The sequence below is a fragment of the Rousettus aegyptiacus genome, unplaced genomic scaffold, assembly GCF_014176215.1.
Source record: "Rousettus aegyptiacus isolate mRouAeg1 unplaced genomic scaffold, mRouAeg1.p scaffold_m13_p_3, whole genome shotgun sequence".
Lineage (NCBI taxonomy): Eukaryota > Metazoa > Chordata > Mammalia > Chiroptera > Pteropodidae > Rousettus > Rousettus aegyptiacus.
The window spans coordinates 112,693,920-112,766,008 of NW_023416306.1; the positions used below are offsets into that span (position 1 = coordinate 112,693,920).

A 72,089-nucleotide genomic window follows, 5' to 3' on the forward strand; every position below is an offset into this window, starting at 1 on the left:
AATTTGCCAATTTCTAAGGAAATATAAAACAAACCAAATAAATACACTTAACACCAAGACTATGTTGAATACAATTCAATTTTGTAAAGATTCATATAGCACTATTGTCTTGCAATGCCTTATGATCATCACTTATTATGACCCTACTAACAATGGAAATATGTGGAAATTATATCCTTTGAGAGTACAGTATACTAAGCATAATCAGAAGACCCAGATACAAATCCTCACTTTGTCTTTTATTAATAGGGGGGCCATATGCTCTACTTCCCCAAAACAGTCCCAGTTTGTGCTACTGAACTGACGTACTTATTAATGCTATTCTCTTTCAATTTCAAAACTATTCCCATTGAACAATAAACAATATGGTCACCCTACTTATGCCTGACCTTGAAGATTCATTTAAGAATTCAAAATCCTGGTTTCCTCAATTACAGAACTGAGGATCAAATTGAGATAATACATACAACAGAGATTTACAAGCTCTTGGGCACTACATACATATAAGGTAGTATCACCATTATTGGAAAAGTATTGTCAATAGAGTATCAAATAATAAAGTATGCTGACTTAAGAAAACATTTTGTCCTTTTTATTTCCTTCCTTCACTTATTCAGCAAATACTCATTGGGTTACTTAGTATAAGCCAGGGACTGTGTCATTGGGGATAGAGATGGAAAAAAACAAAAACAAAGAAAGAAATTTGTCCTTATTCATCCACAGATTTTATACTAGTGTCTCCGTGAAAATTAATCCTGTTGGAAAAGTCCAAATGAATGAGGGCAAACCTATTTTTTTCCATTTAATTGAGGAGGCGATTATAGTACAGAGCAGTGAGGTTCTCAGATCACTCTGTAACTCAATCCATTTTAGACAGAAGCTAAAACCCAAAAATCCTCATTCACATCCATGCTCTGGCCAGTTCATTATTTTGTTTTTAAAGGATTAATGGAAATTCTTATAGTGTCCTTGATCTTACCCAAGAGATCTAGTTCATCCTGGCCTGTAGGCAGAATTGCCCTAGGCAAAAGGCAAAACAAAAATAAGGCTAATCCTAGCAATTGTGAACGAAATTGGTCAGTCATGTTTATACTGACTCCACAAACCAATCTTCAGGATGCTATTTTCAAGCTTAATGGCCTCATCTTCAGAACTTTATGAGCTGCCATATCCCTATAGACCTCCGAAGAGTCCAACATTGTCCATAGAGAAATGGGGGATGTTAAAGGAAATAAAAGGAAGGAGAGAAGCCTTCCATAATCAAAGATTCAAATTAATCATAACCAAGCAGAGTTTGGGCAATGGGTCTACAAATATAAGTTTTTTGGTGTGGAGATAAATACTAGTCTTTTTCTGCCATATTCTGTGGCTATCAAGACAACAGCTCCTTTTGACACTAATACTACACTATAAGTACCAGGGGAATAAAATTATGAATCAGTAATATAGATACACCTAAATAAATATGCGTCTTCGGTTTCAAAAGACCAAAGTCAGAGCTTAACTAATTACGTCTTCCACGTGCCATCCAGGTTTCAAAAGATATTTTAATCAGATCTGTTCTGTGGGAGTCAGAAAACATCCTGACAAATCTGAGCCCAATGCCTGCTCTGATACAGCTCCAACAGCCATTCAGAGAGCTCCAAGTGCCCTCTTTTGGCCTACAGAGAGAATTGCAACCCCCTTCTGTCATCAAAAGAGCCCTTTCGAGAAAAGAATGTGTTTACAACAAAGCCCTTTACTTATGAGAAAACCACATTGACGACTAGACAAGTGGAAGTTGCCCCTAGTCAAAGCACTTCTGCTTTCAGAAAGCCTCATTAGATGGATTTCAATATGTCTCCCTCTCAACCCTGATAGGCATACACAGCTCACTCTTAACCTTCTCAGTCAAACACTGGATTTTAATAGTGATTCATGAAGGTACACATGGCTCTCTCTTAGAAGCTTCCTCTGAGTACAGGTTGTAGCCAACAGTATTTGTCCTCTTCTCTCTTCATTTAGAATTTATATCATTCTGTCCTATATTATAGCTAGCTATCGACAAAAAAGCTTGTCAATTCCATGAGGGCATGGACTGTATTCTTTATCTCTACCCCTAGAACCCATCACAGTTCCTGGCATGTAGTTGGGTCTCTGTAAAAATTGAAAGGATCGTGGGATGTGAAAGAACTCATTTGGAGAAAATCTTCAATAGTATCGTTGGAATAGATTTTCTCCCTTTAATATATTTTGATCTAATTCCCCGGTAAACTTTTCAGTAGCGTTCCTTTCAGAACTTCCAGAACTTGAGCACAGCAATAAGAATCCAATGGTACCAAGTAACGTAAGTTTTTCAAAGGCAAGAGGAGGAACTCAAACTTTTATGATCCCTTTATAGGGTCTTTGCCTTTTTAAAAAATCTACAGAAAATGTAGTGTAATGTTATTTGTAACTCTTAGCCTTCCACCTCGACAAAAGGTTATCCAGTTGGTTATACTCAGGTAAAAATTTCAAAACCTACTAGGTCAACATCAAATCTTATAATCTATTCTCATAGGAAATATCATCTTTTTTGAAAGATAGATATCCTTGAGCAATCTTAAGGTATCTTGAACAATATCCTAAACTAAATTTTTTCTCAGGAGATCTGCACATCAACTTCACCATTCTGATTAGTGCTCCTGCTGAGTATGGTAGATGGCTGTTGGAGAGGCTTGCTTGATAATTATATATTTTTAATGTAACATATACCTAAGATATTACTAAGTGTTACTTTCTGGAATTCTAAAAGACAAAGTTAGCTGTACATTCCATCTACAGCCATCACACTGCACAATACAAGTCCATAATGCCTGCGTCTATGACCAAATTAAGTTTTATCAGCACTATCTCAAAAGAGATCTGAAGATGTACTGGGCGCACTTTGATCAGATAGGGTCATTCTTTGTCATGAATTAGTATTTACTGAGCACATGTCAGACCCAGGGCACCTTGGCAATTACTTGACTGGAAAGGTAATAGATGGTGCCAAGGACCATGGTCCCTGACCAGAGGCATTCAGTCCACTTAACTGACTACTTGAATGGCCAGCATTTATAGAAACTAATTGAAACACAAGCCTGAGTAGAAATACTCCAATATAAATTAACAGAATAAAATCTATTATAGTAAGATAGTAATAAATGGCACACTAAAATCTACTTGATATCTGTATAGAAAAAAATATTTAAAAATAATGACTCTTTTGAATGATATTTGTTGGAAGGGGGTAAGTAGAAGATAAAATCACCTCTCCCTCCCTCTAGCCCAAGAAGGCTTTATAAAGTAACTAAAACAAGAATATTGCTTTTGATTAAAAGCTGTTGCCAAGGATCAAAAGTAGAGTCAGTGGATAAAAAGTAGATAGGGTAACATATAAGTAGGACAAATATCTTTGTCAGAAATAAAGTTTGTTTGAAAAATAAATTTTAAAATCCAAAATGTTATTTTTTATACTAATATTTGAAGAACTGATGACTATATTGCAATGCGACATAGTAATATAATCTAATGGAACAGAGCTAATTAATTAGTGGAAATTTTATAAATTTTATAAATTCATTTTTAAAAACCTCAATAGAGAAGCAGCGGAGATTTATAAATGGGGACTACTAGTCTTTAAAACAATGGAAGACTTCCATTTTAAGTCCTAGCTCTAAAGTACATCATTAATAAAAATGAATTTTCACTGTACAATAGATAAAACTTTGATATCTATGTGTGTCTACATATGTGTATATAAATATAAACCTGTATATGTAAACGTATTTGAATCTATATATACATACCATACATAATCACAAAACAAAACATACTTGCTTGAGGAAATATTTAAACTAGGAAACAAACTGATAAATCTCTTTTGCAGAAACTATTTGTTACCATTTGCCCCAAACACATACTCAATGACAATAACAACAAAAAAATGATATTAAATGCAATGTATTTATTAACATTTTTCTCTCTTGGCCGAAACATTCTGTATTTGATCATCATGAATAACCACTTAGTTTAGTTGAGCAGAAAAGGAGGTTTTGTGAAAAATGTGCCCAGTCCTTTGCTCTGGCTGTATTGTCAACAAGTTAAAAATACATACTGTGGCTGGATCATTCACTGCCTCATGAAAATAGGAGATACAAAGGAGAAAGTTTGACCTTATGGTGATCGTATGTATGTAGCTATCTAATTATCTATCATTATTTTCAATCGAATTCAAAACATTAACTAGTTCAAGGTCCATAACTTTTTTTGTGCCATGAAATGTTTTGACAGTCTGGTGAGATCTGTGGATCCTTTCTGAAAATAATATTTTTAAATGTATATGATAAAATATAGGAAATAACAAAGAAAATGACTGAATGTATGTACATTAAAATATTTTAAAATTGAAAATCATGATAAAATGCTATATGTGCTTCTTTAACTTACTAAATATCAATATCTAGTGATAGATAATAACCACCATAATTTTAAAGTGGTGATGAGCATAAAAGACATTTTGAGAGAGCTGCAACAACTATAATATGCTTTAAAAGTATCTATGATATCTACTGGTGGCAATTTCACATTAGTAATCAAATGAAATGTTCATTTTCAATGAGAAATTGGTGAAAAGAAAAATGTAATTTTTCCTCATCCATGATCATGGGCTTTCATATCTTAAAAAATAGCAATGAAGGTGTACAATACATACACATAGGTCTTTAACTGCCTGATTTGGGTAAAGCAATACGAATGTGTATTACTTGTTTAGAAATAAAATGTGTGTCCATATTCCCTCCTGTGTTATTGATACAACTTATAAAAATCTTTACAATGCTAAACTTATATAGGAAAGTACAATGCTTACAGTTACACATTTTAAGATCATTCATAAAATTGTCAAGGCCAATTACTAAAGCATTAGATTGTTTCTAGATATCATAAATACCGGAGGAGAATATCAAAGAATTAAGTGACAAAAAGGTAAAATAAAAGGGGATCTGGAACATATCTGGATATTTTAACAGAATAGTGAAAGCTTTAATTCAGTAGTGATTAAGAAGTGGTCTAGAGATTTTACATACAAAAATGTTCACTAAACATCACTTACAAATGTTGTCCTATTTGCTACAAATCTGGGATTGAAAAGCATGCACTACAGAGCTAGATAAAGAGCTTGAAAAAGCTGAGTTAAATAAATAGCAGACCGAATAGAGGGAAAGCGCCGTTCAAGGAGCTTGGCTTGAGAAGAGAACCGAAGGAATGAACAAGGGTCAGGATGGTGAGAAGTGGCTTAAGGGTGAGAAGAAATAAGGTTTGAAAGTCTGAAACAATATTGAGGGTTCCATTTCCTGGACATCAAAGTCTACTCTCTTCTGGGTGGCATTCGAGACAATAATATCCCTTGACCTCCAAGCCAAACTAGTCACTATTTTCTAAACTTGTTAGTGTACCTTTTCATCAGCATACCATATAGCACTTTTTTAATGCTCTTCTCTTCATCTCTACTTATAAAAATTTCACTCATTCTTCAAGATAAAGTTCAAATGGAAATTCTTTGAAGTCTTTTCTAATAAATGCCCTCTAGTTAGAATTAATCTCTACTCCACTTTGGCCTTTCATCACACCTCCGTACCACACCACGCCCTTCACTGGGTTGTCTCTGTAAATGACTGATGAAAATGACTAGATTTTTATGGCATAGACTGTAAGTTCCTCATGTTTGATATTCTCTGTAGCAATAAATATCATGCTTAGAATATAATAGGCACTTAATAAATGTTTACATATTATCAATGACATCTCATCCATATGAACCAAATCCTATGATTCTTTACCATTTGTGGAGCCATGTTGCTCCTGACCAGTAGAAATGTCCAGGATGAAGACATAATTGTCTACTCATTAGATGTTAGCTCCAAGAATGACCACATCAGCTATGTTTCTCCTTCTCTGGGTTTCAATGATGACAAAATTAAAGTCTAGAAAAATTTTTATATTACCCAAGATTACAGAATCTAAAAAATATGTGGATTTTCTAATACATAGTCCACAGATCTTTTGGCTTCACTGTAAAATAAGAAGAGACGACAAGAGCTTTGGGTTGAAAGGCCATAGTCTTTACCATATTACATTTAGTTCTTGGGGAGTTTGAATTGCTTCTCTTTTTTTCAGTAAGTACAAATTAAAAAGAAATGGAAAAGTTAACAAGATGGCAAATCCTATGCCACAGAAATAACCGGGACAGTCCTAAACTTGAAGACAAAAGATATCAGTGAATAAGTCATGAGGAGTTGAGAAAGATAGAAGCAGCAATATAAGGGTAGGAGTGGAAAGAGATGTGGAGAGAGGGTAGGAAAGGCTGACACATGTCTCTCTGCTGTCTCCCATGATCACTTAAATTCTGCTGGCTCCTCAGACCAAAAGCCTTAGTCTAATCTCTAACTCCCCTTTCTCACCTCCTCATATAATAGTCCATTAGCAAATCCTGTTGGCTCTATCTTCAACATACATTCAGAATTTGACCATTTCTCACCATTTCCACCATCATCTCTTGCCATTGAGAAATCCACCTAAGTGGTCTCCGCTTCTGCCTTTGCGGTATATTCTCAGCAGAGCGATCAGGGTAAGTCAGCTAAATGCTTGTGAGATTGCATCACTTCTCTGCTTAAAAGCTCTCTAATGGCTCCCCACCTACCTTAAGATAAGAGCTGGTGTCCTTACTGTGGCCTACGAGCCCTCCATGATGGCCCCTCATTCCCCATTAACTGTGGCTCCATCTCCCACTATTGCAATTCACTCACTCAATATCAGCCACACCGGCCTCCTCTCTAGCCTCTCTAATCCAGGCCCACTGCTGCCTCCAGATCTTTGAACTTGCTCTTTCAGGACAAGACAGAGCCTGGCTAGTTCCACAGGCTAGTTCAAAAGTCAAGTTCTTAGTGAGACCTTCCCTGGACACGTATGTCAACTGAACTCCTTTCTCCCTGTGATTCATTTGCCCAGCTTGTGTTTTCAGTATTTCCCTTAGGCCTTAGCATTGAATATTTTACTTATTTACCTTGTTTATATTCTGAAGTCCAAATAAAACATTAACTCAATAAGGGATTTTTGCCTTTTTCACTTTTTTTTTTTTATCCCTAGTGCCTGGAATGCTAATATCTAGTAGGTGGTGAATAAGTATTTGTTGAATAAACTAATGAATAAATGCACAAATTACACACTGTTCTTAATAGGCTCTTAACTTATTAAACTTTGCACCTACCTAAAGGAAAACTTTACCCACATTCTAAAATCATTTAAAACTAAACAAATTCTTCAAGAGGCAATTAAGATATTTTCTTCCAGAGGCAAATTAGATCATTTCTTACTGGCTAAAAAATTCCCTTCTTGATCACTGGAATTTATTAAGCATACCAAATTCTCAGATTTCATATGAAAGGAGGGGTGTGTGTGTGTGGGTGGGAGAGAGAGAGAGAGAGAAGGGGACAAAAGCCATGTGTTTTAGAGAGAGACTAATGTCCTTCAGACCTAAAGATTGGTAAAGACTTGATTAGCAGGCTTCAAATTATCTGGTAACTAAGAAACCAGAAAGAAGAGTTTTGACAAAACTAGAATATAAACTAATGAAATCTCCAGAAAGGACAGAAGCTACTCTCTGAAACTCAGAAGCTGTCTTTCTGGGCTTTTGGAACTCTGGGTATGATTCTTATTCTAAAAGTCAGCTCCACGATGTTTCATAATATTCATTTCAGAAATTCTCCACAAATTTCAGGCATCTTTAAGATTCAAACTTTAGTGGAAATGTTTTAATCATAGATGATACCTAGAATCTAGAAAATAATATATTTTATAAATATTATTATTAACTAATATTGAACAGAACTTTACAGCTTACAGGGCATTTTACTATGCATTGCCTTTTAGGTATATGAGATATATTTTTATATTTTGTCTTCTCTCCCAATCTTTACTACCTACTTTATCTGTATTTTCCCTGATCATGAATTTGATCTATTTTATCTATTTTTTATTTAAATCATATATGGAATAAGGTAAAAAGAATTAGCTAGCTAAATACAGTGAGTAGTTTTATAAAGTTTCATTATCCATATTTTGTGGGTAAAGAAACTGAAACCCAGAGAGTTTAAATGAATATGTCCAAGGCTACACACCTCACTAAATTATGAGATGATCTGACCCATGCTCCATCTACCAAACCACACTTCTTTTCTGTGATACGCCATCCAACCTAGTGTAATACTTTGCCCAAAATTTTAATATAGTATAAAATATCACTTGGTGTTGTGCTTATTGTACAAAGCTGCAGTATAAACTCTTCAAGTTTTCATATGTAAATCTGAGATGACCTGTCAGATTGGCCTCTCTGTACTTAGTTCTGTGCGAGCCCAATGGCTGGCATAATTGTATTCATCTTGGCTGACAGCAAGGCTATGCGAGTGCATGCACCCTCACAGGATGCCTCAATCTCTCTACCTAGTGCTTTTCCCAAGGTCCATTAGCATGCACACAAGGCTATTCTCCAAAGGGATTTCTTAGACATAAATTTAGGAATTGGAGCTATCTATGTTATCCTAGTGCGGTGCCTGGTGTACATACACTGGATGTTCAATAAGAGTAGCTGAATTGCTTTAAATGATTGAAATATTTAACATAAGGGATCCATTGATTGGTATGCTGGTCATAATAACACTCCTAGCAAGATTTGATCTATAATGATCTCATAAAACTCACATTAAAATCCAGATGGGTCAGGATGTTTCCCAGCACAACCATTCAGGCCAAGTGAGGGAATCTACAGGAAAATCTCTCAGAGGGTTTGACATGCAACCCCTGAAGTTTGGAGGATACACAGAGCCTGGAAGCTGACCTTAGTCTGGAAAGAGTGCAAATGTGTGAGGCTTGCAGGAACTGCTGCCTTTTATGGCCAAGGAGAAGAGAAGGCTTTGGCTGGAGCAGCCTGCACTTCCACAGTTTATAATGCAAAAGAGTCAGATGTTTCCTTTGAGCCAAAATAGATGCCAGGAAAAGTTGCAGGACTCCAGTTGCTATCAAAAGGCCATGCTCAAGTGGTCACCTTCCAGGATTGGGTGACTCCGACAAAAAGAACCAGGACCAGGGTCAGCCAAAGGGTACAACTCCTCTGCCAGGGAACAGTGCTATAACAGAGGTCTCTAGGAACCAAAAAAAATCTCCCATCTGCCACTCAGAGGGCTACAAAGTCATATGACCACTGCGATAATTAAGAAAGACTTTTACTTTTCATTCCTCTTCTCTTCTTCAGCTCACCCTGAACTTGAAAATTGAGTAGGACAAAGTGGAATACAGAAGGTATGCAAAAATTTATTTGTCAAAGCAAATTAACTCATCAGATTATGTACATTTAAAATAGTAGTTAACTTTCAACAAATTTGGAAATACTTTCAGCAATACTATGTATTTAGTTATTTAATGTACCTAATTTTAATAGTATTATATTTCCTTATATTATTATAGACAAATTTTGAATTAAATATCTGATTCCTCCTCATAATAAAAGTAAAAATAAAGTGAAATAAATAAAAATAAATTAAAATAAGGCGAAAATAGGCTACACATCCTCCTTCCCCACTAAAGTTTCTAAGCCTGAGTCAGGCTGGGTGTTAAGGGGTGTGAAGGTGGGGAGAGGGTCTTTAAATTGATTAGGACAGGTTGAATATACAACATTCCAGATGTTGGGGTTCCAAGTTGAGAATTCTTTCTGCTCATCGTGCTGCTTACTCACAGCAATTTTCTGTTTTCATATGCTTATCATATAGCTTATATGTCAGACCATGCAGTGCAGAGCTTAGGAGCTCTGGCTAAGGAGGCAGACAGACGTGACCTTGGGTAAGTTACTTAACTTCTATAAGCTTCAGCTTCCTCACTTGCAAAAAGAGAATGACAATAGTACTGCTTGATCAGGTTGTGGTGAAAATGTGATATGATATGTGAAGCGGTAGAAGATTTAACCAAAGATTTAACCAAAATTTATTGACTGTCTACTGTATTAGTTTCAGAGGACTGCAGGAACAAAGTACCACAAACTAGGTACCTTAGAACAACAAAAAGTTATTTTTTCAAATTTCTGGAGTTCAGAAGTCTAAAATCAAGGGGTCGTCTGAACCCTGCTCCCTCTATAGTATCTAGGGAAGATTTTGTTCCAGGCATCTCTCTTAGCCTCTCTTAGTACCTTGGCTTGGGGCAGCATAACTCTAATCCTCACAAGGCATTCTCTGCGTGTGAGTGTCTGTGCCCAAATTTTCTTTTCTAAGGGCACCAGTCATTTTGGATTAGGGACCCACCCTTCTCCAGTGTGACCTTATCACAATTGATAACATCTGCCAACAACCCTATATTCAAATGAGATCATATTCTGAGGTCCTGGGGATTAAGACTTAAACATATGAATTTTTAAGAAACATAATTGAACTCCTAATATCTATTATGTGCCAGAAACTTCTCAGTACTGGCAATCCAGAAGTGAATAAACTGTCCTTAGAGTATCTGTGTTCTAGTTGAGAAAGTCACACAATAATTTGCAAACAAATAAATAAAATAATTTCAGATAGACATAAGAGCTGTGAAGAAATTAAAATAATGAATTAGAGCAGTGGGCCTCAAATATTTTGGTCTCAGGATCCCCTTTTCCTCTTGAACCCCAAAACCTTTTGTATATGTGGGTTATATATCTGTCAGTATTTACCATTTTAGAAATTATTCTAAATATTTTATTCTATTTTATCTATTGTTCCAAGTCTAAAAATTGGTGGCATGGGTTTAATGCTTCATGTGGAAACACCAAGTTATACTAGATAAATAAATGCTTAGAGAAATGTCAAATTTTAGTGTCAACATTTGTAACTCAAAAAACATGATTTTTATACCATTGTGAAATATTGGTTCAAGTAATATCTCAAAAGTCACACCAAGCCAAACAACATCTAGCCAAATTCCTAAGCAGTATGTATCTATTGGTAGATAAATTATTGCCACTTACCTCTAAATCTGTAGCTCTCAGCCTAGCTGTACTTTATAATCACCTAGGGAGCTTTAAAATTTTGGATGACTAAACACTCCCAAACCATTTAATTCAGAATGTTTGGACATGGGTTCTGCTGAGTATTGGGGCTAATTTTCTTATTTCATCATAAATAATTAATTAAGCTACGGTAGCTATGAAGACTAAAAACCAAACATATAAGACGCTGTACAGGTGATTTTAAGCCAGGATTGAGAACCACTACTCTAGTCTAAATGAATATATACTCCAACAAGCACAGATTAATAAAACCAACCTCTCTATCAATATTCTCAGAGTCTTCAACCTGACCTCACTCTGCTCCATAGAATTATTTTGATCCAACATGAATATGAACTAGAATATGTACATTATATTAATTCCACCTGTATATAGACAGTCAAGTGATTTCAATGCTGGAAGGAAAAGTTCAGCTCTTGCTGCTTTGGAAAATGCCCAACAATCTGTCCTGCATAAAGGTTGAAATGTCAAATAATGTTACTTCCTACAAAACTGAATTAGAGAAAGACCTCAAATGTTAATATATTCAGATTTTTCCTCTGCCCTTAGAAGGTCAAATATTCACAACAGTCATAAAACCTACACTGCCCTATCCTCCCAGGATTTCTGAGGCTGCAGTAACAAATTAAAGGAAAAAATTCCATATTAAAGGAAAGTTACAGTCTAAGAAAAAGGAAGACTTCATGAAGATGCAGCTAAAGAGAAAAACGTGTCATCAATACCACATTAATAACTAATAGTTGTGCTGTGCTTTACAATTTACAAAACTCTTTTGTATCTGTCAGTTGATCTTCATAACAGTTGTATGTAGTTACTATTACTCATATTTCCATTTCCTATATAAGGAAGCAGAGATTACAAGATTACAAATGGCACAGATAAGACTTGAACTCAGGTCTTAGACAGAAAATCTTGAGCCCTTTCAACTGCCTTTCCTTGTACGAGAGAATGTAACGATGTTTCTTGAACAGGTTTTCCTGCTAGATACTACCTACAATAAAAACTTCCTTCTCAGACTACATAAATGCAAAATCTCTTTTTAAATTTTATCAATTATGATATCACTTGTAAGTCAGAAAAGATGAATTCATTCACTAAAATAATATTTTTCACCAAAGATTACTGGGCATTTTCTATTCTTTACTTTCATTAATGACGGTTTAAAACCAATAATTGTGCAGTAAAACCAGTTTGGGGCAGACTCTTCAAATGCTAGACAGAATTTTTTAAAGACTATTTTTCTCAGTATTGTCTCTAAAGTAAGTAAAATAAACTGTAATAACTAAAAAATCTCACCAAACAGACATGAATGCAATCGCCCCTAGGCAATGATTCTGCATCAAATAAATAGGTACACAACTAAATGAAAGAAAAAAGCTCTAGCATTTCATCTAAAAATTCAATCTGACAAAGAATAATGGTAACCCACATGAGAGGTAGTTCTTTGAGTAATAGCGATGAATATGAAATGCCCAATTTTAAATAACATTCTTGGCTCTTTGTAATAATAATAAAATGATTCTCTTTAGTTTGTGTTCTCATGTAGAGGCTAAGGGAGAAATAGCCCTCAGAGAAACAAGATGGCAGGGACACTCTCTCTTTTCATATTAATCCCCAAAACAGCAGTCAATTTTTACAGAATCAAACAGCCAAGTGAAGACTGGACAAAATAAGAGACCAAGAGCAAAAGAAAAGCAGATGCTTTGGCTAGAACGCAGGCTATAAATGTTGGTTTCCCAGGATTTCGATAGCAGGAGTGTTTATCTTATTGAAAGCAGAGTCTAATTGAATAAAAGAGTTTTTAAAATAGTGGGCCATTAATTAGGCGGCATGGGGTAAAGGAGGGATGCAGTAATGTAGGAGGCTTCTGGGAGCCACAGGCTGCACTCATCGATTTTGTCAGGATGCCAGGGGAATGAGAGAGCTGAATGCTTTGCCTCTTCTGGAAACCTACCTGATACATTTGGAAGTGGCTTCCCCGTGCGCTGCCTCTGTTCAAATCATCCCATAATTACTCTGGCACAGTAAGCTGCGAACTTGGCGGGCTCTGAGAGATATCAGATGTTTTTCTCATGTTTGCTGAACCTCTCTTAGACAAATTTTGCATTGTTTTTTGTGTCAGTTTTATCGTGGAACATCGTGTTGCCATCTGGGAAGAAAAACAACATGGTAGAGGAGCAGCTGGTGAATGGTGATGGCCAAATAAACATTGGCAGGCACCCGCCATTAGGTGAGATAAGAGGTATGGGCAGCTGCCAACACAGACAATCCCTCACCACTGGAACATCTTTCACTGTCCTCTTCTCTCTTATCTTCATTCAAATTCATGGCAATTTTTCATTCAGAGGCTCAAGCTCTCCAAGTTTCAGGTATTGGGCTTTCCCTTCTTTGTCCTAAAGAAACAAGAAAGACCTACAAAGTGCCCTACCAATCGAATTTCTTTCCCTGGGTAGGACAATGGGCTTCTTGAAACAAGGGTAAAGCTTCTGATACCTTAACAGAAAGGTACCAAAAGCCTTGCCAAACTTCTCATCAGTATTTGCTGCTTTCAAACCCTTAAATCTTTTAAGGACCGTAAGTATTGGTAAATCAATGTACATAATAATAATATGTCTTTGGAGGCAGGGCAGCAAGGGGAAGTAGGTCACACTTGATTAACAAAGTTATCACTCATACTTACTTGTTTCCAAAATATAATTTTTCCATTGTAACATTTCTAGAATTACACTTCTGCACACTTCAAATAGATGTCTAAAAAAAATCTAACAACCTCCAGGCAGCAGAAAAAGTTATGCTATGCCAATCATCATCAGTGTCTGCACATGTGCAAATTGGTGAACATTCAAAGGTGAAAATTCATCCCACCACCTCAGTCATGTTACATCTATTGTTGAAACTGACATGGTTGAATTTTTAATTTAAATTAGGATTCCAAGTTTTGGCTTCAAATATCTTCAAAAGATTACACTGACTACAACATTCATTTTTTAAAGCTGTTCGATTGACAGGAATTTGTTTTATATAGGCAATATGATCAGAGGCAATGAAAATTACTAAATCACTCAAAATAACTCAACACTTTTTATTAGTAGAGGTTGGAATGTTGAGAGACTGACCTTCAAGCTAGAGCATCTACCTGAGAAAAACCTGACTGACTTTCAATACATAATTTAATTAAGGTAAGAATTAAATATATAAAATGAATAATAGAAATGTGAATAAATAATGTAGTGATATATAATATACAAAATATAATTAATAAATATAATAATATATAATGTAATTAATATTATATATCATTTCCCCTTAATTGAATTATATATTGAATATATATTCAATAATATATAACATTGAATATATATTATATATCATTTTTCATGTGTATGAATTTAATAAGAAAGGAAATGGTAATGCTAACAAAACCCTAGAACTCTCAATAAGATTATATTCTAAGTCTAAAAAATGATGAGGTTGCAAGCAAGAAAAACAGTGTACCACCATGACATTTATGAAGGCCAGTGACTGAAAAACCTTGAATACTGAAGTGAAAAAAGCTTGAACACAAATTTTGATTGTGATAATAATGAAAATGGCATAAAATTTTATACATCATTGATTATTTTAGAAAGTATACATAAAACCTATGTTACTTCCACCACCACCAAAAAAAAAAGTCTGATGATACCAGAGGAAATAGGCTAACTTTCAGAATTGTTGGAAACCATCTAATTCATTTCTTTGTTTTAAAAAGTAAGGTCCTAATATTCCCCAGATCACCTGTGATATAATTCAAACTAGAAATTATGAGCAAAGCAAGGGGACTTCATATAAAAGAGAATGAGAGAATGTGAAATGAAATGTTTTGACCTGAGGGATAGGTCAAATTATGACCAATCCTCAGAACAAGTTTTCTGGAAAAATCCCCTCTACTATATCAACCTTCATTTAAATGTCTATGATTAAACATGATCAAGAAGAGTTCTAGGAAAATCCGAAAGACAAAAACATAGAGAAAACTTCCTAAAAGTCTGTTTAGATTCATTTCGATATTATTCATAAGAAAAGTCAGTCATTCTGAATGTTTCAATAAATAATATAATTTACGTGTAGCTACACTCTTTTGTGAATGTACTATTCATTCTTTTGACATCTGTCTGGTAAGTATATGACAATTGTTATTACCCTGATTTGGGCTCCAATGAAATTAATTGAGTTAGTGTCTCCTTATATTTTTAACTTAGAAATTTTGAGATTGTAATCCATTAGTCAATAATCCTTAATCTATGAACGCCATAAAATTTTTGCCTACAGACCACTCTTAACATTTACAAGAATATTGTCCTAGAGCAGCAGGGAAATATTTCCTAAAGTGAAACTAAAATTGTCCAAAAAAAAAAGCACTTCCTCTTCCCTTCTTGAGCATGTATCTACTATGTATATAACACTGGATAGACTCTGCAATAATGACAAGCTATTCCTAGCTTCATTTTGCTGATGGAGAAATTGAATCCTAAAAGATGATAAATAACATGCCCCAAGTTCAAGAAGCTCAAAAACTCAGAAAACCTATCTCTAAGGCCTATAACCTTAACTGCTATGTTGTGGTGCAAGGTGTTTAATAATTAAGTACCAAATTAGTGGCATATTGATGATGTTATGACTTTTAAGTCAGTTGATATAATTCAGGTAGGCTTCCTGGAAGAGCTGGAAAATGAACAGGGCCTTGATGCATCAGTAGGCTCGGTAAAGGTAGATTCAGTCAAAGAGTCAACAAATAAAACAAAACTGAAAAGCAACTACTGGACAACAAGGAAGGGTGACACACGAGGAAATAAGTAGAATTTTGTAGAAGGCCTGCAAGAGAAGAAATTGAAATTGGAATTACAGGCTGGCCAAGGCAGTGCAAATCAATTTGTAAACGATGGATGTCCCCGTTGGAAAGCTTCCAGGGACACACAGCAATATGAACAGGAAGTAGTTCCCCCTTGAGTAAGTCAGTGCCTTCCTGAGAAGGGTAATAATAGCCTCACTGCTCAGTGGGGCCCAGATGACAAAATGCAAGAAGGCGACAGAGCTAATATGATCGTTGCATGATAAATTAGAGAATATAATCACATGGAAATGTTTTACCCCAAAAGACAGGATCTTGTCACTTAACAGGATCAATGAAGAAAGAAGCATATCCCTGGCCACTGAGAAGCACCCAGAGCTGATGAATTTCCGACTTGTTGAGAGTGAGATGATTTTGACAAAGCTACAAATTCATCTTCTCACCCACCAGAACGGCTCTGTTAACAACAGAATCGCATAGGAACAGTATAAAATGTAATGATTAAGTAACCCCAAATCCAAGAATGCAACAATACAGCTACATAAATTAAAGTTCAGGCTTCCCAGATTTAAGATGTCTATGGTAGGAAAATCTTTTCACATCAACATTAGCAAAGGGAGCTCACTGAGTTTGAAAAATTAATTAAAGCATCATGAGTAAAAAAACAAAAAAGATGCTAACATCGCACACTTACAAAGCCAGGCCTGGTCAGCAAAAGGGGATACTTGGGAGGGAAAGAGTCTCTGCCACAAGGTAGACATAGGTGGGAACCCTACAGGCTATAAAACCTGTTTAAATATGGAAGGCAATTTATTCTCACCTTAAATTGACAGCTTGTGCCTTAGACTCTGGGACCCTAAACTCTGGAAAAGCAAATGCAAAGAACTAAGAGCTATTGGGCTTAACAATGAACTTAAAAAATGGGATAATATTTTATTTATACCAAAATCCCCAGTCCCAAGTACCATGCCTAACAAATATTAAAAATTTCATAAAAATGTGATTCTTAAACAGAGGCATAATTTCCCTTCTAAGATTCTGTGAACTATGGTAGAGACAGAATAGAATAAGCCTTAACACAGGGATAAAATGGATATCACTTAACTGTTGTTATCTGAGGAAGGCAGGGGGCCCCTTCTTTCACTAAACTTCTCCAGCCCCTCATGTCGGGCTCAAATGTGACTATTAAAGGGTCATTTCTCAGTGCAGGTTTCACTTTCTCTCCTGGGCAAATGGCCCTGGAACCAGCAACTTCATGATATCTAAGTGATGTCACTCTGAAGCATGAGTGGCATTAACAACCTGATTTGGACATGTCAAAAGCAGGCGGCGGGGAGGGGCAAAAAGAACATATACTATCTACTTAATTTGCCCTGAGCTCCAAATACAGAAGACTGTATCTTTTATAACATATAGGCACCACCATATTTTAAAGCAGTAAAAATGTTTGCATTCTCTGACCCTATTCCCCCCTTTTTTACTCTCTCCTTCCTTTCAATTGCCCCTTAATCACAGCTCCAGGAGAGCCCATGGGTACAGGTAGCTGCTCTGGGTAAAACAGGCTCTGTTGTGGCAGGTAAAACTCTTAGCTCTAGACATTTCTATTCCCTCCCTTTCAAGCTACATGCCATTTATTTGCCCCACCAAATATCAAAGCATATTACATAGCTACAATAACTAAAATGCTGTGGTGCTGGCATTAGGATAGAAAGGAAAAAGGTCAATGGATTGCTTAGAAATAGAAAGTAGTGTTTATTAAAATTTATTTATTGTAAATGTGATAACCCAAATCGGTTTCAGCAATAAATATTACTGAAATATTTAGCTACAGTTTGGCTTTTAAATCTATTTAATTCATATTCTATTTAAAAGGTAAGAGCAAAACTATAAACCAGAAAAATTTTTTTAAAATATAAAGTAATTTTTTATCTACTTTGGCTTTTTAAGCTTTAAATAATTGCAGACAAAATTCAATTTGACAACATAAGAGTTTGTCTTTATATCAGAAAACACCTTGAACAAATTTAAAGTATAATAGCTATCTAGTTTTATTTTGTATTGTTTTATTTTTTGTTTTTGTTTTATTTTGGTAATAGTACATCTACATTTATTCAGGCAAACAGTGCTTCCTCTTGGCTTATTTGGGTCTATCTCCATTCCCCCCCCCCCAAAAATGAATGAGCGAGGGAAGTGTGTGGCCACATTCTATATTCTTGGGCAGAATGCCTGTTTCAAGAATGAACACATGGCCATGTCCACCCAGTGAGACTCAATTTAAGAGACTGTACTAGAATGACTAGGAAAGAGAATCCTCATTCACTGGTATGACAGAAAGGGCTGACTCTCTCCATGGTTATATACCACCATTAAAAAAAAGTCTGCCTGAATTAGGTCAACCCAGAGGAAATCTGAGCTGAGGGACAGACTCTGAGTCTGGATGATGCTGTTAAGTCCCTGAACTTAGCTCTACCTGAAGGCAATTCTCTGAAGTCTTCAGCAAGGAAATAAATTCCCATTTTTGTTCAGCTAATTTGAAGTGGCTTTCTATCTCTTATAACTAAAAAAAAAGCATTAAAACTCAAAATAAGGGGGGGGGGAAATATACATTGCATAAGGATGGTAATTGTCTGAATATTTAAATTACTCATAAAATTGAGAAGTATTTTACCACATAAAAGAGCACTTTAATAAGGATAAAATGGTGAATAAACATGAAAATTTTAAATACACCATATTAATAATCAAAGAAATAAAATTAAAACATATTTTAGGTAACATTTTTCACCTATAAAGTTTACCAAAAAGTTGTGATAATCATCTAAAATGGTAGCAAAGATAAGACAGATCACTCTCAAGCACTGCTTGTGGGAGTCTAAATCTGCACAGACACTTTGTTGGTTCAAGGGCCTTCCGGGTAAAACTAAAATTGGCCCATTTCTGGAGGGCAGGGGGAGACCAAAGAAAGATACAGGCCACTCCAGATTCATATGTGGCAGTTTTAATCAGCAAGGGAACTTACATCCAAGGCTCCAAGACAAATAGATCTCCACACAGGCCTGACCGAATCTTAAAGTTTATCTAGAGGCCTTAACTGGGCTCAGTTACGTATACAGTCAGTTTCAGATGGTCTCAAAGACACATTAGTCTCTTATGGCACGTCCTTAAAAATGGCTCCCATTGTTGGAGGGGGTGAGACGCCTCCAATTGCCTAGGTTCAGCAACCGAGTCAATCATTGGTCACATCCTCTCAATGACCTCCTCCAACAACTTTTTAAAGAACTATTGGACAAGACATAATACAGACACTTAAAGGCTCTAGCACTTTATTAAAATAATTCCACATTTAGGAATTTATCCTAAGGAATAATCTAAAATAGAGATAAACATTATGTATAAAAAACTTCAAAAATCATATCATTAAACTGACATTCACAAAAAGTTTTAAAAGCATAGAAAAAAATTTTCATTAAATCCTCAAGTCAAAAAGACAGTAAATGAACTTGTGTTTAATATGATTGTGACTGAAAGATTATGTAGGCAGAGAAAAATATGGAAGAAAATAAACCAATGTTCATGGGACTATCATTGGGTGATCAGGTAATATATTTTTTCTTCTACTACCCTTCTAAATTTTCCAAATTGCATACAATAAGTATAATTTTGATAATCAGAGGAAATTTTTTAAATTCCTTATGAACAGTTACTTGCCTCATGGTCCCACTTCCTCAGAAGTATGTAGAATCTTGAAGGGTACAGAAGGTCACAGATTCAAAGCGTGCTCTGACAGGGATTTCAGAGGTGATACAGATCACTATTGCCCCTAACAGCTATCACTCCTACAGCGTCTCTGACAGACAGATGTTCATTCTCTATTTGAAGATCTGAAGTGAGAACGGAAGGGGCAATGCACATAAGAGGGGCAATGCACAAAGCTCATTCCTATGCAAGAGGGGCTCATAACTAAGTGATAGAAAGTTCCTCCTTACATTGACTCAGCATCTTTTGCTGAACTAACTTATGGTGACTTACCTCTTGGTAACATCAAATCATTAATTATAGTTCTATTCTCTGGAGGATAAATATCATGTCATGAGAAGATCGTGGCTTTATCATTGGATAGATCAAAGTTTGAGTATCTGCTACACCATTGCACTAGTATTATGATCAACAACTCTGAGCTTCTGTTTCCTCACTTGTAAATTGGAGATAATGATACCCGTCTCTCAGACAAGTAAAAGAAATCCCATGTGATTACCCACCTAACGTAAGTATACACAGGAATTATCGAATGTTAATTCTCTATTCTCTCATCCCGAAGGCCAAACACATTGCCCAGAATACAACAAGAATCCAAAAACATTTCTTTAGAGTGAAAGGTTTCTCAAACAGCTGTGACTCCACCCAGGCAAAAAAATAATCTACCCACATTTCTCTGTCATGTCTTTAAGAATGCAACAGGAGAATGTGAGGTGATGATTTATGAAATTTGGTATGCAATATATTTTAGCTTTACTCTGAATTACTAGTCTAAAAAAAAAAGAGAGAGAGAGAAAATAGATCTGATCAGTCCTGCTAATATTATTCTTGAACTCATGCTGCACTTAGAGATCACCCTCCCTTCATAACTGCTCATGAGCTATCTACTTAGTATTCTAGTCAAGAATTATGCAATGGCATCAAAATCACTAAGTTATAGTTTCAAAATCACTTTCCTATTTTTTTATTTGATTTTGTGACATTTTCTCTGAAACATCTCAATGAATTTCAAGAAAAAAAGTGAAACAACAACAAAAAATAAGCACTCTTAGTGATGATTAAAAGGTCATCAGAGATTACATTTGTTGGTTATTTGCATCCTGGGATATAATGTAACAGGGCCTGAAGATCTGAACTTACTTAAAGTACATTGGTACTCTCTATCTTCAAACTTTCAATTCTACTCTGTCCAGGAGGGAGATCAGGTACTCAGAGCCAACAAGAGCATAATGTGACTTTTGTTTTCTCTGTTAACATTGCACCAGATGCCCTTGAAAGTAGTCTCATCGATCTGGCCTCCTGCTGGGATTTCTGGTAAGCCTCTCCCTTTTTGGACCAGCAAATTTACCTAAATGATTCATATTGGTTTCTGCCCATTCAGCTCTGGTTATCTGACTCTGGTTTCATTCTTTTAGGACAGGAACAGTGATAGTAATTTTGATACTCTTTACCTAGTCTTTTAAAAGATTAAAGACACATATTAAGTGGGAATTTTCCATTTTTCCCAGAACTGCATTCAAGTTCATAGCTGAAAACTAGAATATGCTAAGACTCCTATATTCCATTATATAGAATATTCCTGTAGGGCTTACTAATTGGCATCGGTTTAGAACAAGCCTTACTACCAACCATTACTGTCTCTTCCTGGGCTATGTAAGAAGAGAATTTAGAGGGTAGTGAGGAGAGTAGCCTTTTAAAGAGACACTGTTCCATGAAGGAGAAGGAAAGTACATTATCTTGTTACCGAAACCAAGAGAAGGGAGTTCAAAGGGAATTCATGTTAAGAATAGGAGTGACTACACAAAGGAAAAATGCAAAATTCATTTTCCAGTTGGTAATCTGTTTGACCACCACACCTGGGCTACCTGAGCCAAGGAAAAGAATTGGAGGGCATGGTAAGCTGGTGGAAGAGGCAGCCATCTGCCCCACTATTTGTCATGTCATAGATGAATGACTTCCCTAAGGCACAAGGAAAAGTTGCTGAAATCCAGACTTGTCTTCCCAGATTTCACCACGAAGGGTGGCCACCAGGAAAGGGGATCTCAGTTTTGGGGTGGAGAGTTTTTGGAGGGGCTAAGAGAGTGAAAAAGTTAAAGCTGGATCTCTCACATCAGGAACCATGGATTAGGAAGGGAAGGACTTTGGAGACCTTTGGAAGAATTCACATGAGAAGACCAGCAACTACATGCCTGCTACACAGAAGCCATTAATTATTACCCTGAGCCAAACAAATGCAGGCAACTAACAAAGCAGCAAACTTGGCCTCGCCACAGGCAGTTAAATAAGGAAGCATTTGCCATCGTCCCTCTTCTTCTACAATGCCTGAACATGACAGAAAAACTCCTGGCCAGAAGATAGAGGAGGGGGAATAAAGAAAGGAAAAGAGCTTTGAATTTAATTGAAAATTCAAATTTTGAAACAACACAAGACTATTCTACTTATTAATTAAAAGTGACCAAAACATTCTGCAATCTAGCCAAAATGTTATTAAGGTAACTGTTATTAATTGCATACGATTAGGCACAGTGAAGAAAAACAGTAATTGGAAGGTTATACCCAAATGAATTAAAACTCTTTGACAAACATATTTAGTTTTATCTCCCCATGCTTTCCTCTTCTTTTAGAATGAGAACAGCCAGATTATCGGTATTTGTTGTTCTCTCCCTTTTTCTCTTTTGTCTGAATTTTACTGTGGCTGTGCACTCAGGATAGGTATGCTTCTTGGTGGTCCTTACAGCAGTGCAATAAAAATCTGAAGCAAGAATCCTCAAAGGATCTCTGTTCTTCCTTTGCACTATAAGAATTCAACCATGCCAGGAGCTTCTGTGTGGACTATCCAGGACAAGACAGTTGCAGGGCCTTCATCAGATGGATGGGGTAGAACTGTGATTATATAAACATTCAAAGAGAGTGCTGGAACTCCTTGGCAGTGTAAAATACAAAGGGAATTCACCCTGATGGGAGGATTGAGGTGCTTGTTGCAGTGGAGGGCCGGGGTTGATTTTGAAAATCACTGACATCACTTATAATATTTTCAACCCATTCCCATTATAATATGCACCCAAATTTCACTAGAAGAGATGATATAGGAAATCAAAGTGGTGGGGAAGTAAATTACTAAATTAAATAAATTAGGAAATCAATAGGCATAACAAGAAAATGAAAACTAAAGATCAGATTATTGTAAACAACAACAACAACAACAACTAAAAATAGTTGTAGCTGGTCGGAAGAGAATTCTTCCCCAGGTCACCAGAGTAGCACTAACAACCCTACAGGGGGACATTCACTTCCAGAGTTGTGCTGCCCTAAGGCAACAAGAAATCCTGCAGCCTGCAGGAAAGTTAGCCCACCTCATCAAGGAAAGTCGGCCTAAAGAAAGGAAGCTAGAAAGCAGCAAGCACAGACTGGAGCAAAACACATGCTCAATAAGTAGTTGTTAAATGAGAATGAATGGTGGAATAGGACTTTCAGGGACATCAAAGAGAACGTAAACTAAAGACCTTGCCAAGAAAGGGATTTTATAAATTACATTGATAGGAATTTGACAAAAGAATGCTTTCATACTACTTCCTTTTATTATTTATTAATAATAAATTAATATTAATTTTGGTTATATTGAATCCCCAGGCTAACTGTGGTCTGAAAGATTTAATAAATGAATTATCAACGGTTGAAAACGGAGCATCTGTATTTTAGCTGGGTATTTCAAAATCTTAGACCAAAGTCATAAGTAATGGGAATTCCAAGCACTACTACAAGGACAAGAAAAGCCTTTTTGAGGGTGGACTGCATATTTATAAAATCCATAACAATAGTGGCAACTTAGTATTATACATTAATATGCTATTCTACAAAGCTGTTTTTTGACCAATGTTATCAAGGCAAATGTTTTGAGTTTTTCATTTGTTTTATACTCACTGGTGACAAATTTGAGCTAATTCAACACATGGCTCAAACCTTCTGTGATTACTAAATAAATAAAACAATAAAGCCATAGCTACAGGATGCTCAGGTCTGAATTTTTTAAAGCCTAACATGAAATTTCCTATAGCCCACAGATAAAATAAATTTGGCAAGTTCTGTTTCAGAATACTCCAGCTGAGTACTTCATATCCAACTATTTGTAGAAACCCTGAAGTGATATGTAGAAACCCTGAGTGTTCACTTCTCCATTTTGACTGTTTTCCATTGTTTGAAGAGAGAGAGAAAGGGAGAGAGAGAGACAGAGACAGAGACAAAGACAGAGACAGAGGTGTGAATCTCCTGCTACAGAACTTACAGAAAATTAAAACAGTACATTCAAAACTAAGTAATACTTAGTTGGAAATTCAAAATACCTCCAAAGTATAGTATGTTTTGTAAATTGCTCAAGGAATTGGTCTAGGATGCCATATCTAGCATGACTAGGGACAGTACAACTGCAAAGCAAATAACATGCACTTTCACCCTCAAAGACCTGGGAAATAAACAGACAAAATATCTGAGAGCTTAAAATTTAGCTGTGGGAAATTTACTGCAGCTAAATAGAGAAGAAAACAGATAATCCCAGGGGAAGCAAGTACATGGCAATGTAGGATGCAATTAAGAGCAGTGGCAAAGTAATTCACCATTACTATTTTATTTAATCCAGTCACTCTGGGCAAAGGTACTCTCTACTTTAGTATCTGGGGAATTCAGGGATTTCCTGCACAAAGACCCATCAGTTGAAGGGCGATGTGACAGAGGATTCAGAGAGATTGGTTGGCTAATGGATGGGGAATAATTTCTCCCAGACCGCTCCCTGTTGAAACCATTGGAAATCGAGTCGCCCTTCAGATCATCTGTATGCCTGTTTCTTTTTTCCATTTTCAATTTATAATAACAATAACGACCTAGACATAGGACATTTCCTGGGCTTTAATGACTGTCTGAGGTTAATGGCCCTCAACTACACCTCAGGCCATCAACCCCTCCTAGCTGGTCATTAATCTCCAGGAAATATCCTGTTCCAGGGTCATTATTGTTTCAATATCAACTATACCTTAAAAGCTTTATGGATTCTGCAAATACAGATCTCTTGCCAACAGAGGTTATAAAACCTGTTTAGAATTCTGAAATTATCTTGAGTTTGACCTCTCAGAGATATTTTGTTCAAAAATGAAATTGGCTTAAGAAAACATTCAACTTTATCTTTGTTTATTTACATTTTCTCAGGAAAGAGTACTATTAAATATTACAGGGACCCAAACAAAAATCAATGAATACTATAAGAAAAAGATTAGCTTTAAAGGGAATCACCCTCTCTTCTGAACAGTAACATAACTCAGCATTTGAGAACACTGTTATTTGTGAAAATAGCTCCCTTAAATGATATATGTATTTAAGTGTCACTAGACTACAGCCCAAGCATAGAATTTTCAAAATACATCCTATTCTAAAATTTCATTTTTTTACTTTCATAATAAGTATCCTAATTTATACATTAATATTTTTGCAACAAGCATTCTACCCACAGCAGAATATTCCATATGAGGAGGGACCATTGAGACATGGGTGAAATACAGCTTCTAGAAGGAGCAGCTATTAAGATTCCGCTTCAATAGCAAAGAGGAGGGTGGTTGCCCAGGAAGCATTTGAAATCTAGGGAGCTGATACAGACAAAGGAGAAGGACAGGGCAGGTATTTGGAACCAAAGAAATTCAACAAATGGTAATCAGAGCATGCCCCAGTAAATAGGCACACCATACATAACTGGGGACTTGGGCAGATGTGGAAGCACTGAATGGGCCCTGGTTTGGGGTCAGAAGTCCATGCAGAGAGGTTCTGACAAGAACAGAGTCTAGCTGCAGGTTGCTGGTCACGGGAATGAGGCACAAGCTGAGGTGCCAGACCAGGAGCACAAAGTCAGACAAAACAGAAAGGCAATCAACTGGATTCTGTTGAGTTAAGATTTCCATGATTAGTGAAGGAGTGACCCTGGAGCCTGACTCAGAGCTGAATCCTGTAGCTGTCTGGCCATGGAGCAGAAAAATCGTTCAGGTCACACTCAGCTATCCACTCCAATATTAGATTTTCAAACAAAAATAAAAGACACTTTTCTTTGAAATGTCACTTGAAGATTTTACTCTAGGTCACGTAAATGTGAAAACTGCAAGACATTAAAGTGGAGAATAGAAGAAAAGACTAGCCTCCCAGAATTTTCACATTAACTCTTCATTAGAGAGAAATAAATCATTTAACTTATAGAAAATAAAATGATGTTATTGTTTTTCTACCTGACTGCTATTATGAAATTTTCTGTAAGCACAAAGTTGGCATGCAAATTGCTACTGGACTATTTTAACAGAGAAATTAAGAAAGCATAAAACAAAAGGTGAATTTGAAACAGACCCTGAGAAAAGGATTTAAGTGTAAATAGTTTATTTGGAAAACTCATTAAATGATTCTTAAACCCCTCACCTACTTTTAGAATTAAAGTTGAGCCAAGACTGGAAGGAAGATTTCTTCAGAGGTCCATACTATGAGTCAACACCCACAATGAGGAGGGTAGGTATGCCCCACCCCCAACCTAGTGAGGTGCAAGTTCCACAGGGAAGGATGGGAGAGCTGCTTCTCACTTTCCTCAAGATGAATGACGTATGCCCCAAACATGTCCATGTCCTAATGTTCAGTGAACATGTTACTGCTTATGGCAAAAGTTCATTGCAGATGTGATTAAGGATCTGGAAATGGGGAGATTATCCAGCTTATCTAGATGGGCCAGAAGTAATCATAAGGGTCCTTCTAAGAGGGAGGCAGGAGGGTCAGAGCAAGAGAAGGCAACATGATAATGAAAGGGAAGGTCAGAGAACCAGAGATCTGAAGAGTCTACGCTGCTGGCATTGAAAATGAAGGACGAGGCCATGAGCCTTGAATGTGATAGCCTTTGCAAGCTGCGAAGACTAGGAAAAATTTTTTTCTCAGTTTCATACACATTTTCTCTTTTATTTGTAGAAGTTTTTTCCGCCTACCTGGATGGGCTACTCAGCCCATCTCCCTCTACTCTGGCTCTGTTAAGGACATCAACACTCTCCCAAACCATGGAGCACAAACTCTGGAGACATCTGATTCAAGCACCCCCTCAAGTTCTGGGCCACATTTCTTTGTAACATTTCACAAGTTTTGTTTTCCCATCTCACCACCAGCACCCTATATCAGGCCCTTGAGTGTTCTCCCCTGGACAACTGTAAATACACCTAATCGGCATTTTCATCCTTGCACATCAGGTCTCAAGCCACAAGTAAGTGGGGTGCACAGAACTCCCTTGCCCTCCACCACTAGTGGCCTCTTGTGCTCATCCCTGGAAGTCTCTTTCATTTTAACTCCCAGGACAAAATGGAACACAGATTCTTTCCTAGAGCCTCCAGAAGGAATGCAGGTCTGCCAACATTTGATTTTACCTAGCGAGATTTCTAACCTCCAGAACTGTAATACTAAGTTTGTGTTGTGTTAATCCACGAAGCTCGTGGTAATTTCTTATAGCAGCAATAGGAAATGAATACAACAAAAGAACATTTTTAGGGAGCCTGCCAGGAGATCTTACTGTGTGTCCTCTAAAGCACAGGAAACACTGGGAACCACTGTCTGACTCTCATCTAGAAAATCTAAGGATATGACACAGGTTAGCTAACTGCACTGACAGCAGAGTAAACAAGTAAAAATTGATCTGTGTTTCTGAGCTTGTTTAGACAAAGAATATATAAATGTGTGCTGCCTAAATAGAATTATCTTAGGTCTAATTCATTAAAGTCATTTGCAGGGCCAGCTTTACGGGCCTGGGACTTGTGCAGTCACACAGAGACATGCTTTCAGAAGAAACCTGTGCTTGGTTTAATATCCTGCTTTCACTGGCTTGAAATTCTCAATAATTTTTGAGCGAGGAGTCAGTGGTACATGTTTATTTTACACTGAGTTCAGCAAGTTATATAGCCAGGCCTGGCCACCTAGAAGGCCCAGAGACCAGCAGAGAGAAGCTGGCAAAATGATAAGTCATAGTGGCTGAGAGGAAAGCAAATGAACAGCAGAATCAGACATGTAATTGTCTAGGTCAGAGCTAGAGATTCCAGGCACACCGTGATAGTGGTTGGGCAACCTCCACAAACTTTCTAAGGGCATCTCCGAGAAAGAATCAGGTTGAAACACCAACCGGGCCTCAGGGGACAGGGTGCCAATGCATAACAGTATCAGTCAAGTAAGGACTCTAAAGTCGCCCCTTCCTCTCCTACCTGGGAGGTGTCTGAAAGTGTGGCCAGTTTGGTGAGAAGGAGGAGTAGATGTGCTCCATGTGGAAAGATATGTCAACTGAACCCATTTCCAGTTGCAGCCTTTCCACCTGACAGTAGGCCTCAGCTGCAAGAGGGCAGAAACCTCAACCATACATCAAGCTGAGAGTTTTGATTATGACGTGGTACTAGATCATTTGATTACTGAACTGGAACATTGTTTTATGACTGAAAGCAACCAGAAAATGTCATATAATTGCCCAATTTCCATTTGGGGGGGAAAATTAGCCCCAATGAAAACAATTTAAGAGAACAATAGGAGACCAAACAATCTATGGACTATAGTAGTTCAAGGAAATGGTTATATAGGTCAAGGTGGAGGAGTGAGGAATTAAAACTCTTATTACAAGTTTGGTAGACATTGTTCGCCATGAAGATTTAATATTCTCTTTATAAACCAAACAGAGGATAAGTAGTATAAAGAAAAAAATTCCAATATACAATTTGTGACAGGAAAAAATATATGACAAAAATTTGAACCTCCATTCCTGTCTCCCTGAGATATCTGATTGTAATGCATAGTATGACCGGCTACTCCCCACCACCCTTCACGGCCCCAGAACTATCTTTCTCAAATACAATAACCATTTCGCTCTCCTACCTAAAAAGTTTCTGATGCTTCTGAGAGTGCTTCGAGAGGAAACCCAAAATCTGAAGCGCAAGGACGGGGTGCTCCTCAGCTGACCTTGCTGCCCCTTCTCCATCGTGCCACATATGCTCTCAGAGCACTGACTCTCAGACTTCAGTTATTCACACACCACCTGCATATTCCCCCATGATGGCCCACTCAATAATTTTCTATAAACCAAGTACTGATTTCACTCAAGTAAATTTATTCTCATTCAAAGCAATGTCTCTAAATCAATTTTTAATGTACTACTTGCAGTTTTACTAAATATTAATTATTGTTATAAAATTCATTTTTAAAATTTAAATATTACCTCTGTGTCCCACCTGAAACCATCTGTTATACCCCTAAATTGTTTGTGTAAGATGCATTGAGACTTGCTACTCTAGACAGAAACAACAGTGAATTTTTAACACTGAGCATACTGTGCCTTTGAATCCATTGTTCCCTCCTCTTAGTATGTCCTTTCTCATTTTCTGTAAAGTTATTGTCCTTACAGAGTACTCAACCCAACCCAAAAGATACCTCCCCTTTGAAGCTTCTCTAAATCAGAGTTATATGTTCCCCTCTCTACTCCTAAGCATTTTCTGCCTGCCTACCTTATGAAACTTAGTACTCTAGTCATCTTTAGGTCATTTCATTACCTAGATCAATACCTATTGGGTGCTCATACAAATGTTTGTTAAATAAATCAAGAATGATAGAATAGAGTCATGAGCGACATAACGTTTTGGTCAATGATGTTTTGCATATACGATGGTGGTCCCATAATATTATAATGAAGATGAAAAATTCCTATCACCCAGTGGTGTCACAGTCATTATAATGTCATAACACAATATATACTCACGTGTTTGTAGTGATGCTGGTATAAACAAGCCTACTGTGCTATCAGTCATATAAAAGTATAGTGCATACAATTACAGTAGCAGGCTATACCATCTAGGTTTGTGTGAGTACACTTTCTGATGTTTGCGCAACACCAAAATTGCCTAACATACATTTCTCAGAACATATCCCTGTTGTTAAGCAGTGCATAACTGTATGTATATACCAAAGCTAAACCAATCATAAGTAATTTATAGCATGAATATTCCAGCATAATATTATTTGTTAAACAAAAGACATCGCAAAATCTCAATGTATGAAAGACCTCTATAATTATCAAATAGGACTAATAAGAAAATTTGAAGGACTGTTTCCCCTGTATACCACAAAAGAACACAGAAGAATTAAGAAAGCAGTATAAAAATGCACCAAATTTCAGCATAAATTTTTTCTAAATGTTTGCTTGCAGGGATTATAGCTATCCTTTTTAGAGAACCTCCATTTAATTATTACTTTCTAACTGCAAAATTTTTAAATTAAAGCACAAGGAGCAAATTTAAAATAAATCAAAGGGTGATTAAAGTAGAAATCAAGCATTAGTCACTTCAGAAGAAATGACGTCATTAAAACCGAATATTACATCACCATATTGCACTTTCCCAGGCTTACAAAAGAATAAAACAGAAATGTTGAGGGATGTGGTCTCAGATATGGAAGGCTTTTTTAATCATCTTTTTTAACCCTAGCAAGACATTCAATCTCTCTTGTGCTTATTTTTCTTATCTGTAAAATAAAAATCAGTTGACTGATATGCTAATGAACACATATTCAAAATGAAGAAATTCTAAGTGCATATTTTGGTTATACCTGAAAAATATAATGACTATACAAATATATTCTTTGAAGTGCTTTTATTTGGGGAGAGGCTGAGAGAACAACCTCAATGTTCGTAAATCTGGTCACAGTTAAACATTTGTTGACTATTTCGTGTAGATTCACTATGTCTCCCAAAGTTCATACATTGAAGGCCTGCCTAATCGCCAATAACTCACACTATGACTTTATTTGGAGATAGGTTATTTAAAAACTTATTTAACTATAAGTGAGGTAATTAGGGTGAACTCTAATCCTATATGACTGGTATCCTTCTAAAAAGAGATTATGACACAGGCACATACAGAAGGATAACCATATAAGGACACAGAGAGAGAAGAGCCATCTTGCAAGGCAAGGAAGGAAGCTGCAGGTGAAACAACCTGCCAACACCTTGATCAAGGGCTCACAGCCTCCAGAACTGAGAATACAAATTTCTGTTGTTTAAGCCACCCAGTCTGTAGTACTTTGCTATGGCGGCCCTAAATAATTAATACAGCCACTTTCCTGGCCCTCAAGAGGAGGCAGATATATAAACAGATAAATAGTATGGTAAGAAGGGTGTGGAGAAGCAAATCATGAATATCCCAACTCAGCAGAATTTTATGCAGTGATTGAAATAATAATAGAGAGAATGTGGTAAACTGGAAAATGTTTATAAAAATATTAAGTAAAAAGGCAAAACAATATATCTACTCTATGATAATTACAAAAGATGGTTTGTTAATAGACAATAAAATAGAAGAGTTGGAAAAAATACAGGTTTTTTGCTAAGATGAGATCCTTTTTAAGTTGTTTTTAGTTATTTATTGCTGTTCTAGTAGCAATGGTTCATTAAATTTTAAAATATTTAATTTTAAAAGAAAATACATAAATTTTTTGCTGGTTCAAACTATCATAGTTTATTGCTCATTAAATGATGATAATATTAACTATGGTACATTCTCTCCCTCTCTCTCTTCTCCTTCCTTTCTATCCCCTCCCCACCCCCTTCACATATCAGTTCAGTTCAGTTTTTGCTTTTGAGAAAGCTATTCTGAAAGGAATATTATGAGCCTAATATTGTACAGAAATAGTCACTTAAAATAAGTAAGGACATAAGAATAATAGCATAAGCAATTCTGTATTCAAGAAACAGTGACCTAAAATGAGGTTCTAGAGCGTTGCCTGGATATGAACCTCAAAACCTGGCTCATTTATAAAAATATCCAAGAAAATTTTCCAAAGCGACATGTAAGCAAGAGAAGGGAGCAGAAAACTCTCTCTAATCCTGTGAGGCGGCAGGAAGGCCAGGGCCCAGGCATCTCCATCAGGGGCTCACACACCTGGCCGGTCCCCTCGCAGCAGCAGGACAAAGGCCTAGCAAACAGCCTGAATGCCCAGACTGGAAAAAGAGAAGGTGTTTTCACAACGGATTTCCACACAAAGGCCACTGCATTCCTGGCAGCAGTGCAGCAAAATCTGACATATCTCAGCAACTCTTCTGTGCAGGGCAGGGCAGGGCATGTCCGGAAAAGTTAACAAGGTGAAAACAGCTGCTCTGAAGTTGCACTGGGTATTAATCAAGCCACCTCCTGAATAGCAGGAAGGCTTATATCAAGGACCTTAATTTGCCTCCGAGGCCCTGTTTTCACCTTGATTTAGTAATTCTCACTAACAGCAATCTGTTGTCCTCATCCCACACAAGGCCCCAACCTTGGGGTTCTGCTGCTTCCACGGGCTTGCCTGTGGTAGCCCCTCAAGGAGAAAAGTTCCCCAAGAAGGAGAGATTTGCATCCCAGTTAAAGTCTCTATCCAATCCATTAATAGTTACAATAACCTTGGTCCAGGGCATTTCCTGGAGAAGCTATAACCTGCTGGGGTTAATGAACTCTCCCTACCATTAATTCCTGGGAGAGGCCATTGGCCTGAATTGTTACTTAATTACTCTTCTGTGTACAGCTTCATAAAGCAATGAAATGCCTTCTTTCAGGAAGAAGGGAGATGGTAATGGGGGTCATCAGAGGCCATTAATTTTACAAATAGTTTGTTAGAAACTACAGTGTGTTAAGAAGTCACTCTGGCCCACAAATCAACTCAATGCAGTCCTTATTAAGTCAAGATCCCAAACTTCCCTGATGAACATGATTCACACATAAAAAATGTTATAAATTGTTCAGAATCTTGCCAAAATGTACATACCGAGGTATACAGAAACATGCTCATTATATTCTGCAATTGGTTTTATCTTCCCCCTCTAGTTCCTATGTCTAAGGTTGGCAGAAAAGACTCAATGGGGCCTATATGAGATATCATGAACTCTTCCTATATAAAAATCTCTTTCAGGTAATTTCTTCATCTTTTAGGGAGATTCTCCCTCTCCAAAGCTCTCTTCTTTCCCACAAAGTTCAACATGCAGGGAAAAGCTATGTCCCTTGAAGGCATAGAAGGCAGACCTTGGGGTACTCATATTTCCTCTTGGTGCTTGTGGATCTGCTGACCTTTCAGGCTGCATGCTGGCCCATGCTGCTGCTGAGCGTGGAGCCTACTGTTGCCTATAATTGTGAGGTCTGTGGATTATGTGGCCACCTCGGCATGACCTAAGATGTCCCATTTACTAAGCCTCAGGACACGTCTACACCACACTTCTGGGGCTGGAAATGCTCAGCTGCTTTCTCTGTACCACCCTATTTGAAACCGCCAGGCCTTCTACCTCACATGCACGATGCACACTGCATTTCCTCTTACCTGCTTCGCCCACTTGTTTCTTCCTGGCATTCTCCTCTTTTTTCATATCAAATAAAATAGATTTACTCATTTATTTTGTTTTTTGTGTTACCCCTTATCCCCCACATACATGCACTCTAGAACATAAATTTTGTGAGAGCAGATGCTTTAGGCTATTTTGTTTACTCTGTCTCCCTAGTGCTTAGAACAGTACCAGGCATACATAGGTGCTCTTTCAATGTTTCAGTGTTTGTTGAATGGATGAGTAGTCAGTTGGCTAGATAATGGGATTAGAGTGCTGGCCTTAGGATGTGGAGCTCTCCTATTAGTCAAAGTTGGGCAGGGAGGTAGCTCAATCTGCCAGAGAAATTTTTAAAAAGGGAGGGCGGGGGCTACTGCCCAGAAATCAGATCCATTGAACCTACTGCTACTAAAAAAAAAAAAAAAAACTCAGCCATGAAACACATGCACTCATCTAGGATCTAACCTCTTGCACCAGTAATGAGAAACCGTCGCCACCCACCCACTGTGACATGCTGCCACACCCATCCTATGTCAATGGCAGAGTCTTGACCCCTTGGAAAGTTCTGAGATTCTACTGAACGGTTCCAGTGGGGAGAGTAGACTCTTCAGAAGCTAATTGACTAGGGCAAATCAGGAAGACCATATATGTCAAAAGGGAAGTAGAGTTTGTTGAAGAAATGGAGAAAAAGAGGAAATGGGCAGAATAAGCCAAATTATCTACTACTGCTTGGTTTTTCTGAGCTCTATTTAATACTAAAGATCTTGATAACTGGAGATCCTTGCAGAGGCCAGGCTAGAGAGATTACTTTTCCAGGCAGTTATGTACCTATACCCATGCCCACAGGGTCTTAAAGAAACCAGCTGGGCCTGGAGGCAAAAGGGACTTAAGAACAATTTATAACTTCTATTAATTCTTAGTGCTGTGTATAAATTTCCAAAGAGTTTTAGATTGGTAAACCATCTCTGAATATATCTGCTAACAGGATATATATTAAATTATCCTGCATTATCCCTGTATCCTCACTGTATCCTTACTGAGGTATAATCAGAATGTTGCAGAAGAATCAAAAGACTGAGTTTTCATCATGGCCAAAATTTGGGGGTGGAAGGGAAGAAAACACTTAACTTGATTTTGTTCCTATCTTTTGGCCTCTTGGCTAGTTACTTTGTATTTCATAAATGGACCCATTTCCTCAATTCATTAGATACAACTCTGTTGGTTTTTTAGGGAATCTACTATGGATGAACACAAGGAAAATCAGCTAGATTATGAGTAAGTAATCATGGTTATGAAAAGCCACATCCAAGGACCAAGGTATGAAGCAGGTCTGCTACTGATTCTTCCCCTCATCTTTTAGTCTCCTTCTACCCCAATTTAACTGTCCCTTACTGCACTCCACTCCATGCCCTCCTGAATTGAGAGCTTTTGCAAACCCCCACCCAAGCCAGCCCTTCCAAGGTAGAGCTTTGTTTTCTAAAATTATCCCTCATTTCTATTCAGAACAAAAGTCCTTCTGCCTTACTATCTTATTCTTGGTTAATTATTTCAAAGACAGACCAATTAATTGAAACAAAAGAAAAAGAAAAGTTTATTGAGAGCTTCCATGTGCTGGGTACCCTTTCTAGACTACTCTAGTGTTACCATTATTTTGATCAAATTTACTTCAAAAAACATGTTCGCATTCTTGAAAGTGAATGCCTGGATCAGATGTGTGTGTGTGTGCTCAGTGATATGATTTCTATGGCAGATTTTCAAGCTTTGCAGAAGGAAATGGGGAAGAGGTTTCTAGATGGGAGGAGGGAGGAAAAGACTAAAATTTGACCTGCTGGTGGGAACCTCTTGTGGCTCAGCATTAAGCTGAGCCTAACCATAAGTGATGGGCCTTCTGCCTGGATAAAAGTATTCAATAAAAATGCATTACATGAGCAGATTTTGTGAAAAATTTGTGTGAGAAACCATTCTCTTCAATGCAAGAGGCATTTAAGGAAGAAAAGTTGCTTCTGGAACCTGAGTAGAGGTATACAATTATACTGAGACCTTTGGGCGAGAAAGCCTGAGAAAGACCTCCCTTGCTGACTAAGCTAAAATTATTGAAACAAATTGTAAACATGATTAAGAAATATAATTTCCTAATAATGAAAATGGGAAGGTGTGCTCCTGGAAAGTCAGGTTAATGAATTACATGTCTTCAAGATATCCCCTTTAGCCCAAAGTTTATTGATCTTAAGATAACCGGCCCTTGTTCATTTGGGGGGCTGAGTCTATAGGTCAGAGAAAGTGGAAATCTTAAGACTGGCCCAGTCAAAGAGGAATATTAACAGTTTGAACATGGACCTTGAAAAGGATATGCAGAGAATAGATGAAGCAAATCAGGAACTTCTTCTCAAAATTCATGAGAAAGAAGATGAGATTCAGAGGTGAGTGTTGGGGTTTCGTGAGGGAAGATCCCAATCCAAGAAAGCAGGGGAGGATAGAGGAGAAGAGACAAAACTGAATTTTCCTCTTACTCTAGAGATCTATATCTTATACAGCAAAAACTTTCTTCGTCATTCTTTGGCATTTCTCTGTGGCTTAAACCTTGAAACACAGCAAGTTTCAAACAGATTTCTAAAAGACTGAGTGATATTTACCTAATTTGAAAAAACATTGGGTGTCTGACTTGGGAAATTGCTTTTCCTGCCTTAAAAGCAATTCAGATTCCAAGGATTGAGAAGGAAGGATTTCTAACATGAGATTCATATTTATTATTCTTGAAGTACCCTTAAAACTGATTTATGCATGTTATGGGTTCTAACTGCCAGTTCCTCACCATGTGCACTTGTGTCATCCAGGCTGGAAAGTGAGATCATTCAGAACAGAGACTCCATAGAAGATGAGGACTGGGAGGAGAACTGCACCACGCTGGAAAGGGAAAATGCCTTGCAAGAGCTGGAAGAAGAAACAGCCAGACTTGTAAGCAAGAAGCTGGGAAAAGCCATTTGATAGGTTTATTTCTCATCATGTCCTTCATCAACTGTTACATAAGCTACTCTCCCGTTTTTACATACAAAGAGTCAAATCAATAGTCATGACGGAATGCATAGAAGGGGATGTGTGGAGAGCAAGGTTTCTTTGGTAACATTTAATATTGGAAAGCCCTACGTGTGGGCATCTCTATCCCTGGTAAGTTGGTGTGTATGTATTGAGATCAAGCCACAGGTACTTTACCTGACATTACGCAGTAAGAGTTATGGCAGGAAAATATCACTGGGCTAAAATGGAGAACAATCAACTGAATAAAAACAAATGGTAGTGTGCAGACGCACACTTACCCTCTGCTTCTTTCTCTCAATAGGAAAGGAAGAATGAGACTCTGGTCCACAGTATAGCAGAACTTCAAAGAAAGGTGGGATAGGTCTTGTGTCCTCCAGTGTCCCCCCCCCCCCAGCATCCCCAGTCATCGAAAAGGCAAGGAAGGGAAAATGATTATAGAGGAACCCACATGTCAAAGAGGTCTGTTCTGGGGGTGGGTACTACTCCTGTTCCACTCTTCTGATGCTGAGCCTCATGACCTATATGCCCTGGATTCTCCCAGGAAGTATTAGGTGAAAACAGTAAGGGAGGTATTTAGGGGATTTGGTGATACTAAGGGTTCTTAATTCTATTGCAAGAAAATAGATTTTGACAGACACTCTGCTGATGTGATTGACTGGAACCTCTGTGATGAGAGGTTAATTTTACTTTCAACAGAGATTTTTTAAATACTTCCCAAGAATTCCCTTTTCCTTGCCCAGGAACCCCTCTACCTCAACTTCTACTAAGAATACAGTGGAATCCCTATAATTACCTACATAGGCCTACAGCCCTGAGTGACCTAGCATGGATTAGGGGTTCAAGGAAGTACTCCTGTCTGAGTAGACTCTAGCTTTGGTGCCCAAGACCAGTGAGAAGATGAAGGTAGAAGAAAAATGTTTCCAAGGTCACTGAGTATCCACCAAGAGATCATATCCTAGGAAAAGAGAGAGAGAGAGAGAGAGAGAGAGAGAGAGAGAGAGAGAGAGAGATCGATCATATCCTAGCAGCTTTTATCAGGCCAAGTTATCAGCCTCACATACTGGAAAATATCTTTGTCTTCTATATTTTTTAACTGGATATATTTTTTATTTGAAATGTATTTTTTTATTTGAAACTGTAGCTTACAAGGAAATCATTTAAAGAAACCAAGTGTGAACAAGGCAATCTAAAAGGAACCCCAGAAGAGTCAAAGGTAAACAAAAACACAATTTTGAATGGGTTTGGGGGCATGTGACCAAGAAACAAGCCTTCAAGTGGGAAAGATTGTCAAAGCTGAGATAGTTTTAGCCCATGTCAGGCTTAATTCTGGGCCACCGAATGCGGAATTCTCCCAGGCCCTTTGTAAGAAATTTTACTCTGAAGCCATATATTTTGTTCTCTCTTCCATCAGAAAAAGCAGAACATAAATGTACAAATTCATCTATAACACTGGAGACAGTTGAAGTCCCTAGTTTAAATCTTGGCCTCAGTACTAATGTGGTATATGAAGTTGGACAATTTGGTCGGTTTCTCCCAGCCTCAGTTTGAAAATTGGATGAGATTGTGTATATAAAATATTCTTTGCCTTTTTTAGAAGGCTAAGACCTTGGAAAGTCACATAATTTCAAAGTGATTATTTAAAAGTCTGGTGAGGCATATGTATGAATTCATAGAGGCAAAGCTAGGATTTGTAAATCTGCTGTGTGCTAGACAGTTTTCATACCCTGGCATTTATTCTAATCCAGAAAAGAACTCATTCAATTGGTCATTTGAGTGAGTATTTAGCGACCTCTATCTGCTTAGCATTTTCTAATTCGGTTTCAGAGCTAAGAACCTGGGCACGACCCATCTGATCAAAGATATAAGAAGAATTCAAAACATTTATTTTATTCAGAGAGCAGATACAGTTCTTGATACTTTCTGTAGAATTACATCTTTGTCCTTGTCCTAATTTCTCTTTAGCTTCTTAAATGCACACTTAAGTGCACACTTAAGCCCACATCATATGTATGAAGCCTCTGAAGATATAGACACACTGGAAATAGAAATAGAAAATGAAAAACAGAGAATTAATCTCCTATCTTCTGTTGGCTGAATTATGTTGACAGTCACAAGAAAATACAGGAAGTTCAAAGTCACCAAGTAAGCTTTCTCGGCCATGCTCATCCAGAAAACTTATCTGGAAAGAAAGGTATCTGGAGACTGCATGTATATCAGGAAGAAATTAGAGCTAAGACTGGAAAAGATTATGAAATCCCTTGGCTATGTTTGCCATATAACTATAACAGTCAGGAGACTAATTTTCTTCCTTTTTCTTCCCAGAACAATCCTTTCTGACAGGAATCCCACCAGAATCTAATGGTGACACTTTACATCTGCCTATGCAGGCTATTTCAGGTGTACTAAGCTGATGGACAGTAGATAGTTCCAGGCATTGTCAGAACAATGCCATTATTTGTCTGTCAGCAATCAGTCTAGCCTAGACAAGTTCTAAGGTATTATTAACCCTTTAAGCACTTCCTTATGCCCATTTGTTTTGTAGAATTCTCACATGTTATCTGTAGCTCTATGAAATATACACCATCTCTTTTGCTTCTACTTGCATGTGGGTGATCAGTTCGGCCATTTAATAGGATGCCTGCTTCAACTCCTTGTAACTCAGATACTGTCTTGAAAATATAGTCCTTACCACATTTGACTGTCTGGCCTGGATATAACTGACTGGAGGGGAAAGGAACTGTTAGAAGAATTCGGATGTGAAATAATGATACCTAGATGAAAGTGGAAATAATAGAGCTGAAAATAGAAGGAAAGATGCAGTCGTATCTGTTCTAACCAAAGAATGTACACCAAATGCATCCATTACTCTCTATCTACTACTACTATTAATGCTACCCATTTGCAAGCATCATAACGTCTCACCTGAATGCTGAAGTAGGCTCCTATCTAGTCTTCATGCTTCTACTCCTACTCCTAAAAAATCAACTTTCCACACATAGTAAAGTCTCCTTTAGAAACACAAATCCGATTGTGTTTTTACTTCTTCAAGCTCTCTCCTGGCTTCTCACTGCAATTAGAATAAAGAACCAAACTGTTTCTAAAAGCTATAAGGCCCTACGTAATCTCGTCCATGTCTACCATTCCATGCCTCATCTCCTTCTTGCCAGTCTTGCCTGTGCTCCAGCCACATAACTTTGCCATACATACCAAATTTGTGCTGCTTCATTGTCTCTTGGCTCTTGCTATAACTTCTGCATGGGACATATATTCTTCCAGAGCTTCATTTGTCTAATATTTATCACTTAAATTCCAGCTCAAATATCATCTCATCAGAGAGGCCTTAGCCAACCACTTATAATAGCTCTTACACCATCACGTACTCTCATTACATTGCTGTTTTCATTTCCTTCATAGCACTTATCATTTTCATGTTGACTTATTTTTATGTACCCCAACTAGAATGTCAGTTCTGTGAGGCAGAGACCCTATCAATCCTGTTACCATTGTATCCTCAGTACTCATCCTGCCCACTCCCTGTCACTCCAGCACGGTGGCCAATATAGAATAAGGCTTTCATCCAATATTTAAGGAAGGAATAGAGGGAGAATAGAAGTGAGTGAGAAGTGAATATGTAAAAGGAAAAGGAAGACTGAAGTTTTTCAAGATTGATTTTTTTCTAAGAGAAATAACTAAGAAAGAAGGAAGCTAAGAATTGAAGTTTATGAGTAAAGGAAGCACGGATGAATGCTAAGAGGCTGAAAGTGTAGAGAAGAGCAGGTTGACCAGGCAGCTACAAAGGATGCTAGATGGTTTGACTCCTCCATCAAAAAGACATCTGAAATCATGCCTGATGTACTTCAACCACCTTTGAGATAGCCTTTGAAAGAGTATTTCAAAATGGAATTCTGTATGGTTTTCACCTTGTTGAGTTACCAGTCTCCTTTCCTTTCTATAGGCTAAGCTACAACAGCTGGAAGCTTCCTGTGATGACCAAGAGAAGGAGCTGACCAAGGTAAAGACAGTAACTTCAATGTTAGTTACTGCTCCCAAAAGAAAAAAAAAAGATAATTTTCTGTCAGATGATCTAATATATTCTTGAAATGATTGAGTTATAATAAAATTCCAAATCCAGGCCATTATGGGGCTGATGAGGCAGTGAAGAAAAGAGTATGAAGATAAATGCAGTTCCCTAGGTTACCTTCTCTTTAACATTTTTTATAGGGTAACATTTTTTTTACAGGAATCTGTATCTTCAACAAATTAATATCTATTCTGTTCTCAAGTGTTCCCAAATAATTCCCATGGAGACTGTAAAATATTGCTTGTTCATCCTCAGAAAAGGAAATAAGTTCATATGTACAGCAAAAACATATTTAGAACAATTAGAAAAACACATTTAGGGGCTGGGACATAGGAGGAAATATGCACGCTCTTGTTCTTACAGCAATTTACTGTGAGAAATTTAAGACTGAATTTTGGCTTCTCAGGTAATGGAAGACTTTGAGTTTGTCACCCAGCTCTGTGAAGATCAGGCCCTCTGCATAAAGGTACGGCTTCTATGTAAAGTGATAGCAAAGGGTTTGTTAAGGTGCTGGATGAAATGAAACCAAGCTTTTCAAAAAATACTGTCTGGAACAATTTTAACTCTTCAAGGTAGCATTTAAAGGGACTTTAAGGTCCTCAAAACTCTACCACCAATATCATTCTATTACTGCCCTGGTCTCACAACCTCTTTGCTCTTAAATTAATAATGAGCACTTTTCTTATTTATAATCACAATTACTTCAGGGACCTGCCCAGTAGAGGTCAGTAGTGGTCGGGTAGAAGGCTGAGAAAGGAGATAAAATGGCAGTGGGAATACCAAACATTCATGTTACAATGTAATGACACATGCTTATTATGACTAGAAAAAATCATAAAGTTTCTAATTAGTAACTGTGGTTTCTTTTATTTCTCTTTGAAGAAGTACCAGGAAACTTTGAGGAAAATAGAAGAAGAATTAGAGACTCGGTTCCTTGAGAGAGAAGTGTGAGCTTTGGCAAACAAAGGAACATCCTGGTTTTAGTGGTAACTCCATCTCAGCCTGAGTCAGAGCAAACATTTCTCTGACCAATTCCCATCTGGAATTGAGTGAGCCCCAACATCACATATTGTTGCCCTCTGTTGGTGAGCTGGTTGACCCCCCTCTAAGCCACATCAACTGTAAAATGCAGGTCCTTCTCTCATCGTTCTCAAAAGATTTGAGAAACACATCCCCTTTCATAATTTTATCACATTATCAATTATTCGAGTTTATATTAAGGTCAAGAATATGTGCTTTAAAAAAAATGTTATTGGTCAGGCACTCTGATAAGTAGGACATTCCTGTTATCACAGAATAAGGCCTTAAAACCTAACACTATCCTTACTTCCTCAACAAATAAAAAATAGACCATGTGGGATAGAAATAAAACTAATCTCTAGACACACGTTAAAGATGTCATTATATGAAAATGAAACTATACTATATTAAATGATGAACATTAAAAATTAGAAATGATAAATAAACATTTAAATGGTGAGAAATTAAAAACTTCACTTCCATTTCTTGACCCCCTTTAGAAGCTAAATCTTAATTTGGTCAAGAAGTATTTCTATTTATTAATTATTTTTGAAATCTTGGGATAAAGAGAAAGAGACCCAAAAATGCAAACGGCCTCTAAGCAGACCAAACACACACTATGTCCTGGAGATATAAGCACCAGGACTTGGAAATCCTCACCCCTCAAAGCTCTCTTCAAGTCTCCTCAAATGCTTCCTGAGTATTAGGCACAGCTTGACTACTATGCTAAGATTCTAGAACATGGCTGCCCAATAGAACTTTCTGTGCTATCTTACTGGTAGCCACTAGCTACCTACTGAGTACTTGAAATATGGCTAGTGTAACTAAGGAGCTAATTTTTTTTGAATTTTAATTAATTTAAATGTAAATACCTATACGTAGCTACTGGCTATAAGAGTAGACGGCATAGCTTTAGAATACAAAAATGTTTTTAAATAACCATCACATAGTATGAATATTTCAGTGTACTTTATTCAATCCCTATTTTGGTTCTTTTCTCACAGATCAAAAGTCTTGAGCATGAGCCCTGCAAGAAAAGAGTGTAACAGCCAAAATAAGGTAATCACTCTGCTCAACTTCAGCTTCTCTCAGTGTTATTGCCTTTCTAAAGAATTTTTTAAATACAGGAAGCTACCAAACATATACCAATCTTACCATGTGCATTATCCAAGAGCAGTACTAGATATAATTGCAAGCATTCCAAACCTAAACAAACAAAGAAGATACTAATGAACATCCTCTCTTTGCTGTCTTATAGGCATGCAAATGAGGTTCTCAGAGAGGCTAGCTTAAGACCAAAGACAGTTCAGAACAGAAGCAAGAAGTAATATTAACTGAGGGTACACTCTGTGACCAATACATGACACACACACTGCTTACTCCTTCCACATCCCACATTCGCAGTACTCTTTCCTGATGATTCCCAACATGGTCCAAATCTTTCACAACACAGAGCGCCAGGCATCTTATCATCATCTATCAAAGTTGGCCTGTGAATTAAAACATAGGAAGTCATTGCTTATTTAAGATTCGACTTCAGTTTCTATTCATATTTAACATCAAGATGTCACCATAATATATGCAAAGGTCTGAAGGAAACAGAATTGAATGTAGAGCACCAGGCTACTTAGCCTACATGGCATCTTGTAGCAGCAAATACATGGTGCTAAAATGTAGACTTTTTTAAAACTTTAACTTTGTAATTTATATTTGTTTTAGAGCCAACATTGACATTCACCAGCAATTTTATGTTGTTGAGATATATACTCTTCATAATCTCAGAAAAGAGAAGTCATCTCTTTCTTAAAAGGAAATATCAATAATTGACCATTGTCCTTGGACATTCGAATGTTTGGATATACATAGACAATATTCACAGTGGCCATGCTTCGCATTGTCCTGAACAAGTTATTATGGCCCCAAACTTGCTTATTGCACTTAGTGAACAAAGCTCTTGAAATTAGAACCAAGTTTGGCATGCTCCTTGATGTTTCCCACCGTCTACCCCCAGTAGCTCATCAAACTATTTCCTCTGACTACCTATCAGAGAAAAAACAGAGTTGTCTTGATCAAGATTATCAGAGCCCCATGAGAGTTCGATGACCTATAATGTTTGAGCAATCTTTATAGAGAGGCAGCCTGAGCACCAAACCAGCTGGCATTCCACTCAAACTCGCTCAAGCTTTAGAACCAAATTTGTAACCCAGTAAGTTTCTCTTTAATTCCAATTCTGTGAGCCACATTTCCACAATTTTAAATGATCATAATTTCTCTTCCTATTTATCTCACAAGGAAATTAAAAGGAAAAGGAAATAACTAAGAAAATATTTTAGAAGAGAGATGACACAGAAATCCAGGATATATCCTCATCTCTACATTTAATAGGTTTTAAAATATCCCTTAGAATAAGTTTGTGTGTTTTTCAGAGCCTTAAACACCTCTAAAGATTACTGGCTAAATGGAAGGTAAGGGTGCACTTAAGAGAGCCCAGAATCAGAAGACCTGGGGTTCAAAGCCTGGGCTGTTACTTACTAGCTGTATGACTTTGGACAACATACTTTCCTTTCTATGCCTTCATTTATTCTTATCAGTATATAAAAAGGTAATACAAAATTTTATACATATATATACTTATCTCTGAAAATTTCATCTGTTTATGCATATGAAAAAAACTGTAGGATATTATCTAATGGTTCTCTGCATATTATTTGACAGTAATGACAGTTTCCAGAAATTGCTTATTTATCAATGCCCCTTCTTCTCCCAGGATAATTCTCTCCAAAAGAAGAGAACATGGTTTTGTAAAAGGTAAGTAAATATCTTTGAGTAAACTTCCAGGAAAACTGGAAGTTCTACTTAGCCATCCTGGCAGAGAGCCAAGTTTAGACAAGGAGAAGCTTGTACACACACACACACACACACACACACACACACACACACACACACACACAGTCAAGCCAACAAACTAGAGTCATCAATGACTACACTTCTCAGTTCTAATGTTATGGCTTCCTTGTTCAAAGGCAATTACTAATCTCAGCTTTCCCATATTAGAAGCTGATGGCCTAGTAGCATTCAGAAACATGAATCATATCACCTAAAAGAGATGTTACAAATCTCATACTTACTTCCTTTTCCCTTTAACAATTTGAATTACCTTGATGTATCTGGTTCCTCAGCAACATCAATAGATTAGAAATGGGAAGATCCTTTTTTGGCTCGTAAGTATGATGATTGGGTTTTCACACTGCTGTGTGTGATGTTTCTCCTTCAAACCTTGTTATAATGTCATCATATTAACTCTCTGACATAAAAAAGAGAGAGAGAGAGAGAGAGAGATGGAGCAAGAGCTTCTAATGCAATTATACCGCTCTCTAATAGCAGACAAAAGAGAAAAATTATTGTGAAAAAGAGATAGCACTAACACTATCTAACACATAATAATTGCTTAAAAATACTTGTTAAACTAAATAAGAACTCAAGATTCAAAGAACTGAGTGAATATTAGTCCTGAGGGAATTAATGTGATAGCAAAGTAAGACTGGTATTCATGAAGCCCCTGAATTTTCAAGAAAAGATCAAATTATGTTCAATATAATCTGTTTAAGAAGACATAGAGAAACATATTTAAAGTGGTGTGAAATATGATTTAGGAAGACTTCCATTAAAACGGTTAACATAAAATTATTGGTGCTTAAAGGTCAGCTCCAATTGTCTGGAAATTTTGTTTCAGGAGGATACCCCTTCATACTATATAAGTAAAATATTACATATTTTGATGTCCCTAAAAACAATGTTCCTGGAATAACAAGCAGAATTTTCCCTAGAAGTACTAGGCTGTCTTCACCTGCAATTTAATATCAGTGCCCAGCATGGAATCGCCCGTGTAGTCTCCCAGGATAAGGGCTGCCTGCCTTAAAGAGAGTTGGTATCCTGATGAAAACTTCAAAACATCCTGCAACTCTAGCTCATCACATCAACCTACAAATTCCTTTCCTCTTGTTCTCTTCCAACATCTGTGGGGGCACTAGTATACTGGGCACTGACTCAAGAAAGAAGAAAGCTAGGTTATTCCTAGGATTTTCACTGGAAATATCATCCCAGAGATGTCATCTCAGAACCTTTTCATGAATATATTATATCCAGCTTTAGAGAAAGTGGTGGGAAGAGGTTTGTAAAGAGTTTCTGATTCTAAATCTGACCAAAACGCTATTCTAGAATGGATCCTGACTCCTGTCACCGAGATAACCTTTACAGGAAAACTTTTTTAAAATGGTGGGAAGGGGCTGTTTTTGACTGGTAAGTGGAGGTACATAGTGAATTTGTTCTGGGGCAGGAGGCAGGTCAGCACAGCTGGATAAGGTAATACAGAAAAGAAAACAATAAAGGTTTGCTTCTGAAAATCATATTAAAACCACTAGGGCAAAATAATCTATCAGTTAAAGGAGAAATCAAGACCGGCATAGGAAAATTTACAGAAATTCTTAGGGAAATATTAGAGGTAACATGAATGAAAGCAGAGAAATACCACCATCATGGATAGGAAGACTTCCTATCATAAATATATCAGTTATCTCTAAATGATTAATAGAGTCAATCCAATTCCAAATGCTCCATAATATTTGTCATGGAATTGAATAAAATGATTCTAAAAAATAACATACTTGAAAAAGTAAAGAATCAAAAATAACCTGGACAATTTTAAAGATGAGCAAGGAGGGGGAAACATGCCCTTCTAGATATCAAGACTTAATATGAAGCTATAGTAATTATGATAGCGTAGTATTACCACAGGAATGGGAAAACTTACCAATGAAACAGAAGAAAAAGCTCAGAAGCAGTGTACGTATAGAACTTCGATATGTGACAGTGATTGTATGTCAGAGGGGAAAGAAAAAATTGTTCAATAAATATGGTGGGGGAAAATGGTTATCCAAGTAAAAAAAAGATTGGATTACAAAAAGCAAGCGCAAATGCGTTTCAAATTTAAATGTCAAAAAAAAAATTTTTTTTTAAACTCAGCATTGTTTACTGCCATGTAACAAATTACTCCAAAACTCAGTGGCTTCAAACAACTAACATTTATTATTTCAGTTTCTGTGAGTTAGGAATCTGTGAACCACTTAGTTGGATGGTTCTAGCTTAGGTTCTGTTATGAGGTTGCAGTTAAGATATTCGCCAAAGTTACAGTCATTAGAAGGCTTGGCTGGAGCTAGAAGATCTATTTTTAAGGCAGTTTATATATACATCTGGAAAATTTTGGTGGTTGTTGGCAGGCAATCTCAGTTCCTTATCACATGGACTTCTCCACAGAGTTGCTTCTGTATCCTTGCAATATGACAGCTAGAGTGTTAAGTTTCCTCCTGAGAGTTAAGGAAGAAGCTGTGACGCCTTTAGTATGTAGTCTCTAGGAAGCCATACACTGTCACTTACACAATAGTATATTCTATTTTGGAAAAAGTCATTAAATCCAGTCCATACTTCGATGGAGAGGAATCTCTGGATTGAGGAGAAGTATCAAAAAATTTGTGGATGTATTTTTAAACTACCACAAACTCTTAATAGAAAATAGGAGATCTTTTAGATTTAGGTGTACAGAATGATTTTTTTAAAACAAGACACAAAGAACACTGATTGTACTTAAATAAAGGGCTGGATAAACCAGACTTTATTAAAATAAATAACTTTTTTCTTTAACACATTAGAGCAAGTGAAAGTTATAAAGTAGAGGAAGATACTCAAAATAGACACAACGGAAAAGATTGATATTGAGAACATATAGAACTCCTACAATTAATAAGAAAGCCCGAATGACCTAGGAGATAAATGGCAAGATTAAACACAGTAGACCAATAAACCTATGAAAAATTGTTAGGCATCACCGTTCATCAGAAAAATGCAAATAAAGACCATTAGGAAGATATTATTTTATAGCCATTTGATTGGCTGAATTTTCAAAAGTTGATCATAGCAAGTGTTGGAGAGAATGCAGATTCACAGAAATGTATACCCTGTGGTGGGATGTAAATTGGTGCCACTACTTTGTAAAACAATCTTCAGAAACAAAAATAAACAAACAAACAAAAAAGAAAGAAAGAAAAATAAAGAAGATAATTTCTGATAGTAATAATTAAGAGAAAATAAAACATGGTAATGGGGGAGAGAGTAGCTGGCAGGCCAGCTTATGGAAAGGGACTGCCTTTGTATAGGGTTGTTGAAAATGGAACACAATGAGCAGGAGACATTTCAATATCAAGAAGGAGCCAGACATGCATTTAGAGATGACTTATTATTTTGTTCCAGGCTTTCTAACCTCTGGTTAACAGTTTCTTGGCTTTCTCGTTTCAGGATATTTCGATATCTTTTTTTCATCACCTTATTTTTCATCAGACTGCTGGGCTACTTATTTTTCCATATAAGTTTTATAAATCCAGATGTCCTTATCAACATACTGCCCAAGATACTGAGCAGGGGCATCTTGTGGAAGCTAAGATGCTTCCTCTTTCCATCTCTCACACTTGAGACAGAGGACGTGTTACCCCACTGATGCTCGAGAAATATCCTTGAGTGAAAGAAGCAAGATGTGTCAATCTTAGGAGATGGCAGAGCTTGTGGAGGGAAATGGTTCTCTTCAGTTTTCCCCTTGAGGTCTGTCTTCCCATGTTGCCTTTCCAAGATTGACCTTGCCCAGTAAAGAGCTCTGTCAATAGATTTCTGTGGCTATATGAATAAGCTAAACAGTACCAAATAGTAAACAAACTAGATCATTTTTAGAATAATGTCATAGATGCTAAGCAAACTTAAAGAGTTTATCAATTCTTCTAGTAAATCTTAAAAACATAAAAAACTGGATCCTTGCATGCAGAAGATTGCTCACTACTTATATTAGAATTGTTTTGTTTGCAAGTGACCCTAGCTAAGCTAATTTATAAATTTATAGGGGGGAAAAAAAACAAGTATTGCCTCATGGAACTAAATATCTGGGGCTTCAGGCATGGCTAGATCCAGAAGCCTCACAGTGATGTTACTGAATTTCATTTTCTCCCTTTTCTCTTTAAATGGGCATTCTCCTCTTGGTGGCAAGATGTCCTTGGGGAGGTGGGAAGGAGAGATAAATATATCACATTTGTACACGGTGAGTCCTACAATAGAAAAATGGAGTGACTTCCCATGCCTATGTCCAATAGAAGGTGACATCAGATCCATGGATTTTGCTAGCCTGAGAGGAAGAATGACATGCCAAGCACTAAATAGACTATATGTCAGCAAGGCCACTCTTTACTGAAAAAATTATAAGTGTCTTCTACCCTAGATGAATATTTCAAATTGAAATAACCAAATAGATGTACCACAAGAATAGAAGCATTGTTAATCTGGTAAATTGTACAGAATAGGTAAATTCTTTCTTAACTCCAGGCTTCAGAGAAAACCAAAGCCTTTTCTCCTGGCAATTATTAGAGTAATGCACAAATATTGGTAGGCTGACAATACAAATAACTCTGAGCTATTTAGCCAGAGTTATTTGAAATATCCTCCACCATGTCAATAAGATTTGCATTGCAGGCACTGTTTGTTTCTGAAATGAATGGCAGCAGAATTCTGGATCCAGTGGAATCTGGCAGTTTCTTTCTACTGGGTGGTCAATGCTTCATTAAAACTGGACTTTATTCTCGACAAAAGGGAAAGATAAAGTGTGGCTGGCTTCCATTTACCAGTACTCTGCCACATGAGAGAGCAAGAAATAGACACCTTCTAAACTCATGAATTTGAAACTGAGATCATGGGGGGAAAGCACTTTCACACATTATGGTTTTAGAGTAATTTAAGAAAACTTTTAAAAAATTTTCCTTTCATGCATATTTCATTATTCATCGCTATATTTTCTCTGCTGTAGCTAAGTTGTACGATGCTGAGAAAATATCTCAAAAGTTATTACAAAGAATGCAAATCTCTAATGCTGGCTTAAAACCAACAGAATTCCCCTTTTTGTTGTTTAAAGTAAAGGCAAATGCTGACTATTGTTTGGGGTCATACCTAGAATACAGTAGCTGAGAGAGAGAATTCAACAGATGTCTGTCTGCTCAGCTAAAAACCTCTTCCCAGAAAGTAGAGAAAGTAGAGAAAGCCTGCAAAACAGTTTCCACCACAAAACATCATTACTGTAACAAAAAAGATTCTGTGATATTTTAGATGGTTTTATTAAGAAGGAGGAAGAAGGGGGAGGAAGATGGCAGAAAGGGGAAGAAAAAGGAGGAAAGGGGAGGGAGGAAAGGAGGAAAAAAAGGAAGAAAAATATGTTCATCTCCTGCTGGTGTAATCTTAGACAATGAATGGCCATTTTATGATTTTATTTTATTACAGCTTCCTTAAATGAGTTTAAAATTTTTAATTTTATAATACTGAAAAGCAGAAGTCTTCTAAAAGCAAGGTTCAATGGTTAAAATTGCCGTTTTAAAATTTTTCTGCTAAGATGCAAAACTAATAGAAGCTCTTCTGTGTTTGCAGTGAAAACTAGGAGCGAAGCACTTACATGCAGCATGGGGTCAGAACCTGACTAGAAACGAGCGTAGTGGAGGTACACTGCTATTGTCTTGCTTCTCCTGCTGAATACTTACAGCTGAGACTGGCTATAGGTGCCAGCAGCTGGCCTCCCAGTGTCTTGATCATTGCAGACAACAGAGCAACTTGCTTTGGCTCCGGAGCTGTGTACACTTCCCTCATGATTGTACCACAGCCGCATGGTTCCCTCTGGAACAGTAGAGGGCACTGTTCCATGGTACTTAGGGCATCTCCTTAGAAGCTATTTCTTTACATAGGTAAATTATATTCCTGCTAGATGCAGACCAGATAAAGGAAGGTCCATGATAACAGCAAACCTGTCCCATTTTTTTCACAGGTTCATAGACCAGAGTGGTTTGAACATCAAGAGCATAGATGATATACATGGTACCTTACCCCAAGGGCTGAGTCACTACCTATAATTATAATCTGCGTAAAATGCTCAGAATATGTGTCCTGAGTAGATTTCATTACATAATCTCTGTCCTTATATCTATGCCCACCTTGAAGCAGGACTCCAGACTTTGATAAATCCCCAAAATAGATCTCACTCCTCAGTGCTACATGTTAATTTTTATAAACACATAAACTTAAGATTCATAAAGACAGAGAAAAAGGATACATTTTGCTCATCACTGCAAAAAATAAATCAAATTCCCCCTTGGTAATGTTTATTTTTTCTTTTCAAAGTCCTCTCTCCTCCCAACTCTTTAAACAATCTACCGTCTTTTTCCTTCACCTTTAAACAAAAATTTACTGCCTAGAATCATCAGCTCTTTCTCTCAGATTATCATTTCCATGGGACAAAACCAAAGTTTAGGAGTCACCTGGACAGTAACTTGAGTTCTTTGTACCACACACACAAAGATGCCTCAGCAGACCCAGAAAGAGCACAGATGAGTTTGCCATGACACTCACCCAGCCACTTTATAACAGATATGATGTTAATGATGATAAATTCCATTTATTGAGCACTTATTGTGTGCCAGGTGCTTTGCTAAGTGTTCTTCTTCATTATTGTATTAATCTTCCAAGGTAAATATTATCATGCCCAGTTTATAAATATGGAAGCCAGTTCTGAGAGCAAATAAAATAACAAAGGTTCTGAGTTGAAATAACCAGGCTCTATGCCTATAAATGACTTCAAAGCTTGGTGTGTTAAATTCTTATTATTGACAGCTGATGGTGACCAGACAGCTAGCCAGGGAAAGGGGCATAGTCCAGAGTGTAGGGGTGTTCACCCACCTGTGAAGGGGAAAATCCCAGCCACGGTTGCATTTATAGAATTAGGCACTAAGGAGATTCCCAAACAAATCATAGACTCATAGGATTGGCAGGGAATTTAGAGATTGCTCATTCAAAACCAGTGAAGTACTTCCCCAGGATCACACGAGCAGTTAGCAACAGAACCGGGATTCAGAACCTGGTCTCTTGAATCCTTTTTCAGTAGTCCTCCTAGTAAACTAGCATTTTCCAACTCTTTACAGTAGGACACTAACATAATGGAGATCTTGTTGCAATTGTTATTTAAAACCAAAATCAACTTTACTCTCCTGTCCTCTAAGGTAAAGGCATAATTCTTACTTCTGGGGAAATTAATCTCCACATTTCTCTTCCTGCTCCTATAGAAACTAACAGGGAAGGAAAGAGAAGAAAGGGTGACACTGAGAACACGTGAATCTTTTTTTAGCGAAGCACATTAATAAATCTTGAGTTATGCAAAGTGTGAATTGTGGAGGAGTAGTAAGTGCTAGAGCTGAAATGCTCTTAATAATATACAAGGAATTTTTGTCGCATCTGGGAGAAGCAGCAGCAGGAGAGAAAGCTGAACAACATGAGACACTGAAATCCAGGTTGGTGAAAATGAACAAGCAACTTTTCAGAAGACCAGGGAAGCTAATCCTCAATGCTATTTTCTTTCCTAAGTGGTATTGCAACATATGCTTCCACACGCTTATTTCAATGTCCAGTAAAATCTACCACACATAGTTGTAAATATTTGCCTCTACAAGTTGCCTTTTGTTGACTCTTACGAGTGAATTTTGAAAGAAAAAAATGATTATGTCTCAAGATTGAGTCAATGCTGGATCAGAGACAAAGAGCTTTGAAGTAACTAAGAGAAAAGATTTGCAGAAATCTTAAGGGGAAAAGAAACAGTACATAGAATTGGAGGATGGGAGGAAAGACATCTTATTAGCTAGTATCAAAGCTTGGGTGGCTCCTGGTGAATCTTCTACATCATTTTCTTCTTTGAAGTATATTCTTTCCATAGCTAATTTGTTGAGTTATCATAAAAGGATGTCGAATTTTGTTAAATGCTTTTATTGCATCAACTGAGATAATCATATAACTAACCTTCATTTTATTAACGTGGTATATCACATTTATTGATTTACATATGTTGAAACATCCTTGCTTCACTGAAATAAAGCCCATTTGACCATGGTTTATGATCTTTATAAAATGTTGTTAAATTTGGTTTGCTAGTATTTTGTCAAGGATTTTTGCATCTATGTTTACCAGGGATATTGGCCTTTAATTTTCTTGTCATGTCCTTGCCTTACTTTGGTATCAGGGTACTGCTGGCCTTCTAAAACTAGTTGGAAGTCTTCTCTCCTCTTCAATTTTTTTGGAAGAGCATGAAATGGATCAGTATTCTCTTGGTAGAACTCATTAGTGAACCCATAGTCCTAGACTTTTTTTGGTTGGGAGAGTTTTGATTATTAATTCAATCTCCTTACTTGTTATTGACCTGTTCAGATTTTCCATTAAAATACTTTTTATTGAAGTAAAATACACGTAACAGAAAATGTACTATCTTATCATTTTTAAGTGTGCAGTCCAGTGGTATTTATTACATTTATGTTGTACAGCCATCGCCACCATCTATCTCCAAAATTCTTTTTATCTTTCAAAACAGAAATTCTTTAACCATTAAGCAATCACTCCCATTCTCCTTCCCCCAGCCCCTGACAAGCACCATTATCCTTCTTTCTCTATGAATTTGTCTTCTCCAGGTACCACATATAACTGGAACTGTACAGTATTTGTCTTTTTGTGACTGGCTTATGTCAGTTAGCATAATGCTCTCGAAGTGTATCCATGTTATAACATTTGTCAAAAATTCCTTACTTTTTCAGGCTAAATAATATTCCATTGTATGTATATATCACATTTTGTTAATCTACTCATCCATCTATGGACATTTGGGTTGCTTCCACATTTTAGCTATTATAAATAATGCTGCTATGAACATGAGCATACAAATATCTCTCTGAGACCCTGCTTTCAGTTCTTTGAGTTATATACACACAAGTGGAATTGCTGGATCATATATGGTAATTCTTTAAATTTAGGGAACTGTCATACTGTTTTCCGAAAGCAGTCATATGACTGTACCTTCCCACCAAGTGTGCACAAGTGTTCTAATTTCACTACATCCATGCCAACACTTAGTTGCTCTTAGTATTTTTAATACAGTAGCTATTCTAATAGGTATAAAGTGGTGAGGTCTTTTTATGGTTTTGATTTGCATTTCTCTAATAAATAGTGATGTTGAGCATCTGTTCATGTGTTTATTGGCCATTTTTATGGCTTATAAGGCCATATCTTTTATTCAAGTTCTTTGTTCATTTTAAATTGGGTTATTTGCTCTTTAGTTTTTTAAGTTTTAGGAATTCTCTACATACTGTGGGTAGTAATCTTTTATCATATATAACTTGCAAATATTTTTCCATTATGTTGGTTGCCTTTTAGTCTGTTAATAGTGTCTTTTATGCACAAAATTTTTTAATTTTCATGAAAGCCAATGTGTCTGTTTCTTCTTTTGTTGCCATGCCTTTGATTTTATATTCAAGAAATCATTGCCACATTCAATATTGTGAAGTTTCGTACCATGTTTTCTTCTAAGAGTTTTATGGTTTTAACTCTGATGGTCCTTGATCCATTTTAGTTAATTTTTGTATATGGTGCTAGGTAAGAGTCCAATTTCATTCTTTTGAATGTGGACATCTACTTTTCCCAAAACTGTCTGTTGAAATACTGAACTTTCCCCATTGAATGTTCACCTTGTTGAAAATAATTTGAGTACATACACAATGGGCTCTCTATTCTGATTCATTTGTCTATATGCATGTCTTTATTCCATTACCACACTATTTCAATAGTGTACCACATAGCTTTGTAGTAAGTTTTGACATTAGGAAGTGTTAGTCCTTCAACTTTGTTGTTCTTTTTTCAAATTATTTTGGCTATCTACTGTTCTTTGAGACTCCATATGAATTTTAAGATGGGTTTTGTATTTTTGCAAAACAAAAAATAAAAAGTCATTGTGATTATGGATTTTGGTAGGAACTGCATTAAAGTTGTAGGTCATTGGGGTAATAGTAGAATCTTAACAATATTGTTTCAATTCATGAACATGAGATGTTTTTCCATTTATGTCTTCTTTATTTCTTTCAGCAATGTTTTGTAGTTTTTATTATAAAAATCTTTCACCTCCTTGGTTAATTCCTAAAAATTTTATTTTTAAAGTTATTGTGAATAAAATTGTTTCCCTAATTTTGTTTCAAATTGATCATTTTTAGTGTCTAGAAATGCAACTGATTTTGCATGTTGATTTTATATCTTACTACTTTGCTGAAATTGTTTATTAGTTCTAACAGGTATTTTGTGGAATCTTTAAGATTTTCTATGTATAAGATAATCTAATCTGTAAAAAGGTAATTTTACTTCTTTCTTTCCATTTTATATGCCTTTTATCACTTTTTCTTGCTTAACTGCTTCAGTTAAAATTTCCAGTACGATATATTAAAAGTAAATGGTTAAAGCCAGCATCCTTCCCTTGTTCTTGATTTTAGAGGAAAGGATTTCAGTCTTTCACAACTGAATATGATGTTCACTGTAAGTTTTTAATGTATGGCTTTGATTATTTTGATGTAGTTTCCTTCTATTCCTACCTAGTTTGTTGAGTGTTTTCATCATGAAAGAATGAATTTTATCACGGTTTTTCTGTTAATTGAGATGATCATGTAGTTTTATCCTCCTCCTGTTAATGTGGTCTAATATATTAATCAATCTGTTGACTCATGTTTGCACTCTCAGAATAAATCCCATTTGGTCATTGCACATAAGCCTCTTCATATGCTGCTGAACTTGTTTTGCCAGTATTTGGTTGATAATTTTTACATAAGTGTTTATAAGAGAAATTCGTCTGTAGTTTTCTTACAATGTTTTTGTCTGAGTTTGATATCAGGGAAATTCTAGCCTCATAAAATGAGTTAGAAAATGTTCCCTCTTCATTTTTTTTTTGGAAAAGTTTGAGAATGATTAGTGTTAGTTCTTTAAATGTTTGTTAAAATCCACCAGTGAAGCCATCAGGTCCAGGGTTTTTCTTTGTTGCAAGATTTTTGATTATCAATTCAGTCTCCTTACTTGTTATATACACATCTATTATATAAAATCAGTTTTCTATTTTCTCATGATTTAGTCTTGGCAGATTTTGTATTTCTAGGATTCGTCCATCTATGTAGGTCATCTAATTTGTTGTTATACAAATGTTTATAGTACTATCTTAAATACTTTTTTTATTTATGTAACATGGGTAGTAATGTACCCACCTTTATTTCTGATTTTAGTTACCCAATTCTTTTTTTTTTTTTTAGTTATCTAGCTAGAAGTCTGTCAATTTTGTTGATCTTTTTGAAGAACTAACTTTTAATGTAATTGATTTTCTTTGTTTTTCTTTTCTTTATTTATCTCTGTTCTAATTCTAATTTAATCCTAAATCTGTATTTCACAGATTGGCTGGCTCACCCAGCTTCTTGTCACACTTAAGTTTGATGAATGGCCTTCTACAGAGGAGAGCTCCACAATGTGTCCCTAGAAACTCTCTCCAAATTGGCATCAGTCTATATTCAACCACGAGAAGCTCTTTCAATTTGCAACTTTAGATATATTAATGTCTGTAGCTATAGGAGCTAGGCTGGTTATGGGAAAAAATAAAGGGATTGTATAAAGGCAATAATGAGTGGTAGGTGGCAAGGAACGGTTCTATACATTTTCTTATCACTTTAGTAGCTCATCAAAGAGGAAAATATTAGCATATCCTGATTTGTTTTTGAGTCCCCTAAATTTCTGCAATGACAACTTCCTCTTAAGTGCTGATAAAACTTTCTTCCCTTTGGAGTTAAGGAACTACAAAGAGGAAAGAACAAGACTAGAAGAGTGGACTATTAGGTATTAAATGGTACTAGATCTTTATAAGCAATAGCTCTCCCTTCCTCCACCTATTAGAGCTCACTCCCAACTCACATATGGTCAGTTTGGAAATAAGAAACCATCCCCTTAAAGAGAAGCAGGACTTGCCCCTCTCCAGTGATCTTGGTGCCAGTGACATAGGAAAGGTTACTATGGAGATAAAATATATATATAATATTTTTTTCCTTTTTTTTTTTTTTTTTGCCAGCCACTTCTTTACCATGCTCTTAGAACTTAAGGCCATCATCAATAGAGTGTTTCTACATTGTTCTCTCCTTTCCTCTTCATTCTCCCAAGTCAGAAAAAAAAAATGTAGTTTAGTAAAATTCTTTTGCACTCTATGATCAGATTTTATCTCTCTTCCTTTTCTCTGGTTCAGCCTGCATCCCTTGGGCCATAAAAAGTAAGAAAGTTCCTGATTAACAGATCCTGGCATTTCTCACAGAGTCCAAATAGGCTGATCCCAAATAAGGTGTCTGATTTCCACTCTGCCTGATACAGAGCTGCTCCATGACTCTTGCGCTGTCACCTTCCATGTAATTCAGTTATTTCGTAGCAAATGAAACTCAAGAGCCCAGCAGTGTATCACATTGCTACAAAATTACATATTACACACACACACACACACACACACACACACATTCTCTCTCTCTCTCTCTCTCTCTCTCTCTCTCTCTCTCTCTCTCTCTCTCATTCTCTCTCTCTCTCTCTTTTATGCTGGTCTATGACAACTCAGAAAAGATATAAGAAATAGGCGAGAAGATATCGAAATCACTTTTCCAGAGACACAGTGCTGGCCTGTTATGCAAGCCAAAGAAAAGTTCATATTCACTTCATCCACATGGTGGTGCTAGCCTCAAAAAAATGGCCCATAAAGGACATGAAAACAGTTTTACTTTCTTCTCATTGATATAAAGCTGTACACTGTGGTCAGGACATCACTACTCATCAAAGGGGACACATTAATTCTGCAAATAAGCATCTAAAAATGACGAGTTGATGCTAATCTCCATCCCTACTCTACTTCCCAGTGGGGAAAAAAAGAAACGAAATCGCTATTATTTTCAACTCACGAATTCAATTTTTACCAACCGTGGGACAGAAGAGTGACTCATGCTGGGCTGTTGGCTGTGTACAACCCTAACACAGAACCTTATTATGCCTCAGAGGTAGCTGGTCAACTGACTGTCTAAGGTTCTTCATTGGGTTCTTGTAAGTGCTGCCGGCAGTCAAAGAAAATGGGAACAGCAAACACCTCACTGGTGTCACTGAATGAATGAAGGCAGGTTCAATGTGTGTGCCTTCCAAACCGTTAGGCAGAAAAGACTAGAAAGTCTGTTTTGAGCTTCTCAACCCAAAAATACACTCTCCACATGTCATATGACCAACTCTCACCAGTTGCCTCTTCTTTTTGCGGATTTTAAATCTTCCATTTAAATGTTTTTAAAGCTCAGGGGAATCTCATCAAATATGTTAAATAGTAATGAAACAATGTAGAAGATGCCAAATGGAAAGAAATACCAAGGGTATAAATAAATGATTTTTTAAAAAATATAGTACCTGTCAACACCAAAATAACTCTCAACTTTAAAAAGAACTGACAAAAGTTCATTAATCGTCTTCTATAAATCAGCACTTATCTGATGCTGATACAGATAACAATGACAACCATTAACACAATGAAACAGGTCCAAAGTGTTTTCAGACTTGACCCTAAACACTGGCAGCTTCCTGACACCTGTAATTTGGCAGGTAACACAAGGAGTCATGTGCAAATATACCCAAATATCCCCCTCTGGCCTGCCAAAGACTTTAGACCCTTTTACCTGTTTAAAATCCCCAAATTTAGTGAAGAGTTGCTAAAAATATTATCTCTATATCTTCATTCATAAAACATATATTTTAACAGAGAAGGAAGGAAGTACCCAAGGACAAATTCTCATCAGAATGAAGTTCATTAGATTGGCTAATTCACCCTTGGAATAGCAAAAAGCTGGATCCTGAGGAGATGTCATATGGGAAACTAAGGGTCAACAAAGTCCAAAGAGTTCAACAGTCATAAATTCTGAAGCCAAAGAATGACTTGTGGTACAAGCAAGAATGAATTGGCAAGAATTTTTCCATTTATCATAGATCAGACATAGAAAAATGATGGTTCACAGGCTCAATCAAATTCGCAGTTACATTTGGTTCTACTCACACTGTCTGTGTGTGTGTGTGCGTGTGTGTGTGCGTGTGTGTGTGTGTTTATTTACATTTGTTTAAAATATTTTAAATTCTGGAGATACCATCTAAAAGTCTAGATTTTGGACTTCTCTTTAAAAAATGAGAAGTCCTATCGACACCTGGACAAAATTCTCATATGACAATAATTACAAAAAGCTGAGAAATAACAGCTAAATCAACAGAGCAAATGGCCATTTGTTCACCATAATCCCCATTATCCCTACTGTGTCATACTTTGTCTGCCATCAGTGCCACCACCACTCCCCTTTAAGTCCTAATCCATCTTGATTCCGGAGGACCACACAGAGACAGAATCCTTAAAAAGAAGATGATGGTGCCAACAGTATGGGGAGGTTCCAAAAGATAGATAACTTTCTGAAAAGGATGTGGTCAGAACTGTCAGAAGTAAAGAAATCACCTAGAAAAAAATTAATATAGCAGAGCTTATACCCAGCTAAGCAGAAAACACAAGAGGTTCCAGAAACTCAGAGCAATGTAAGAAGAGACAACTGAAAAACCATATGATGTGATGAGAAAGTTATCCCGAATCTCAGCTTTTGATTTATGAGGAGGCAAACCACAAGACTTACTAACAAGTTATATGAACCTTAGAAATCGTCCAAGGCTCCCCGTGTGGCAAGATGAAGCCTGTGTTCTCTTTCCCACAGCTCATGGATGAGGAGTGATGGAACTGGGCTACACCAAAGGAGGTTTGGTTTAGACTGAACATCAGGAACAAGTCATGTTCTAGAATTATATACATTAAACTCTGAAACAATTGCACAGAATTATAAATAATTTATGCCTAAACAATTTGATCCTGAGTCTTAATTTATAGAAGTGACTGAGTGACAACATGAAGAGGTCAATGCCCCTGAAAGAAAAGTTTATTACTGCTCACAGTTCCCCCAGAAATAAGAGGCATAGCACACCATGTGGGACACCATGGAGAAGCACCAGAATTGATCAGGAGGCAGAAGTGGGGGAGAGGAGAAAGCATGGACTACAGCCTCGATTGTATTTTTCATGAAAAAGGCAAGGCATAAAAGTCGCTTAGGATTGGCTACTTTGAATAATGTTGGCAGCCCCTGGACCATAAGAAGTGCTCTCTAGCTGAATGGTACCTGGCCCTGGGTGGTTAGTGCAGGGTAAATATTGGTTTGGTGTGTGAGAGTTAGATAAAGGAAACGATTAGGGGTATGGATTTGAGATTGAATGATTTGTAATATGATTTTTGTACACTTGTAAAGCTGGATCATAAGGGAGATATAAACAACTCTGGTCATTAGTTTGACCCCGTGACTGATTAATAGATGTCAAATAGACAAAATCTAAGAAAACACTTAGATAATTGAGGGAATTTAAGAAGCCTTCAGTCCCTCATATTATAAATGAGGAAATTTAAATTTAGAGATGTAATGTCATTTGTCCAAAATTCAATGAAGCTTGTTAGCAGTGTTGCATGAAACAGAATTCCCATGCACTACTCCTGACTCTGTGATTTCTCTACTACACTCTGGTGACTTATGCTAATATGCATACTTGTGTGATTCACTTCGTTTCTTGAGAATCTAAAGCAAGGATTGGCAAACTTTTTCTGTAAAAGATCATATAGTCAATATCTTAGGCTTACAGATCATACAGTCTCTGTGACAACTACTCAACCTGACATTGCAGCACTAAAGCTGCTTATAGACAATACATAAGCAAATGGGTGTCTCTGTGCACCAAAAATCTTTATTTATAGATGCTGAAATTAATATTTTGGATTGATTTTTATGTCATGAAATATTCTTATAAAATTTTTCCAGTCATTTAAAAATGTAGAACTATCTTTAGCTTGTACAGAAGTAGACAGCAAGCTAAGTTTTGCCCATAGGCTGTAGTTATGAACCCTTGGGCTAAATGATATCTGCACACTTCCTATGAAATCTCATGTATGGACTAGATGACAGTTCACCATTTAGGTCTTATTTTCTCCATTGATAAAATAAGGTAACTAGACTCTCAGATCCCTTGCAGACCTGTGACCCTGAGGTTTTGTCAAGGGCACTCAAATACACAAATGAGCTGTGAAAGGGAATCTGTGGACTCTTTCATGGGACACTATTAAGAAATACCTCTCTCAGATATCTCCAGGAACCAAAGTAATTCAGAAATTATATAGTGAAGAACATTAGATACACAGAATTTTAAAGTTATATATATATATATATGTGTGTGTGTGTGTGTGTGTGTGTGTGTGTGTGTGTGTGTGTGTGTGTGTGTGTTTTCATTCATGGAATGGTAAGTTTAGGGAACAAGATTAAATGAACTTCTCTGTTCCAGAATTTCTGAAACCTAGTATGCACCAGGACTATCCAAAGGAAGGGGTCTTCCAAAAGCAGACTCTCAGACCAAGACTTGAGTATAGGCAGTTTTTGTCAGAGGCAAAAACAGTAAACACAAATGAAACAGGAAAAACTGTGACAGGAAAATGAGAAAAGCTATGTAGCTTAGGTTAAAGAACAAGTTACTGTTGTCAGCAACTGGAGCTCAACGCTACTGGAAATTACCTGAGAAACTACGAAATGGCTTCAGAATTATTCCACAGGGGGTGGGGAAGTTTAGGCATTTATCTATCAAGTCCTACCTTCTAATGGTTGAGGGCTTGAACATTCCCACACTTCACATTGTATTTGCAGGGAGCTCAGAGAAGCTCCAAAGTGCTCAAGAAATCCTTTGGGTAAAAAAGAGAGCTTAAGGTGGGAAGCTATCAACATGCCAGAAACATCTACCAAGGCTATATTCAGAGAGGTGTTAAAGAAATTAGGTATGAGTGTCAATGTGTTGGCAACAGGAAGGGGTGGAGGATCGACATTTTCTTACCTCATTTGCCCTCAAAATACTTTCTTCCATTAAGCGTCCCAAGTAATTTGACTCTAGAACTCCTTTATCCATGAAGCATCTGTCCTTGGAGAGATATTGCTCTAAGGTAAATAGAACAGTGCCAAGGATTGAGTAATCTCAAAAATCAGAGGATCTCTTCAGGCTTTATTTTCTAAAATCAGCATGACAAAGCATACACTAAATATCAATAAGCCTCTGTCATCTCTGGGGCAGAAACTAGGCCAATACATTTCACACAGTGCCAGGCATGAGGTCAACTCCAACACGAAAGAAAAAAAATACAGCGAAGTACAATTCACCTCCAAATGAGGTTGCCATCTGAAGTGATGCAAGTCGGAGGGGGGACAGAATGTTCAAAGTGTAGTTGGAACCATGACAAGGCATCGCCATCTGCCATCTGAGTCCCAACTCCCTAGTCCTTTAACCGTCTGCATACCTGCTCAGGCATGTCACATTGGGGAAGGGATGCCATCATTAACGCAGTAACAATAAAAACAAAGAGCTCAAGACTAGCTCTTGGGACTCTAACACCATTCCTTCCTTAAATGTGGATCCGCTTTCATGAAAAACATATGGAAAAGAGATTCATAAGCCTAAAGCTTAAATCTACACAGGGCTGAGCTTCTGTGTGATCTGAATATTTTAGACTACTAGGTTATACATAGAAAATCAGCAAATTATAAAAGGAATAGCAAATGCTAACCAGAACCTAATCTGGAATCAGTTATATACATTCTCATTTTGAATACTGATCAATGTAAGAATAACCTCTTTTCTTTCTTCATTCAGATTTCATCTCTAGACCCACTTTTCACAGGAAAACTAAAATAAATCCACCCAAAACTAATGATGGAGAAGTGTCTTTAAGTGCTCAAAGCAATCAATTTTCCTAGAGAACCCTCCAGAAAAGAATACAATTTGGCTATTCCAGCCCTTTAGATCCACCACACCGGAAGCTATGTGCTCATCCAAAAAGGAACAGACCTTTTTCAGGATCCATTCTGTAAGAAAGGTGAGCTACTTGGTCTACTCTCTAAGCAACAGGATCTTGATTTAAATGTTAGTTAAGGTCCTCCAGTTCAAGTGTCTCTCCTTAGAAATAATTGAAAGGGGTTTTCTTAACTTAAGAATTTAAAAGATACCAAAAGACTCATTGTTAATAAGAACTCACTAAATATATTGTATGCAGTGAAATAGATATGCCCTTTTCTAATTAGTTAGGTTAAGTGTATGAGCCTATAGAGAGGCAATACAGTTAAATGTATAAGCTCTGAGATCAGACTGCTTAGGTTTACTCTGCCCTCACTACTTACTAGCTCTATAACCTGAGTCAAGTCACTTGAACTCTCTGAGACTCAGTTTCTCTTTACATAAATGAGGAATGATAATCCAGGTAAATAAAATGCACATAGATGAAAATACATGTAATGTATTTACCATGGTATCTAGAGCATAATAAGATTTAAAATGTTAGCTACTTGTGGTAGGATGGTAAATGGCCTGATGAAAAATATCCAGGTCCCAAAACCTAGAACATGTAACTGTTAACTTAAATGGAAAAAGTATCTTTGGAGACATGATTAAGTTAAGGATCTTGAGACAGAAAGAATACACGGATTATCTAAGTGGGCCTTAACTACAACTGTAGGCATCATTATAAAAGGGAGTTTTTTTTTCCTCTTTCTCTCATACACACACGGGGAGAGCAGGGAGAGAGAGGAAAAGCTAATGTGAAAATGGAGCAGGGAGAGATTTGGAGGAGCTGGCCTTGAAGATTGGAGTGATGTGTTCACAAGCCAAAGAATGTCAGCAGGCACCAAAAGCTGGAAGAGGCAAGAAAAAAATTCTCCCCTACAGTCTCAGGAGGAAGTACAGCTCTGTCAACACCCTGATTTCAGCCAACTGGTAAAGATTTTGTACTTCTGTCCTCCAGAATTGTGAGAGAATAAATTTCTGTTGTTTTAAGCCACAAAGTTTGTGGTAATGTGCTAGAGCAGCCACTGAGACCTAATACACTATTTATATATTTATTTTGATTCTCTTTTGCTGCATAACAAAACTCAGTGGCTTAAAATAACAAACATTTATTATTTCATAGTTTCTTTGGGTCAGAAATCTGAGCACAGCTTGTCTAGGCATCTCTGCCTCAAAGGCTCTCACAAAGCTATAAATAAGGTGTGGTCTCCTGTTAACAATTGAATGAGGAAAAATCTATGCTACATTCAGTTCTTCACAAGCTACAAGACTGAGGGTCTCAGATTCTCATTGAATGTTGGTCAGAGGCTGCTCTCAGTTCTTTGTCACATGTGCTTCTCCACAGGGCGGCTCACACCATGGCAGCTGAATTCACCAAAATGAGGAAGAGAGAGAGATCAAGAGAGAGGGAGAAAATGGAAATCGACATCTTTTTTAACCATCACTTTTGCTCCATTGTATTTGTTAGAAGTAATTTCTTAGATCTAAGACCATTAACTATCCAGAATAATTACTGCACACGATCTTTTTATTGATAGCTGTCCTGGCTATTCATCATCAGCTGATTTTCTTTTTTTAAAATCAAACTAATCTAACTCACATTGATCTGCTTGTTGTTATAATGCAGGACTGTTAAAAAAAAAAAGTCTTCCAATTAGCAAATGCTAATTTGTCTGCTATGTGCTTCTACCTGCCGTTTCTGTGATGAAACCATTTTTCTAGACTCCCTTGAATTTTGGCACAAGGAGAGCAACTTCCAACCCAGAACGACTCTTTTCATTCTGGTTATTCCCTATGTCTCCCTGTCACATACGTCCCTCGCTACCCCAGGGTCTGTGGCTAGCCTTCAAAACGGTCCTGTTATTTCACTGACATTTTGTTGTTTGAATGTTCACACCACTGAGATCAAATATCATAGAACTTTTGAGCTGAAAATATTTTAAATCTGTCTTATCAAACTCTGTGAAAGAAAAATTCAGAGTGATTTTCTCGCTGATATTACTCGCAGTTCCAGTTAGTCTAGAGCCTATTGTCTCAATTCCTAATGCAGTGATTGTGGTGCGGGGCAGGGGTTGTTCACTATGTACTGCTTTTAGATACCCTGATTAGTTCTCCAGTACACAATATGTACTCAGGAAATGTTTGTAAGTAACATCAAAATCCACGCTAGAACAAAAAAATACATCCGAAAGAAACACAACACACATTGTGATGAGGCTACCAGAGGAAGTGAAGTTAATGTGTGAACTTAGCCCCATGTAGAACATTAATTCTTTCTTTGGCTTCATGTCCTAATATCACTCAAAGGTCAATCAAAAACAGGAACTCCATAGCAATTTGCACAGAGAAGATTCAATATTAAAAATTATTAACAATTTACAGGGGTTTATCTATCAACCAGAGATGAAAGAGAAATCTAAAGATTACCCTAGTTCTGAATAAGAGAATCCGAGGAGGGAAGGAGTCCCCTCCACAGGGTTGGTAGTTAAACCTGGTTAGAGAGCTATGGATATAGCCTCTTGGGTAGAAGAGAAGTTGCTGGATTGCTTAGACTGCAACTGGTCCACAGTCAGAGGGCCACGTCTGCTGGACAGGGAATCATCACTGATCACCAATGGAAGCTGCCAGCAGAGGCTGCTTTGAAATTCACTGGGAAGTTGTTAGAGGGACCCACAGAACTTACCTGGAAGCCACCAGCAAGGATGCTGCTTAACTCACTGGGAAGCCAGTAGTTCAGGAAGCTGCCTACAGTTGGTTACCACTGAAACCTGCCGGGGGTCACCTCCACTGGCAGTTCTACAGCAAAATGGCCAAGGACACCAGGAGCAAGAAAGAAGGAAAAGTGCAACTGAACCAGAAAGAGAAGCCCCTACCTGCAGTGTTCCTCTTTTGCTCTCTACTGACAAAACAACATGGTGCCAGGAGATAAAAAAAAGAAATGTTTACAAGATCTATTTCTAACAAGTCAATGAAGGGTGGATTTGAAGCCGAGAGGCAATAAATCAATAATGGGCACACTTTCTTAATCAGTGAAGAGGCACGAGCTCTAGTCTCAGCTCTACAAACTTGATAACATCCAGGGACATCTTACACACGTGTCTCTCTGCATGCCTTGGTATATTTCTAATTTCCTTAATCTAATCTATGGAACACTTTTAGTTTGATAGTTCCAAAGAGACATTCTATTATTTTAACACATAATAACTGAAAATAGCAGATAAACAAAACACACTTATCAAGATTCCCTAGAGTTCACATTAATAGTATTTTTTTTCTATTTTATACTGCAAGATACCAAACTTTAAGACAATTTTTTACTTGATTTCAATTACTGTTTGTGATATTTTATATATGTGTATATATATATATATAAAATATAATGTTAATGTATATATATTCTGTCTTTGTCCCCAGTTCCTGACACAAGTTTCTGAAACCCTTGGATTTTCCTGAGTGATAGAAATAAGTGGGGTATCTTTCATGTTATTCATATAAGCCCTCTTCAGCTATACCTGAATTTATGCTAACAAGGTTGCTCTTAGTAGGCTTCCAGATAGCTTCAGTTTTTTTCTGGAGACTCTATGGGAGAATCTATTTTCTTTTTTAGCTTCTAGAGGCATTCCTTGGTTCATGGGTTCTTCCTCTGATCTTCAAAGCCAGCAGAGTATCACCTTCTCTCTCTCTGGTCTTCCCCTCAATCTTCACATTTTCTGTCTGGTTTACTCCTCCTGCCTCCCTTTTACAAGGACCCTTGTGATCATATTGGTTCCACCAGGATAATTTCCTCACCTGAGGATCCTTCATCATATTTACTGTCTTTTGCCACAGAAGGTAATATATTCATAGGTTCCAAAGATTAAGGCATGGATATCTTTGGGAGACCATTATTCTGTCTATCATATAATTCTTTCTAAATTTAAAGTTTCTTAAATATTACCTGGTTTTTGCTTCATATATATTTTCTCATATAAAAGGGTCTTTAAACCTACCTGCCCACTTTTCAAAATGCCGTAATGAGTCACCAGATACCTTCCGTTTCTCTTCAGCTACCCTATTCTTAACCTTCCTAAGAACTTTTCATTTAATTAACTTTCACCCTCCTTGTAATTCCTTCTCATTAAACAATAAAATAATACTTTAGTCTATGAATTTAGTAGACATAATAACACAAGCTTCCTCACAGACCACTAATTACCAACTTCTCTATATTTACTTGAATCGTCTTCCAAGAGTTAGATCTTGAATTAATAAACTGAGATGAAAATGGCCACACACACACATACACAGAATCCTGCCCCATTAGCCTAAAACTGCTTACGGTATTTCCCGCTCTGTTCCAAGTTCTCTTTACTCTCATTCTGCTTCTCAGTATATACATGGCAGTAGAGAAAGTAGAAAACATAATTAATTGTAGGATATTTAAAGATTCTCAAAGCAAATACTTTTTTTTCGACAAAGACATCAGAAGATAGTACATCTGAAATTAACATAATATTTAATGTCAACTCTAATTGAAAACTAAAATTTAAAAATAACTAAATAAAATTTAAAAGATTAAAAAATATTTTTTAAAAGACAATTAGAGGACTGAGTGTAAAAATAGGATTAGGAAACAATAGTGATATACCACCACACACCTATTAGAATGGTTAAAATTCAAAACATTGACAACACTAAATCCTGGTGAACATGTTAAGCAATAGGTAGTCTCAGTCATTGCTGGTAGGAATGCAAAAGGCACAGCCACTTTGGAAGACAGTTTGGCAGTTTCTTAAAAAACTAAACATACTCTTTCATACCAGATGACATGATTATCTACCTTGGAAAACCCAGAGCATTAATTAGGGTACATTAAGCTGATGTAACAAACACCAAAATTTCATTACTTAAAGGAGTTTATTTCAGTTTAGAGGAAGTGCTGTTAGTTAGCAGGAAGTTCTCCAGGACATAATTACAGGAACTGAGCATATTTTCATCTTGTGGCTCTGCCATGGGGATTTAATATTATATACATGAAAATACTTGCAACGTCCTTAATAATTATGAAATTTTGCTTTCCAAAATATACAAAAAGTGGCTACAAATCAACAAAAGCCTTTCAGACAGCTAAATGAGATCTCCTTGGAAAACAAGAGAGACTTAGAGACCATCTATTTTATCTAAAGCAGGTTTACTTGGAGGTATATGGCCTGACTTGTCCCACTGGAAAGTAACCTCCATTTTTCCTATCTTTGTTCATTGCTGTAATTCCAGTGACAAAACAATTCCTAGCATAGTAAGTGCTCAATAAGTATAGGTTAAATGGGTGAATTTCAACACTGTCTATAATAGTGAAAAAAAATAGAAAATAATGCTAGCTAAAAAAATAATGGTAACCATTTAAAACAAAAATAAGCTACCATTTAAAACAAGTTGTATATCTATGTATCCTGACTGATAAGCATATCCGTGATCTGTTTAGATTAACAAAAAGCAATTTATTGAAAAATACATGAAAAAGTCTGGAAGAATATATCATCCATTTACATTGGTTACTTCTGGAGAATGAGACTAGAGAGAAGAAAGAAGGAAGAAGGGTAAAGGAATGGCTCTAATTGTGCTGCATTACCTTCTACCAGATGCTGAGCTTCACTCAAGCCAAAAGATGCCAAGAACATCATTCGACCTTGACTTGAACCAAGTGCCCTTCTCAGACTCGGGCCACCATTGGGCCCCTGAACAGTGTCTGTCATTTAGACAGACCCTCTCTGATCATCATCAGGCTGTGCCCCTTTCCATGGGGCAAAGAGTTCATAAGAACAAGTCGACTTGATGTCCATATGCCCCCTATATAAACAACAGTCTAGGTTCCCAGAAACTCAGAATTCCCTGCCCAATCAATAGCCTGGAGATCATTTCCAAGGCCTACCTGGACTTTTTCCCAGGACAGTCTCCTGAGCAAAGACTGGGGCAACTATGTCCTCTCCCCTAGAACTGAATGGCAGCCAAGAGGCAGTTGGACAAAGCTTGGAAGTGTGGTCCAGGGAATCCCCAGGACTCCTCTTGGTGCAGAACAAAGCCAGGGCTGGGAAGACAAATGAGTGAACCACAGGCCAGAGCCTTCTTGAGTCCTCATGCTCAAGGTCTCAAAAATGTTAGGGATAGGCCTGCCTGAACTTAACCAGGTCAACCTTCTCTACCAAAGCCCAAATTTTGCTGATACTGGAAATCCTTTCAAATCTCATGTTGGCCTAATTGCGTTTCCTGTCTTTTGAACTGGGGTTTACTGAAACAGAAAGCAACTGCTTTCTGAAGGCTACAGACCACTGATCAGGACACAAACACCATATGTCATCCTGTCTCAGATGCTACCAGGATCTACTGTCTCTGCCAGTCTAAAAGCAATTTGATGTCAGAAATTCAGTCAGCATCTTAAGGCCAGTAAATACAACCATGCCTGTCACTGACTATCATCCTTCACCGCTATGCAAATCCAAGCCCCTGCAGTCATGTGTTCTTTCTTCTATTCTCGACAACAACAACATTCAGTTGTGTCTCCACCCCTCAAATCCAGCTATCATTCTCCCATTATTGACAAATCCATCAGCCCTTCTCATGTTACCCTCTGGGGTCCCTATTCTTTTAAACTTTTCCCAAAATACTCCCTCTACCTGCTTGTTTCCACCTCCCAATCCTAGGTTGCTCACTATCTCACTGCCCATATAAGGAGAGGGACACACACCATATTTTTCTTACTCTAAATTGCTGCCTTCAGACAACTACCGCTCCTCCTTGTATAAACACACCTCCATTGAGGGTTATGCCATCTGTCTGTAGCTCCCACTCTTTACCTTGTCATTGTTATTATTGACTTTCCAGTTACTATTTATATTTACTACAAATTTGGATACCTCTCTATTTGTTATCTTCCTTTTTTCTCCAGTTCTGTCATCATTCTAGGTTCTAGGTTAATCTGATGTCCATGTGCACAACCTATCTGGCCACAGTTTCTCGACTCTCTGTTCTGTTTCAGCAATTTATTCTTATTCCAAATCCAGTTCTTCACTGTTTTCTAAAACTATCCCACTTCTTAAGCTAAAATCCTGATACTCACCCCTAAATCACACCTTTCCACTTTTTCTTCCTCTTTAGTCTCACTATCCCTATTCTTATATCTTATCAATACCTCCAAATGTTGAATCCCACATTTCCCCATTCTGTCTGCCCCTACTGATTGGACTTCTAGTCATCCTCCAATTACCACTATAAACAAAAATCTGATTGTGTCACTCTGCTACTTTAAATTCTTCAAAGGTTCTTCATAAGTTTTAAAAATTTCAAATTCCTTAAGCAGTGGCTTTTATAATTTGGCCCTGACTGACCACTCCAGCCTTATTTCCTGTCCAACACATAACCTGCACTCCAGCTTTGCTGACCTAGTTTAAGTTTCATTTCTCCATCTACCTGAATTATCTTCTCTCCTATCTCCTCTAGGCTAACTCAATCTTAAAAACAGTTTAATTTTTTTACTTATAATTTTAAGATAATTATAGATTCACATATAGTTGTCAAATATAATACAAAGATAACTTGTACACCTTTTACCTAGTTTCCCATAATGGTATCATCTTTCAAAACTATAGTGTAATATCAGAATCTAGATATTGATATTGATATGGTCAAGATACAGAAGAGTTCTACCACAAGGATTCCTCATATTTTTCTGATAGTCAAACACTCACTTCCCTCCAACCCCTATACCCTTCTTAACCCCCTGCAACCAACCACTAATCTGTTCTCTCTTTCAATAATTTTATCATTTAAAGATTTATATGAATTGTCATATAATTTATAACAGTGTAATAGATGAATCATATGGTTGTTGCATGTTTAGTTTTTGGTTACTTTTAAGAAACCGCCAAAACATTTTCCAAATGATTTTTCACATTCCTACAAGCAATGTATGAGTAATCCAATGCAGTTGGTGGTGTTATTTTATTTTTTTTATTTTAGCCATTCTGATAGGTGTGGAATGATATCTCATTGTGGTTATAATTTACATTTCCCTAACAGTTAATAATACTAAACACCTACTTATGTGTTTATTTGCCATCTGTAACACTTCTTTAGTGAAAAGTTTCTCCATGGATTTTTCTTATTTAATTTTTTTAAAAACTGTTAAGTTTAAATGTTTTTATATACTCTAGATACTTATTCCTTTTTTAGACATGTTGCTTGCAAATATTTTTTCCCAGTCTGTAGTTTGTCATTGAATGGCTTTTTCACCTTTGTCAAAAATAAGTTGGGCATATTTGTGTAATATCTATTTCTATGTTCTCAGTTCTGTTCCATTGATTTATGTGTCTTCCTCCATCAGTACCACATAATCTTGATTAGTTATTAATCAATAATAATAATACTGTTATTAGCTCAATAAGTCTTAAAATCAGGTATACTGGTTTCTCCAATTTTTTTTTTTGTCTTTGCAAAATTGTTTTATTAGTTCTTTTGCCTTTCTTCATACATTTTAGAATAATCTTATCTGTATCTACATAAACATCTTAACCATCTTGCTGGGATATTGATAGAAATTACATTAAATCTACATATCAATTTAGAGAGAGTTGCATCTTTGTCAAGTCTTCCAATACATAAAAACAGTATGTCACTCATGTAGGTAATCTTTGATTTCTTTCACCAGCATTCTGTAGTTTTAGCATATACGTTTTGCTAGATTTGTCCTTTTTGTATTTTATTTTTTGATTATAAACAGTATAGTATTTTTAATTTCAGTGTCCATATATTCATTGCTAGTATGTAGAAATACAATTGTTTTTGTATGTTAATCTTGTATCCTGCTACCTTAATGAACTCATTTATTAGTTGTAGGAGAGATTTTACTTTTTGTAGAGTCCTTAAAATTTTTGCATGGAAAATCATGTCACCTTTCTGATCTAAATGCCCTTTTTTCTTCCCTAATTGCACCGGTAAAACCTTCAAAGACTATATTAAATAAGAATGGTAACAGTAGACATTTTTGTCTTGTTCCATAAATTTTGAAATGTTTTATTTCCATTTTCTTTAATATTTCTTTTTGAGTTCAATTTTAGTTTTTAAAATTTTTTCCCTTGAGACTTCCACTTTGACCTATGGATTATTCAGAGGTACTTCGCTTATTTTCAAAGCTGTTGGAGATTTTCCTGTTATCTTTATGTTATTGATGTTTAGTTTAATTCCATTGTGTTTGGAGAACGCATTATATATGATTCAAGTCTCCTAAGGTCGCTTTCATGGCCATGGAGATTATCCATCTTGGTATACGTTCTATGGGGACTTGAAAAAAAAATATGTATTTTACTCTTGTTGGGGAGGTATGTTCTGTAATTATTAGTTGGATCCTGTTGGTTATTGAGTTCTATATCTTTGCTGATTTTCCATTTAGTTCTTTATCATCATTGAGAAAAGTTTAGTTCTTCTATCACAATTGAAGTCTCAACTAATTACGAATTTGTCTGTTTCTCTTTGTGGCTCTATCAGGTTTTATTTCACATATTTTGTAGCTCTGTTGTTTGATACATACATGTTTAGGGTTGCTATGAGATTATTGTTTTTTTTTTTTTTTGGTGGATTGATCCTTTTACATTATGTAATATCCCTCTCTTTCTCTAATAAATTTCTTTGTTTTGAAGTTTACTTTATCTGATATTAATACAGCCACTCCTGCTTTCTTTTGATTAATGTTTACATAATATCTCTTTTTCCATTCTTTTACTTTCAACATACCTATGTTGTTGTATTTCAACAGAGTTTCTTATAGGCAGCATGTAGTTGGGTCATGTTTTTCAATCCACTTTGTCAACATCTGTCATTTAATTGGTGGATCTGGAAAATTACATTTAATATAATTATTAATATAGTAGGGCTTATATTTGCCATGCCATTCTTTGTTTTCTGTTTGTTCTATTTCTTACCTGTTCTCCTTTTCCTGCATTCCTATAAACTACTTGAACATTTTTTTCATTTCATTTTTATTTAT

General features: G+C 36.8%; 1 protein-coding gene and 1 non-coding gene across 23 annotated transcripts; both read left to right on the forward strand.

Moving 5' to 3' along the window:
- The first annotated feature begins 9,138 nt into the window (after positions 1 to 9,138).
- TMCO5A (transmembrane and coiled-coil domains 5A) lies at positions 9,139 to 55,912 on the forward strand. 22 transcript variants are annotated; one of them, XM_016152159.2, is made up of 17 exons: positions 9,139 to 9,354; positions 9,822 to 9,891; positions 13,206 to 13,325; positions 14,173 to 14,262; positions 20,936 to 20,984; positions 26,122 to 26,198; positions 34,261 to 34,305; positions 35,301 to 35,450; positions 35,865 to 35,985; positions 36,368 to 36,418; positions 37,208 to 37,279; positions 40,022 to 40,078; positions 40,554 to 40,613; positions 41,030 to 41,094; positions 42,172 to 42,226; positions 43,935 to 43,975; positions 47,516 to 52,959. In XM_016152159.2, the coding sequence occupies exons 7-17, from the start codon at positions 34,271 to 34,273 to the stop codon at positions 47,712 to 47,714; spliced, it is 906 nt and encodes a 301-aa protein (XP_016007645.1). In that variant the 5' UTR covers positions 9,139 to 9,354; positions 9,822 to 9,891; positions 13,206 to 13,325; positions 14,173 to 14,262; positions 20,936 to 20,984; positions 26,122 to 26,198; positions 34,261 to 34,270; the 3' UTR covers positions 47,715 to 52,959. The 22 variants fall into 22 exon arrangements, 20 of the variants coding, with proteins under 20 accessions (XP_016007645.1, XP_016007646.1, XP_016007644.1 ...); XM_016152160.2 differs by having other exon boundaries at positions 14,176 to 14,262; XM_016152158.2 differs by having other exon boundaries at positions 13,206 to 13,313.
- LOC118601176 lies at positions 44,374 to 44,477 on the forward strand. The gene has a single exon (XR_004950258.1). It is a non-coding gene; the product is annotated as a small nucleolar RNA U13 (small nucleolar RNA).
- Positions 55,913 to 72,089: the final 16,177 nt, after the last annotated feature.

Bases quoted from the DNA above. Each gene is read 5' to 3' on its own strand.
- TMCO5A (XM_016152153.2), top strand. From the start codon at position 13,250: ATGGTAGAGGAGCAGCTGGTGAATGGTGATGGCCAAATAAACATTGGC. The intron at 34,306-35,300 runs GTAAGTAATCAT...CTGAGTCTATAG, and splicing joins GAAAATCAGCTAGATTATGA to GTCAGAGAAAGTGGAAATCT. The intron at 36,419-37,207 runs GTGGGATAGGTC...TTGAAACTGTAG, and splicing joins TAGCAGAACTTCAAAGAAAG to CTTACAAGGAAATCATTTAA.